We start from the raw sequence: 51,569 nt of genomic DNA, 5'->3' as shown, positions 1-51,569 counted from the left end.
CATCTGCCACTGATTTCTACATGACCTTGAAAGGTATTAGCTGAATTAATTTCAAATTCGGATTTTTAGCAGCTTTGGGGTATAATAAATCTTTAAAAATTCAAGTTTTTCTTTTCCTTTGTAAAAACTCAATCCAGAAAGTCTAGGTTTAAAACATAGGCCCCTAAGTGTTAAGGTGAACGGCTTCTTCCATACGTACTGTGCTTTGTTGTGTCCTGCACTGCCAGTCTCCACATCTCATCATTCCTGTGAAGAACATGCAGGAGCTCCACTTGCTGTGATACAAGTTCCTGAGCCTGGTGGGGATGTACATCACAAGACAGTGCCCCCTACAGTTTTGAAATTAAAAAAAATAATTTTTAAAGGTCTGTGAAGAGTTTAACCTTGATACATATTTTGACATGAAGTTATCATAGCCTCCTTCAGAAAGAGCTGGCAATGTGTAAATATCCATGCAATTTGCAATGTGCCAAACTACTAGGCCCATGTGATGCAATTCTTGCTCCTGTTTGTAAATCTCAGTCATCTTTTGGGAATGACACGGCTGTTGCATAGGCAGCCCAACCCTGTACAGTATCCAGCTGATTGGCCAGTTGAACAGATGGATACTGTATGAGGGGCCATACATAGCACGACTTCCCTTCTATTATCAGAACAGCTGGAGGTGAAGTTAAGCTATGGCTCCTCTTTACTACCTTGTCATTTCATTAATTTCTGTATGTCACTAGATTAAAGCTGGCCATAGACGCAATGGTCCGATCATATGAATTGTGGATTCGTACGATTTTCGGACCGTGTGTGGAGAGTCCCGACATTTTTCGTCCGGCGGAGATCGGTCATTTGGTCGATCGGACAGGTTAGAAAATTTCTGTCGGCTGCCGATAATATCTCTGCGTGTATTGCCGATCGTACGATTTTCAGTGTCACTAGCTTTATCAGACATAACTTTCGTACGATTGCTGTCAGGGGCAGAACATCGGCTGATCTGTTCTTTTCTACTTTATTTGATCGGAATGGTAAGACTTTGATCTGAATGGTTAGTGGCAGGTCGGGAGATGGGAAACTCAGATCATACGTTGATTTGTACGATCAGATCTTTGTGTCTATGGGCAGCTTTAGATACATTTAGATTAGATCTATGTGACAGGGACCTCCATCCTCTTGTCTCTTTGACACTAAGCTCTTAATCTTTATTGTAGCTGTACTTTGTATTTATTATTGTTCTTCCGATCCACCTAAATGTTTATATTTGATGCTACACTTTTTTTTTATTTGTGTCAGCCTGGGCCCCATGCTTTGACCAGGTCCTAACATAACTCCCACTGAGTCCTTAATTTATTTATTATTAGCTATTTTGAAAACTCTAAATAATGGAAAGCAACAGTATATTGATCACTGCAGGTCACATCTATGTACGCAGCAGTGGAAAGCACTGTGAGCATCCTTTGGCTCTAAATCATGATTTTTGAAAATTAGCATTGCCAGGATGCAACTTATGTTCGATTTCTAGCACACCCTTTCCATGAACTGCTTATTGTTTATTGTCCCTGCATAACTACTCTGCTATGCACCCTCACTTCTCCACTGCACCACTTCTGTAATTTTAAGTTTATTCTTTCCAGGGACAAATCTCATTATTAAGTAAAACATATGCAATCCAATTAATTATAGAAATTATTTCTTGAAAGACCAAACCAAACTGGCATTCTGCTAGTTTCACAATAATCCACCAAAGCCACCAAAGGGCTCTACTTATCTAGTTTAGAGGAATTATGGTCTTGTAGTATTATTATTATTGTCCTCTATTTTATACAGTACCAACATATTCTGTTACACTTTACAGAAAGTATACACCATTCACATTACAGAGAAGCACACTATGGTCAGTTTAATCAAGAGCAAGTTAATCTTCCTGTATATTTCCTATGACTAAACGTGTAGAATATCATGTGCCGAAATGTTTGTACTCTCTACAGTACAGAATACTAGAATGTACCAGTGGGGAGTGGCAGAAGGGCTATTGCCAGTGTGTATTCTGACAGTCATGGATTAAGGGCTCAACCCTGTTTGCTACTGAAGTCTGTGGATAGTGGCCCTTAGCAATCATGGTCATAATAATTATTTTTACTGTATAATTTATATGATAACAAAGGAATTTTCCTAATAAAGATAATACCATATTTCCATGCAAAGCTGACTGTTTTCTTACCTTATTCACATGGCTCTTCTGAGCAGTTGAAGTCTTTCCTCTGGCTGATTTGCATACTGAAAATAAATATAAAATCTGTAAACATTTCAAGAATGAAATAAGGCTATGACTGTGCACGTGGAATGCTTGCATAACTTACCTCCTTGCACAGAACAACTCCAAATTGTGTTTCACATCTCCTTACATGTGAACCCTATTCATAACATTTTGCAGACACTGGCCCTTGATACATACTCCCCACACGCTCTATTACACATGCAGGGCCGGCCTTAGGCCTATTGGACCAATTGGGCCCGGCACCTCTGGGGGCCCCACACCAGAGGGCAGCACAGATAATATTTCCCCCAGCACATGATGCTGCCTGGCCTGCCCCCAACTTTGAGAGTCCAGCCCATCCCCAAATCCATAGGTCCAGCCCACCCCCAACTCTGATAAGCCAGTCTATCCCCCAACTCCATAGGTCTAGCCCGCCCCCAACTATCATAGGCCCAGCTTTCCTCCAACCTTGATAGGCCCTGCCTGCCCCCAATCCAACCAAGCCTGCTCCCAAGCTGAATCGGCCCAGCCTGCCCCAAACTAATTGGCCCAGTCCACTCTCCTATTTCCTCCCTCTCTCTCTTACCATGTGTGCCCCTATTATGTGCCGCTATTTCATCCCTCTCACTCTCTTACCTTGTCTGCCCCTTTCCTTTCTATTTTGTGCCTGTATGCCCTTATTTTCCTAAATACTTGGTGTGTCAGTAGCCAGCAACACTTTGTCTAGGGGCCCCGCCAACATTATCCCAATTGGGTCCCATATTTGATAGGACCAGCCCTGTACACATGGGCTTCTCTACTAACAGTTTACAAGCCTTTCGTCACCACCCTGCGATTGGCTCACAGTCTCTAGCATCCTTGTACACCCCCCCCAAGGCTATATACAAAGTGGTAATGAGTGGAAGTCATCTGAAATAAATGACAGTTCAGAGTTGGCACTTACAACACTACTTGATACATAACCTTGCATATGTACTGTGAAGGTTTCATTTATATCAGCTATGCCATCACATCAGCTATAGCACACTCTAATTGGAGTGTTTAATCTCTTGCATGCACAGCAAGACTACAATTCCCATGATGCACTATTAAGTTGTTGCTCATACTAGGGCAGACTTTGCAATATGACCATTTAACTTTTTCTGATGCCACTGTGTCATTAAAAATGCTGTGCGCCCTTCTTTATTTTAAGATAGGCCCTGTTTGTAAATACTACAATTCCCAAAATGTACTGTTAGCCACACTCACACAAAAGCAACAGCAGCAGTAGAACAATGACAGTTATTATTGCCACTGCATTCATATCCTTCAATTTGCTGCTCCCCTGCAGAGTGAAAGTGAATTGCGCATTTAATGGGCATGTATAAATTATAAACATCCTTCTCTGATGTCAGAAGTGGCCATTAATAAAGTGCCAAATTGCAATGAGTTATGGCAAAATATATAGGATGTGTTACTGTAAAGGCTATTCATTCAGGTTACTTTTTTGCCACTTACCCCTGGAAGGAGAAGCAGTGCTGATATTCTGTAGGTTCTTGTAACTCTGTCTGTGTAGCTTGATCATTTCTCCCTGAGGTAGACGTGTGTCCAGCAGCTTGAACGAAACCAGAATGAGCAGCTCCTAAATACACTGCTGGATTCAGCAGCTCTGATCATTGTCCAGGTTTACAAAGGATGGACAGGCTGATGCTGTGATCTCATCTCATTCCGTATTCCACATTGTAACATTATGTACTCCCATCTGTCTTCCAAAGAATTCCATTCATACAAAAGAGTCTTGCCTAAGCTGACACCCCAGGGCCAGTTGTGTTTCACTGCTTCCTGTTCCATCACATACAACTAACACACTTACCCGGATCACCATATTTCTTAGCTTGTTAAAGATTTTATAGCGTCTATCATCTATTTATCTATTTAGCATCTATCTATGTATATATCCATCATCTATTTAGCATCTATCTATCTAGCATCTACTGTCTGTCTATCTATCTATCTATCTATCTATCTATCTATCTATCTATCTATCTATCTATCTATCTATCCATAATCTATCTAGCATCTATCTATCTATCTATCTATCTATCTATCTATCTATCTATCTATCATCTATCTATCTATCCATCATCTATTTTATACAAAAAATGTGAAAATGACAATAGAAATAAAATAGAAAATCCTCAATGAAAACCCACACACATGTACATTTAGAGAGCATGTTCATTTCTAGCAAATATTTAGGGTCTTTACTAATGATCACTGTGGAACAATCCATAGCTGTAATTACAACAATCAATCCATCAATTTCAGTATTGATTAAATCCACTTGAAAAATCCATTTAAACCTTGCCCCTTGACTCATATGGGTATGATCGCTCCCCATAGACACAACGATTCTTCTTGCCGAACGACTGATTTTAGGGAAGCCCGACCAATACTTCGAAATTATCATGTGGTAAGAGGGATTCGAACGATCGAACATCTTTCGATTTTTGGGGCCGACATCTGTCAGGAAATTGATCGGCCAGGTCAAAAAATCTTTGTCGGTCCCAGTGCAATCTATCTATGTTTGCAGGGCCAAGCAGGCAGCTCCCCTTTGTTTTCCTGGCAAATTGGTCTTTTTAGTTGATGGTCAATTCGTACGATTGTTCCGAGAAGATCGTGCTCTCATGATGAGGATCTGATTTTTTTTTTTTTTTTTAATAAATGTTTTTATTTATTTTTTCACAAAAGAAAGAAAAACAAAACAAAATTAAACAAAGTATATAAATAATCTGTTCGGAATTCGGAAGACCAACAGGAAATGCCATAAATTACATAGCTTAACATATATAGATATTGAACAAGATATTCACACGATTTTACCATGACTAACCAACAGCAGATTTAAAAGAGTTAAGGACCATACCCAAAATATCATCCCTGTCGCTTATAGACTACTTCTGGATAGCAGACTATTGATTTGGTGACTCCTGGGGGGTGATTGACGATTCTGTGTCTGTGATCTATAAAGATTCTGTATATATTGAGTGGTGTCTTGTACTGCCGTGTTGCTGAGTAACAGTTCTGTATCAAACCACGTGGTATGTCGAAATGCGTAAATCGTTAAATGTTTAGTATGAGTGGGGAGTGAGGATATGTATGTCATCCAGGTCGAAAAAAAAAATTCTGTGTATTCCTCTTTATTTGTAGTGGTTTCTAGCCAGTCCATGTGAAAGATATAGTGAAGTTTTTGTTTAACTAGCGAAAGTGGGGGTACCGATGGGGAAAGCCAATGATGAAGAATAGTTTTTCTAGATGCTGCCGGATCTGATCTTTTAAAAAATCTCAACATCTATGGCCATAGACGCAAAGATCTGATTGTACGAATCATTGTACGATCCGACTTCCCATCTCCCGACCTGCCACTAACCATTCCGATCAAATAAAGTACAAAAGAACAGATCAGCCGATGTTCTGCCCCTGACAAGAAATCGTACGAAAGTTATGTCTGACAACACTAGTGACAGTCTCCCACTGAAAATCGTACGATCGGCAATACATGCAGAGATATTAGCCGCAGCCGACAGAAATCTTTTAACCTGTCCGATCGACCAAATGACAGATCTCCGCCGGACGAAAAATGTCGGGACTCGATTCGTACGATCAGATCTTTGCGTCTATGGCCAGCTTTAGACTATTAGTACATCTTTTGAGGGTCAAAGATATCAAAGTGCTTGTGTGATCATTAATAAATCTGCCCCATAATCATCAAGATATTTAATAAGCAAATTAAGGGTACAACTTGCAGAACAGAACATTGAAGGCTATGGCACACAGGGAGGATTTGCCTGTTCATAGACTTCAGTGGTAATCACCCTGACCCTGTCGGTGCACCCATTAGTCAGGCACGGAAATTCATGTCAATGTCAGTGTTTTCAAGAGGTATCTTGTGGTACAACAATTACCATGGAACATGAGGCAAGGTGAGACAGGTAACTATGTATGGCAAAAACAACACCTCTGGTGACTTTATGAGCCAAATTATTTTCCACTTTTTAAAACAGAAATTCAACTCTTCCAATTGTTTTACCACTTGTCTGCCAAGCTGTAAATTGTATAGGCAGAAAATGCTCAAATTCGTAATTGTTTGTAATTCGTCAACTTCAAGTGTACCAAAGGCTGACTGTCTAAATCAAACTAAACACAGATTTAGCAATCCCTGGATGGCCCTTTATATGGGCAACTTTTGGTTAGGTTTGCACTTTTTGTGAACGTGGGGTCTTTTTATAAATACTATCTATCTATTTCTCTATTTTTTCCGTTCTTCCATATTTAGGTTGCCAGTAAAGATAAGGAGCAGTATAGCAAAGGAAGTGAGTTTTCTTAATCTGTGTTGTCAAGTAGAACCATAATAATAACCATAATAGTAGAACCATAATAATAATAATCCATTAATGGCTGCTGCAATACTACAGTACAGCTATTGTACAATACGATATTCATAAAAGTGAATAACAAAGGGCCATATAATCGAACGTGTCAGGACATTTCCTTTGTTGGTGATAATAGTGCACATCCAACAATGAGTCTGAAATGTGACCTGGAGACTCAATTACAGTATGATTTATAGAGACACGTGTCCAGCTTGTGTAGTTGATGCCATTAGCATGAGGCTTGGCTTGCGTGTTCATCTGCTCTAGGTCTGCCTCCCACTAAACAGCCTCAGCAGATGGGGAATTGCCTGTCCCACAAAGGAATTGTTTATCTTCCCATTGTTGCTCATTCATGTGATCACAACAAATCCCTTACCTACTCATAACAAGATCAGTGCCCTGGCCATCGCTGCTTGAATGGGGGCTTGTGTTGTATTGGGGGATTTAATGTCTTAACATGAGCCACGTTAATACTGACATTAAAATAAAGACATCAAATAAAAAAAAATACATTTTTTTTTGGGTCTGCGATAACTTAAACATGTCAGCTCGGCATTAATCGCAAATTCTTTCAATGCAAAGTAACTTTTATTACTATTATTATCATCGTAATTGTTTCTAGAGTGCTGACACATTCATAATATTTAGTGCACCAGAGGAGCTTGCAGTCTAAAGTCCCTATCGCATTCACACCCGCTATGGCAGAGGTGTCCCAACTTTTTGCAACAAGGGCCAGATTTGTTGAGGTGAAAATGTGTGGGGGCCGACTATTCGGCCTGACATCCATTCCGAGGTAGCTAGCTTGCGATCAGGATCATTCACTCCTAGAGATGGACGTGTACACTGTGTTTAGGAAGTGGAGTCGTTTGGACTTATTCTCCATGCCTTATTTAAACAAGGAATCGCGTAGTCATAAAAGTAATATTTGGGCACATTAGTCATTAGTGAAATGATCTGCCACTTGGTCTTTACTGCTGCCTGTGTGCTGAAGGTGTTAGTAATAGACACGTACTGTCACGTAGTGATGTGCTGCTCTTGCATACTTCTTTAGTTTAATGTACTGGCACGTCAGTACGTCTATTGACACCTTCAGTCCTAAAGACGTATGCGAGAACGGTGCGTCACTACGTTACAGTCCGGTGTCACACAGGCAGCAGTATAGACCAAATATCAGATCATTTCACTAATGTGCCCAAATATTACTGCTACGGCTATGCTATTCCTGATTGCACTGTGCTGGCGGGCTGCATTATTATTAATTTCATGATGGAGGCTGAGGGCTGGTGTAAATTTGAAAATGGGCCGCGGGCCCGACTTTGGAAATGCCTGCGTGATGGTCAGTTTTATAAGGACATCAATACAAACAAAAATAGCGTAAATATGGACTGAAATTTATTTTTATTCGTTTTTATATATTTTTATAAAACGAACAAAGTAATATTTTGGCACTTTTTTTTTAAAAAAAAAATTTTTCTTAGGGATTTTTTACGTTTTTTTCTGGAATTTTTGTAGTTTGGAACAATTTTTCGTTCTGGCCTATATGTATGCACTTGCACTTTTCATCATTAATTGATTGTAACATGTTTCACTAATTAACTTAATTGTCATGCTTTTAAATTTGTATGTGCACTAATATCCGGTATGCTTGAGAAAGGGGTCACGCCCCGAAACGTTGCATCTGCAAATAAACGAGCAAGGTCAAATCCTGCTAGAATTATCCATGTTGTGCTGGTGTGTCTTGTATCTACAGTTTTATAAGGAGCCAGTTAATCTGCCTGTATGTTTGTGGGGCATGGAAGGAATCTCATGCACCCAGAGGAATCCTACTAATAGAATTTGGTGTAAGGAGGTATGTAACAGTAAAGCATCATGTATCAAGCATACAATTAGGAACAGTGTTGTTAGTTCACATAAAGAAGGATTTATTTAGAGCTATCCGTTATGCGGAAACCTGTTATCCAAAAAGCTCCATATTGTGATAAAGCCAACTCCATTTTATCAAAATTCTAAAAAACTATTTTCTTTTCCTCTGTAGTAATATAACAATACCTTTAACATGATCCCAACTAATATATAATGAATCCTTTTTGGAGGCCAAACAATCCTATTGTTTAAATGATTTTAACTAGATCCAGAATACCCCAGGTCCCATACCTATATCAGAGTTCACAAAGCCCCTGCTGTTCATAGAATAACCTTAATTAACCCTTCCATGTCTGCTAATACAGGCATGTTTGGCTAGAAGCAAATGGAAAGTAATACAATTGAAAAAAATCTGAATCTATCTCTAATATGTTTTAGAAGAGGAAATATGGCGGTTGTCTTGCATTGTAGTGCTAGTCTTCTTTGATAAATCCTTCTTTGAAATCCTACCTCTCATTAATGATCTTTTGACCTCAAGCAGGCTTTATTGACAGAGATTCTACAGTCCCGTATTCACTTACAGTCCCATATTTACAGTGATCATATTTTCTTTCAGCTCCTCTTTTCCGCTGTAAACAAACTTGCAGACCTTTCAACCCATTTATTAAAAAGCCATTATTCCATCATGTTTTTACACTCTCTTGACATTTATGTAATAGTAATATTAAAGGGCTTGTTCACCTTCAAACAACTAGTTGGTTTCAGATAGATCACCGGAAATAACGACTTTTTCCAATGACTTTCTATTTTCTATGTGTGACGGTTTTTCTAATATTAAAGTGTAAATTGTCATTTCTCTCATTCTGAAGCAGCTCTGGGAGGGGGGGTCGCTGATCCTATAAACTGTTCTAAATGGATACATTTAGTTGATACATTTCTTATCTTTGTCCCTGCTGAGCAGAATCTCTGGGTTTCATTACAGGCAGCTGTTAGACTTGATACAATTGTTGCTAATACTCCAGAGATGCTGCTGAGAAATGGATCAACTCAATGTTGCAAAATTGTAACAGTTCAGAGTCTGCACCTGAATTACTGAGCTGCCAGACTCAAACACCACAGACACAAACATTCAACTTTACACTTAGATTTTGGAAAAAACGTAAAAGATAAATAATGGAGAGTATTTGAAAAAAGTCTTTATTTCTGGGAAACAACCTAAAAACAACTGAATTGAAAAAACTGTTTGGAAGGTGAACAACCCCTTTAATATGTGTAAATAACATAAGTACCTAAATGTTCTATGAGTGCTGCTTTACCATATTTTAAATCCTTCTGGATTCCTAGTTCAATCTCTAGTAAATCTGTCTGATAATAAAGGGCACATTCCCATTAATGATGTATTATACATACAGTAATGTCATTCCCTGTACTGATACCCATAATAATGAATGAATCCCCTCTGATGATATAGTATAGAGCACATACAGTAATGGTGCAATTATCAGTATTGATATATTTCAAATGCTGTACAAATATCTGGCCCATTCTCTATACCTGTGTGCTACTTATGTATTATACCTCCATACTTTATACCAGTATACTATACATTCATATATTTACACTGTCTACATAAAAATAAAAGGGTCAAAAAATAAGCAAATGGAATTTTAACCATAATCTCTTTGAAATAATTGTAGAACTATGTGCAGTTTTTATGCTCATTTTGTATCCTCTGATCAGCAGCTAGTCATGTGACATATCATTGTGATGTCATAATGGACATTATCACAGCTGTTCATAACCAGCCCAGACTGTCTCATTCTTGATCAGGAGACTGAGGTGAGTGGAGCTCATGACACGCTGGGGAAAATTTTAAAATAACAATATTAATATAAATATAAAGGTAGCTGCTGGATAGGCCTTATTCTGCTAGTGGGGTAAATGCGCGGGGGGGGGGGGGGGGGGGTTGCTTGGCCCAACAAACAACAATGGTGGCATTGCCTGTACTAATAGCCTATATATAATATTAGCACATTCCTTATTTTCATTTAACATACATATAGCAATGCAATTGCATTCATGTTATTATAGTTATTATAATATCATAGCGCCGTCAACATATCTCAATACAGTCTTTCTTTTAATTTATAACTGTCCTTAAAAGAGCAGAATATCTGCTAAGCCTGAATTTGCTGACCGTAGTTTGCAGGTGTGATGTCATAATGGGACACATGATACATTGTGATGTCACAGTGCACACAGAGTTAATGTTTGAAAACAAGCTCTAACTGCCTCATTCTGTATCAGGCAACTGAGGTGAGTGGAGCTCATCATCATACACTGGGGAAAATGTTAGAAAAATGTATATTCATATTCATATAGCTGCTGAGTACGGCTTAGTAGCTGTTAGTGGGGTAATTGCAAACCATTTGAGTTTGAAGGGGATGAAGTGCTTGGCCCTACAGACAATTATGGTCACATTCCCTTTGCTAATGGTATACATATGTACATATATTATACATTCCCTATTTTCATCTACATATAGCAATATAGCTGGATATAGTCGTTGTGTAGGCCTATGTATCTGCTAGTGGAGTAATTATGGGGATCTGAAAAGATATTAGTGTGCTTCAAAGTGCTGGTTTTTTCTAGTCATTAATTGTCACTCTAATGTTACTTTAATGTTACTGGCCATTCATTTTCAGTTACCTGTTAAAAAATTAATCAACCTTATTTATATCCAATTCATAGGATTATTACATAGTGTGTAACCAATGATTTTTCTCTCTCCACAGAAAGAATATTCTACTTACAAATCACCAAAAAGAATTTTCGACATATAAATCAACAGAAAGAATTTTTGAAATACAAATCAACAGAAAGAGTATTTGATAAACAAATCAACAGAAAGAGTATTTGACATACAAATCAACAGAAAGACTTATCGACATACAAAAACCATCATGTTTCGACGCATATGCAGTATTTTCAAATGTTTTAAGAAAGTAAGGTTTTTTTATACTCATATCCTAGATTTTTAGTTTGTATGGAAAAACTGTGTAAACTGTTAATGACAGACTAAAATGCATGTGATGAAAATGAAAATTTCATCAAATATACCCTTGAAAACGAAAGTGCTATAAAATGTTATTTTCCTGTTAACTCAGGGGTCCCCAACCGCAGGGCCAGTCCTGAACTGGCCCGATGAATAATTAACCCACGCCAAAATTGGATGCCGGCGCGCCGAATAGGACACTGGCGCACCCAAATTGGACACCGACCCCTCACATCCCTTCTGACCACTCCCTGACCCCTCCATACTTGGAAAAAAAATTGGCTCTTTTTTAGTCCCCGGGCCAAAAAAGGTTGGGGACCCCTGTGTTAACGGATTCAAATTTGAGTTCACTGGCATAACTATAGAGGAAGCAGACCCCGCAGTCGTGGCCCAAGGAACAGGGGGGCCCGGACCATGGGGTTCTCTTTCTCTATAGCTGTTTAAGGCCAAAGAAACCCCCCAGCCGCTCTCCTAGTTCCAACCAGGGAGCAGGGGAAGCAGATGGATGGGGGACATCAGTGGTGGCAGGAAATGTCAGCCAGGGGTGGTGAGTGGGTGGGCGGGTATTTCTGGGTAGGTATAGCTCTGCGCTGGTCCCTCCAAAGATTTATTTGCAGAGGGGGGCCCAGAGCCAGAAAGTTACGTCATTCTTTGAGTGATTTAGTGAATTTGTTTCCCCATGTTGAAGCTATAACAGCTCCATGGTGGGATGTAGCTTTACTTTATGATAATTTTACATATCTAATAGAAAAATAATATTACAAATAGGGATGCTCTGAATCCAGGATTCGGTTGGGGATTCGGACAGGATTCGGCCTTTTTCAGCAGGATTCAGATTCAGCAGAGTCTTTCTGCCTGGCCAAACTGAATCCAAATTTGCATATGCAAATTAGGGGTGGAATTTGCCCGAATCTTTCACAAAGGATTCAGGGGGTTCAACCGAATCCAAAATAGTGGATTTGGTGCATCTCTAATTACAAATTTCATATATCGTTGGTTTTGGCTAGATCTAAACCAAATCCTTTCATTACTCACTGTAAGAAACAGCTTATAATAGCCTTATATTTTGTACACTTTCTGCATATCTAATATTAAATCATACCTTGTTTTCTGTATTGTTTTATAAGGAAAATGGTCTTAGAGGTTGGGAACTGCTAAGTTTCCTAATTCTAACTTCTAATGGACCTATTCATTTAGTTACACCTTGATCATTGCCTCTAATATTCAAACCTATTTTCTTTTGCCAGGTTAAAAAAGTTAAAGAAGTGAAAAATGAAGTCATTTTGGTAAGTAGAGAAACTTGTCATACATAAACGTTTTGTTAAAGATGGAGGATAATGTAACAATGTTGTAAAATATAATAAAACGTAAAACACTCCAAACCTTCTAGCAGATATAACACTCTTCTTGAACTATGATGCATAGCCTAGCATATGTTACTCCCAAGGGGCCACATTTGTTCAGTTTGTTAATTAGATTTTGTTAAATTACAAGTCGGATTTATCTGTGGATCAGTAGCCTTAGACACCAACTCTACACAAATGTATCTAACATTTCAGTTGATTTACAGATTGGCCATTGCCACTTACATACCAACATTGACCTGATTGCTAAGAACCCATTTCATTGCTAATGTCTAATTATCCTTTTCTTTTCCAGCAAGGGGCAGTCCAGTAACCCCTTGCATTTTTATGAGAAAATAGATGCCAACCCTGCATTCATTTATACTCAAAACTATATCTCATAGTATAATGTGTCTTTTATTTATCTTGATCAATAATCTCTTACCCTCCTTTTTTTTAATTTAAAAAACAGGTACTACCGAAGATGTACACAGAAATGCCCTGTTTGGTAAGCAAATAATAGTTTATTATTAGTTATATTTAAATAATATTAAATTAAATAAAGCAACATTACATATATGAACTGTTCTACTTTGCTGTCTTAAACAGGTGCAAGCGACTGGATATGGCAATCTTCTCTGCCAGGTAAATATTTTAGAGAGGCTAACACAATTAAAACAAACCCATAATATCATGGGAAGAATATTTTCGCATTTTCCAACAAATAATTGATTTCATATTTTTTTTTCTTTCAACTAGGAACCAGTAGAAACCAATGTTAATATCAGTGAGGTAAGTAGGAAAACATAAAACTTTGAAAATACTTTGTCACATTGCCATATGCAATACTTATTAGAATAGCAACAAATGGATTAATTGTATGTTTTTATTCTTAAACAGAAACAACATGAGGAAATCATTGCCCATGACATTTGCCAGGAGACAAATATTGGCCATAACAGCTGCCAAGAAGAACCTGATGAAAACAATGGTCATGAAATCTGCCAGGAAGAACCTGAGGACAATATTAGCCATCACAGCTATCAGGTAAGTAGTTTTAAATGAATTTTTTAAAAAAAACCACAACAACATGCCTCTTCCCCAACAATACATGGCTTTTTGCTTAATATATTTTAAAGCCTTCTTTATAAAGCCTTCATTCTTTGTAGAGCTCAATTAATTATCTTACATTTGCTTAACAGAATCAATCATGTGATCCATGTGATCAATAAACTTCTATCTCTTTTCCAGGAGCAACCTGAGGAGCCTGGCACAGAGATCAGCCAGGGTAATGCCTCAGAGGAGGAAGAAAATCTAGAAGAAGAAAGTCTAGAAGAAGAAAGTCTAGAAGAAGAAAGTCTAGAAGAACAAAATTTAGAAGAGGAAGAAGAAAGCAGTAATGATAATCTGTTTCCATTTCTTGAGGTATGGCTTTTTGCTAAATATATTTTAAAGCCTTCTTTGTAGAGCTCAATTAATTATCTCACATTTACTTAACAGAATCAATCATGTGATCAATAATCTTCTATCTCTTTTCCAGGAGCAACCTGAGGAGCCTGGCACAGAGATCTGCCAGGGTAATGCCTCAGAGGAAGTGGAAATTCTAGAAGAACAAGAGGAAGAAGAAAACAATAGTGATGACATGCTTATATCTAGTGGGGAAGAAGAAAGCATTTGTGATGATCTGTTTCCATCACTTGAGGTATGATTTACTATCAAGGACATTAAGACATTTTGTGCATTGAACTGATTGATTTATTGGGACATGTTTAGCGTAACGTTTATTTAGTATGGCTTTGTTTAGGCCCACTAATGTCTGGGAACCTAAAAACCAAACGGCAGTTTAAATTACCAGTCCAGCTCTCATGCTAAAACACTTTAAGAACTATATATTTTTGGAGTGTCCACATAAACTGCAGTGCCCAGAGGGAAGCCATCAATGCTTATCACTACAACACCATGCTGCACACATTACATGGGGAAACCCACAAACGGGTCATTTTTTTTTCTTTGCAGCTCTGGAATATATTGAAAACTTTGAAAATACATTTTACTTTTATTAAAGTTGTCTCTGAGTTAGAACTCCTGTTATATCTCTCTCTTACCCAGGGGAAACCAGAGCAGAATGTAGAAATTGCCACAGACAACTGCCGCGTAATTGTATAATGGGAATTATAAAAAACATTTACCTTGTCATAAATGCATGTTTTTGCACCTTCTCTATAAATCAGAATTGATCTGAAATGATCTTTGTCATTCACTCTCTCTCTTAAGCACCACCAACCAGATAATCACAGTATTGATGCTTGAGAGGAAAACATATGGTAGAGATGAGCGAATTTTTGATGCCCATAGACTTTAATATATTTTGGCCAATTTCCACTGCCGGCAATTTTTGGCAAAGTGAAATGGGTCAAATTCGCCCATCCCTACAATCAAGATATTCACATAACACATTTCCAACATTATTTTCCAATACTGTGTCACATTGCCATATGCAATAGATATTAGTATAGCAACAAATGGATTAATTGTATGTTTTTATTCTTAAACAGAAACAACTTGAGGAAATCATTGCCCATGACATCTGCCAGGAGGAACCTGAGACAAATATTGGCCATTTCCAGGAGCAACCTGAGGAGCCTGGCACAGAGATCAGCCAGGGTAATGCCTCAGAGGAGGAAGAAAGTCTAGAAGAACAAGCAGAAAAAGAAAACAATAGTGATGACATGGTTATATGTAGTGATGAAGAAGAAAGCATTATTGATTATCTGTTTCCATCACTTGAGGTATGATTTGCTATCAAGGACATTAAGACATTTTGTGCATTGAACTTATTGATTTATTGGGACTTGTTTAGAATAAGGTTTATTTAGTATGGCTTTGTTTAGGCCCACTAATGTCTGGGAACCTAAAAACCAAACTGCAGTTTAAATCACCAGTCCAGCTCATGGTAAAACACTTTAAGAACTATATATTTTTGGAGTATCCACATAAACTGCAGTGCCCAGAGGGAAGCCATCAATGCTTATCACTACAACACCATGCTGCACACATTACATGGGACATTGTAGGGATGAGCACATTTTTGAAGCCCTAGACTTTTATGCATTTTGGTAAATTTTCACTGACGGTGAATTTTTTACTAACGAAATGGGTCAAATTTGCCCACCCCTACAAACAAGATATTCACATAACAGATGACTAACTTTATTTTCCAATACTGTGTCACATTGCCATATGTAATATATATATTAGTATAGCAACAAATGGATTAATTGTATGTTTTTATTCTTAAACAGAAACAACCTGAGGAAATCATTACCCATGACAATTGCCAGGAAAATCCTGAGACAAATATTGGCCATTTCCAGGAGCAACCTGAGGAGCCTGGCACAGAGATCAGCCAGGGTAATGCCTCAGAGGAAGAAGAAATTCTAGAAGAACAAGAGGAAGAAGAAAACAATAGTGATGACATGGTTATATATAGTGGGGAAGAAGAAAGCATTTGTGATGATCTGTTTCCATCACTTGAGGTATGATTTACTATCAAGGACACTAAGACATTTTGTGCATTGAACGGATTGATTTATTGGGACATGTTTAGCGTAATGTTTATTTAGTATGGCTTCGTTTAGGCTCACTAATGTCTGGGAACCTAAAAACCAAAACTGCAGTTTAAATCACCAGTCCAGCTCTCATAGTAAAACACTTTAAGAACTATATATTTTTGGAGTGTCTTCATAAACTGCAGTGCCCAGAGGGAAGCCATCAATGCTTATCACTACAACACCATGCTGCACACATTACATGGGGAAACCCACAAATGGGTCATTTTTTTTGTCTTTGCAGCTCTGGAATATATTGCCCAAAGTTTAAAGGTGTTATTTACTAAACTCAATTTTTTTTAGACAAAAATGTTAATGTTTAGAGGAGAAAAAAACGCTCACCATTTCAAACCTGTCACTGTTGTGTATAGGTCAATGGGAGATGTCCTTTTTACAATTTGAAGGTATCGTGGTCTGCTCTGGATTTTGTCTGGTAAACCAAAAAAATTGGGGTTTTCAGGCAATAACCTGAAAAAATTAAGCAATTCAGGATTCAAATCCAAATAATTTGTACTATTTGGGTTTTTCCCCGATTTTCGCAATTTTCCCCCCCGACCTGACTGTTTCAAGTTATTTTATTGATAAATAAGATAAAATTGTGGATGGGAGTTTAGTCAAGCTTAGTTTAATACAAATATGAGAGTTTTAGTAAATAACCCCCTAAATGTCTCACACGCATTAGTTCTATTAGGACAAATCATAACCCATATACATAAGAATAAAAATATCTGTAATAGTTATGTCCACCATTAACAACACTGTTTGGGCACAAGGCCTCTTTGCTATACTAAATATAAATTAAAAAACTGCTTAACAAGGAACACAGTGAGGAATCTTATGGGGATGCCTCTCAACCTGAACAAACTAAATGATCAACAAACTAAAAAGAAAAGCTTGCAATATTTATTCTTTTTGTCTATTTACTGAGTTGATCTAAAATAATGTTTTCCTTTACCAGGTCTGCAATGAACATGGATTTGACAAACTATGCCCGGTATGCAAAAACATTTTTTCATTATTATCCGTTTTCAGCCTTCTCCCTCTATTCTCCCCCCACCACCTGGCATTATATTGTCTTATTTTCAAATTTTGCATTTTACTTTTTTTTAGGACCCAACTGGCTGGATAGACCTCGAACAATGTGTTGGATCAGGAGGATTTGGAGTAATCCATAAGGTCAGATATGAGACTTTAAGATTGTAAGGGGTGGGAATGACCTACCTTTTGTAGCCCTTAATATCTCAATGTAATTCTATATATTGTATATATTTATCTATCTAGTATATAAATATTCATACATATGTCATGTATCACTAAATTGCCACATTTTAAGCAGGATTCATATTTCCTTTTGGAGTTTGTTTTTTGTTTCTGAGACTGCAAAGACCCATGTCGTTATACTCAGGTACTTTATCAAATTCAAGTCAAAATTCACCACAAATCTGTTTTCTTTCAGGCATGGCATTTTAAGGAAAAGAAAGAAGTGGCCATAAAAGTGATAAAAGACCTTAGGGTAATGTATATTTTTTACTATTTAATTTATTATAATGAGAATATTGCAGTAAATGTTGTGTTACACATACAAATCAACTGCCAGTAAAAAGAGACTTTATAAACCATGATTAGCAAGTCGCCCCCTTATATAATGAATAGTCATAATGCAAAATGGAATTTATAATGATTAGAAATGGACTTCTTTAAATGCCCCAAGCTCTGCTCAGCCCGGTGAAATATTCACTGGAGGTTTAATTATTTAATAAATGCAAAACTAACTATATCAACTGCTTGTAATATTTGCAGCTTATAAAAGGCAATCGTGTGACTTATATTCATTAATCTCTATGTAACAATACTATAAAGTAACCACCCCTAACAGAAGGGGATTTAAATCACACCAAATCATAACAAAAAGATCATAACTCAGTTCAACACATTGCAAGTAAACACATGGAGCGGCATAGAAGAGAAAGAGGGGAAGTTAGATTCTATGATTGAGAGTGGACGCCATTACAGCACATCACAGAGAGACTTGAGAGAACTGATAACCTTTACTAGCTTTACGCATTCAGAAGCTTCTGATGAAGTGACTCCAGTCACGAAATGCGTAAAGCTAGTTCCCCTGCCAGCTTACACTTTTGTATTCTTAACATGGATTAATAAAGTTAACTGGCTCTAGTTTGGTTTCCTCGAGTTCTGATCCGGTGAGGTCATCCCTACTATCAAGTTTGTTTGGGAAGTTAGTATCTGTGGTGTTGGCACTGTGGTACACTGATGGCAAACTAATGAATTCTATGTTTTACAACAAGGATTAAATAGTTATCAAGACTAATTTAATGATCATTATTTCTGTATCTAGGATAATGAAGAGATCCTTGCTGAACTGTACGTACTTGAACGCGTTTCTGGCCACGACAACTTCCCTGCCTTTTATGGAGCCTTTTATCTACGGCCCAGCATTTCAAATGAAGAGGCGCTATGGGTAAGGATATACTTCTTAAATAAAAGCACACAATGGTCTTGCATTGCACATGCCAAGAAGGAGAAAATCTCAATCAAAGTTAATAAATATAACACTGATTATTTCAGACCCGTTACTGCTACTGATTACTAGGAATTTTACACAGACACACAGACAGATAGATAGATTTTAGGCAACATATATATATATATACACTATAATATTTATATACACTATAAATAAAACATTTTATTTCTATTCTAGATTGCTATGACAATGTGTGCTGGTGGCTCCGTAGACGCCTTAATTAGGAGCACGCCCAATAGATCCTTGGATGAGACCTGGATTTCATACATATGCAAGAAAGTTTTACAGGTAAGTCAGATATTAACCCCTTCATTGCTTTTCATAATCTCGGCTCACTGAGTTTGTATCCTATTAATTCTAGAATATAAAAATATATACATGTTCATGTTTGCTTTATTCATCTTTCTAGGGCCTGGATTACTTACAGGAACTGAACGTGATACATCATGATCTCAAGGGCGCCAATATAATGTTAACTTCTACGGCCCGTGTGAAGATAAGTAAGTGACGTTTATTATCTATAGGAAGAATGGGTGCCACAAAAGCAAAGGGTACATTTATTGCTCATCTCAATGCCTAGCTTTTCTTAGGCATCAGAAAACTTTAAAGGGGATCTCTACCCAAAAATGGCACCTTTGCTTAATTCAAAAATATCATTCTAAGCAACGTTCCAATATATAGTCATTGTTTTGTCATAGATGTTATTACTGCGTTGTACAAAGTAAATTCATGCTTGTTTCTTTCAATTTCAGTTGATTTTGGCCTTGCCACAATAGGGCCCATCAGTACAAGTAATGCAGGAACCCGCTGTTGGATGGCACCTGAAGTCCATGCATGTTTTACAAGAAGTGTACATTATAACTACAAGGTATAATTAATAAAATCGTTGTCATTTAGTTCAGTTTTCATTAAAGTGATTAAACAAATTGCACTCTTAAAACAGGAATAACCAATCCATGCCAAATGTAATTTGTAGAGCTTTTTTCTCCCAGTAGAGACTCTTGAAAATGTAAAATCATAAATGTTTATAGTTGAAGTCGGCTACTGGAAATGTTTCATAGTAATACAACGTAGCTTGGCTCTAAAGTATTAGTCATTTAGCATCCCATATTGACCCTGAGACAGGATGAGGAGGGAGAGTCAGTAGAAGTATCTTTATCTTCTGTAACAATGATTATAATTTGTTTGCTAAATGGGTGTTGCTTTTTGTTTTTATTTTCTAGGTGGATGTGTGGTCTTTAGGAATCACAGCCATAGAAATGGCAGAATACAATCCTCGTAAGTAATCTTAAATAACATTTTGCGTGCAGTTATGTTCATTTATGGAGGAGTGTTTTTAGGAAGGTCAGGGGGTATCACCTATACTATAACAATGAAACATGTAAATCGGCCATGAATCAGAGACTCTTTTCTGTGCTTTTATTATAATGGTGTTTTCTGTAATTTGCATTAGTTACTTTTCTTTTTAGTGATACACTGGAAAGCAAGATATAACTTCTTGTTTCAGAGACAGGAGCAATCAGATAAAAGATATAGACTGTGTCTTTCCTGGCTAATGGCAAATAATGTGTTTTCTTTGCTGCTGAGAAAATGCAGATACAGCCATATACTGCCCTATATGTCCAATATCTGTCTGTCACTGTGCACACGCTACAATAATTCCAACCAGACTGCATTTATTTACTTGTTATGTATGAAAGAAGGAAATTCTGTCTCTTAATCTCAAAAAGTTAAAATAAATCATTGGTTGGTTCGGATAATAGAAACTCATCAGAATGTTTGATGTAGTCACCCTCTACTGTACAATGCTGCAAAATATTTTGGCCCCTTGTAAATTTGTAAGAATAACAATAATAATATTGTGTTCTCTTACACTTACAGCACACATTAAACTCCGTGGTGCTGAGCTTTCCGAAAGGATTATGAATGGTCCAGCTCCAGCTCTAAAAGAGGATATATGGTGAGTCATTTTTTTATACAGAAATAGGACTTAAGGTGGCCATAGACGTTACAATTACAATCTTTCCTGGAAAAAATCTTTCCAAGAAAGATCGTTCATTTCAATAAACACATGTAGAGCTGAATTGTCAGATATACAGGTAGAAACAATAAAATTCTACCTTTATCTGTAGATTCAGCACTAACAATGGGCAATATTGGGGTACCTTCAAAGGCTTCCGATGAAAATTTTCCGGCCAGCTTGATCGACAAGCCAACCTATATCCAAGTCTTCTGCCAATATCGGTTGGCTCGTTTCCCACCATACACGCACCGAATATGGTACCAGAATTTTTTTTGTACAATATTATTGATGCGTCTATGGCCACCTTAAGCAGTGAGGGTGGGGGAATGGGGAAAGAGACACTGAAGCATAAGGCCGGGGAAGGTTTTAAAGTGGGAAAGAGATAAGTTCAATGAGCTCAAATGTAAGTGTCACTACTGTATCCACTCTATCCATTGCTGTGATGATGGGCTGTGTTCAAGTTATTAGTATTCTTTTAGAGACACCACCCTTTTCATAAATTCAAGAGCTTACACTTTGATGGCCAAACTGATTCAATGAATTCCCTATTACCCAACAGACTTCAGTGTCCTTTTTGAATAATTCTGGCTCTGTGTTTTATTACATTATCAGTAACACTTCTGCCTTGTTTCTTTCCCCCCAGGAGTAATAAATTCCACAGATTTATTAATAAATGCCTTCAGAAGGATCCAGCCAAAAGACCATTCGCAAAGGAACTCCTATTAAACCGATTCATCACATATAATCAAGATGAAGACGAGGTGCAATATAGCATAGCAGAGCATATACATAAAGGTAATGCAAATGACTCATATTCTCTACAATCAAAAAGCAATTACTGGGAAATCTTTAATGCCTATGTGGCAGGCCTGGACTGGGAATCAAAATAGGCCTGGCATTACAGGTACACAGAAGCCCAAACAGCAAACACAGAGGCCCAAACAGCCCACCACCGGCCCAATAAATAGGCAACTTACAGCAGGCCCTCTGGCATTTGTCAGAACCCACAGCTTGCCAGTCCGGGCCTGCTATGTGGTTATTCCAGGCTCTATTGATTTCAGGATTCCTATTTTGATCACTATCCAAAAAATTAAGAAATTGCATCACACGCATGCAAAATCTGTCCATAAGTATTAATGCTTTTAGGGAATTTTTATTTTCAGGAGTAATTAGTTTTGTTAATTACTAATTACTAACTTTGTGAAAGTTTCTATCAATTACTAACTTAGCTAGCCAGTTAAGGAATCACATTATGGTCATTTATACAGTGCCGAGTGTCCTATCATGTGCATAGATATAAAACACATATCTTCTTGTCTAACATTAAAAACATTTTCTCCTAGGAGCAAAGAATTAAGACTTTAACACCTCATTAAGAAGACTTTGTCAAGACTTAGGAAGGAAATGGAAGAACAATATATAAATCCCAAAATTGATTCTACCCTTCAAGATCTGAAATGTGGCTCCTTCATTATGTTCCCAAAAGGGAAAGGAGGGAAAGGGTTGGGAACACAATGTAGGAGCCACAGTCCATCTACTTTGGATACTTTACCAAATGTTTATTTTTATATAATCTATTTAAATGTAGATATATTTTTATATATTAATAAAAATAATAAAAAATAAGATGATGTTTGATATTTGAATAATTAATATATAGTGTAAGAAAATAGACTGTTGAAGAGTTGCATTAACTGTACAGGAGAGGGAAAGGTTTTAGAAAATATCAACTGGGAAAAAATCAATTAGGAGAATATTATTGTGGATATAAACAACTGCTAGTACTTGTTTCATAATCTTCTATAATGTTGTACTTTCAACAGCTTATGATGATTGTTATGGATTTTGTACACCTTCTGTAAATTATATAGTAAATTAACTTTTTGTCAATTGGCGCAAGAACTTCAACAATTTTTGTGCAAGCACATATCATGGTTGTGCTTGGAAATAAGCCCTAATGTTTTATAATTGATGGGGTAAGAATGATAGCTCTTTGGGTGTAACTCACTGAGCCAAAAAATTCTAACATCAGTGCATACACATGTAACACTATAGTAAATTAACTCTAACTATGAGCTTAACCCCAATACTTTGCTCTGGATGAGACCTCAATTCTCAGGAGTTAAGATCTCACAATGGTGTGGAGTCAGGGTGTAGTACGACTGTAAATAGGTGTAGTGCACAATAATTGGGCATCACTGGTTTTTGCAACTTAACCAGATAACATATTTATTGAACAGAATAGTCCACAAAGAAGTGTACATAACCAAGCAGGAACATAGAGCAACAGTTGATAAGCATATACTCACAACACCAATGGTCAGTATTCCTGCAGGGAAGAGAACATACACAGTAGCAATGAAGGTACACCTAGCTTTCAGCCTTTTCTGGAAACCCAGGGGAATCACTACATCCATGTCTGTATACTTAGTCATTGATGGATTAGGGGGCAAAGGTTCCCACAACCATCCCTCTGGGCCCCCAACTCAGGCACAAAGCAACCTCCTTTTCCTCTCCCTGAGCTGCAACCGCCTACTCGCACCTACCATCTTTTTAGTACAGCCATGTTGGGGGTAAAGAAAGACAGAGCTGCTTCTGGCTTCCTCCAAGGATCAGGATTGGGCTGGCAGGGCCCACTGGAGTCTTTTCCTGGTGTCCTGCCGGCCCAGTCCAACACTGCACTTAGTCCCTAAACTGGGCAATTGGTACCCGATATCTTAATCCCACTCACACTCCTTGTCGGAGCCTCAGGCTTCCCAGCTAAATAGCCTAACTTTCTGGCACTCCTAGACTGACATCTTAAGGTGAGTAGCCTTTCCTTACTAGATCTGACCTTTCTAGGTTCCTCTTCTCCCTTCCTGCCTGCTCAGGCAAGGGATTAACAAAATGGACCTTGATGAGGGGGCTGCCATGTTTGTGCTGCAGTGGTCCTTTAGCATTAGAAACTCTAACTGACAGATTGAGAAGGGACAGTAAAGTTGTCAGAACTATCAGCAAAAAAACAAGCAACATGACTTTTATTTTAATTAATATTGTGAAGTGTTGTTTTTTGTTGTCAGTATAATTTTAAAGAATCCGTCAGACAAATAAATGTTATGAAAGTACAAAATGAATGAATGAGACACATGTTGATGGCACTGGTATACAGGCAAAATAGGTAGATGACAAATAGGTAGATGAACAAAGTGTTCATACAATGACCACTGTATCTTTTATGTGCAAAGTGGCAGCTCCTCTTAATACAATGACTGAAACATACAGGATGGCATCATTTATCATGGAAAAATACAAATAAGATTTTATGGGGCATAATTACTTGTATATACCGGATCTCACTTCCCACACTGGGAGGCAGCCAGCAGCATTTCAGGGGCTGAGATACCGCCCCCCCTGACCTAGCAGAGCCGAATGTCTGTGTTAAAAAAACGAAATTTGGCTCTTATGTCTATATGTTCTCCCAGTCATCATGTCTCCGTGGATTCTTCCCCATACAGGTTAATTGACTCCTGATAAACTTGTCCCTATTGTGTGTGAATGTGATAGGGGCCTTAGATTGTTGGGGCAGGGACTGACGTGAAGGGTGTACATTTGTCACCCATGTTTACACCTGACACATTTCCTTGAATGCTACTGACAATAAAGTAAGTTGCTGATGGGAAAACATTTGCTGCATTTCAATTTCCAAAGTAGCCCAAACTTTCCTTGCAAGTTTATTTGACTGAAACAGACACGGTACAGTCATTGGACACACTTATGTTCCTACAGTTGTGAAAAACACCAAGGGCTCTAACTTACTAATATGTCTTATAAGATCCTACCATTAGCTAGTCCTCATTCAGCGGGTTCTGATTTCCATGGCTTTCACTTAGGTCTGGTTTTACCCCAGGGTTCTATGTTCACTGTAGCCTGCCCTATACCAGGCTTGAACATATCTACCCCCTACAGTAATGAGAGCAACGAGACCCTGCCCTGTATTTAATGAGGCAGATGGACAAGGCAGGTATTAGGTGTAAGATTTCAATGAGCCGGAGCACATTGTGCCTCGCTCTTTACAATACAATGTACACAGCCTAAGTACATTTTGATGAGAGCACTATTGTAATGCTGTGGACAGTGAGAGTAACTAAAAACCCATGTTTTTACCATCCCTCGATTGAGGTGAATTATCTGTGACAGTGAAACATTTGCTTTTAGGTTATCCAAAAATCAGAAAAAGATTGCTGAAGTGGATTCTTGATCCAATTTACATTATCCACATTTCCAAAGCCCTGGTTGAAGCTTTTTTGTCCTATACAATATTTAAGCCAATGAGAACAGATGTGTCTGGAAAGGACATTTGCTCTCCACCCAAGCAATTGCATTTAGACATTTACACGTTTAGCTGTAAAGTCAACTCCGGCAAGAGACAGGTCACCGTGTACAGTTTTTCCTGTAGAATAAATTTTAGGTGGCAGTAAATATTAAAAGGACCAACAAAATGGTTCTTAGGTGAAAAAAGTGCACTAAAAAAGAGTAATTTACAACAGTTGATCCAGGATCCTATGAACTGTAATCAGTAACAGTCAGAGAGGCATAGCACAGTAACCCCTGAGATACAGAAAACATAAATGAAGATGTTTAAATGGAAATCAGGATTCTTAATTTGTCATAAACTTTAAGGCAAAACATCAAGTAAATTTCTGTGCCATATTGGTGGCTGACAATGTAGACTCCCAATGTAGACAATGTAGGCTGGGCTGAAGGGACACTGGGGAAAAACCTGGTGGGCCCCAGCCCAAGTGGGCCATGCCGACCTAGGCCCGATCCCTACTGGGAACTGAGAGTGCTCCCCTCGCAGTGGTGCAAAAGGTATACAAGGGGCGGTTGGAGGTGCTTGCGACTGGGGCAGGAGGTGCAATTGGGGAGAGGAGGGCCATGACTTGGGTGAGGAAGGCCGTTTCCAGAGGGGCCTGCAACTGGCAGCCCCATGGGCCTCGTGCACCCCAGTCCGACACTGAGGCCATCTCCCATAGACTCCATTTTCATCAAGCAATTTGACATTTTGAAACATATTTCATTTTCTCTGTAATATTATAACAGTACCTTGCACTTGATCCCAACTAAGATAATATTAATCCACACTGGAGGCAAAATAATCCTATTTGGTTTATTTAAATGATATTTTATCAAGCAAAGTATGGAGATCGAAGTTATGGAAAGACCCCTTATCAGGAAAATTCCAGATCCCTTTTTGTACTTGATGGTAACTAAGCTGCACAAATCCATATTTGTGTCAAAACAATCCTATTAGGTTTATTTCATGTGTAATGATTTAACAGACTTAAGGTATTGTGATCCAAATTATGCAATGATCCCTTAACAGAAAACCTCAGGTCGTAAGAAATCTGAATAACAGACCCCATATCTGCACAATAGCACAGTTTAAAGATTGGGTGAAGCCCTATTGCCTTTATTTGTTTTACGAGCTTGTCTAGGATAGGGCTGCCACCTTACAGTTAACTATTGATTGCCAGGAAACAGCTAGAAATCTTAGTAGGTTAAATAAATAAAGTTAATAAAGTAAATATCATCTTCATCTTACCTGTGGCAAAGTTCCTTTCACCAAGGCCAGTATATCCTCAACAGTATATCCTACAGCTGCCAAACCATCATCAACAGTCAGATTGTACAGAAATTTCCGTAACGTGTCTGCCAAGATAAGCCCAGCGTCTTTGATTCTGGCAGTCCGGATGTCAGCTCCTACATGAAGACATAAAGGTTTGACTGTGGGCTCCAGAGGAAGCATGTTCTGGGTTTAATTTGGCCTCAAAACTGCTTGAATTTATAAATATTCATCACCCCATACTCACTCTACATTAGTGTTTTATTCTATGTTAAGGTGCATAAATGGCCATGGTAACTGCAGAAGACTTTTTATTTTATTAAAGTTGGATTATATTACTTTCCAAAAGATATATTTAGCAAATTGAAAGAAAATAATTTGCAGACAAGGAAATGTTATTGGCATTTTGGCAATTGTGAGTATTTGGGGACACCTAGTGTTCAAAAATAGTTTTTGCTGCAATTGCTCAGGCTACACAAGGACCAAATAATGAACAATTATGTTCAAATAATGACATTTTTTTTAAGATCATATCATCAACCTTATGGAACTTTCTAAGAATAAAATTTGAATGAGGAAGATTCAAAACAAATCTAATCTGCACAGGTATTATATACTTCTCATTTTCAGATTCAATGTAACATTATCAACACCTTTTGCACTGCCACTAACTGCTATAAGAAAGGCAAATTACTCAACAATTAAACCTGGTCATGCAACTGAAAATTCTGCCACCCACTATGGAGTTAGGCCTAGCTTGGAGCCCTCCAGTCATCAGGTTCACTGAGAAAAGTTTTATGCAGGCAGACCACAGGTGGTAGGTCAGAAAGAAAATGAAATTAAAAGAAAATTATGCTTCATAATTATACATATATATAAGTTGTATATTCATAAAGTCATTGGATTGCTCTGGTCAGGATCCTGACACTTATCCAACCAGTGCAGATATAGAGTGCATAATGTGAATACAATTTAGGCTTGATCCTTGATAAAGGCCATAACGTGGGCCAAAATGTATGCACAGTGATTTTAAATAAACTATTATAATTCACAAAGAATGGAGTGTTGATCTTTTATGATCTATTAACTGTGTGGAAAAAATATTATGACAAAAAGCTATAGACAAAAAGCTATATAAATCCATGGGTTCACGGTTGGACTGACCCATGGGGCATTGGGAAGCACCTGACATATTAGTGGTGTGTGGTAGAGCCCTAGACTGGGTTGGGTACCCAAGGAATACCTGCAAAACGTTTGGGTTTGGGGCAGAATATCCCCAATTGCTTGACTGTGCAGGCAGTCTGCAGGTAACCTGCCTGGGTAAACAGCTAAGACGTGGGACTGGTGCCTTTCCACCCTCCCTTGCTAGGGTATTGCAGTTCTCGGTTCGGAAGGTAAGTTAACTTTCTAGGGTCCAGGTCGGGTAAAGGTTCTGGGTAGGGATGGGTTGGGTTAGGGCTCAGTGGGTCCCGGTCGGGCATGGGTCCTTCCGATTGGACCCATGCATATGTATTATCCGCTCCCATGAGCTGAGGGCCTGTGGCAGGAGCACATGGGCCACTAGTTTACTTTGGTGAGTTATTCTACAAAGATTGGTTATGTTTTGTGCTTAAATGTTTCTGGTAAGGGAAAATTGTCAGCCAGTGGTTATGTGGGTTAGTAGGCCTTTGGGGTCATGCTCTGAGGTAACCCAGTCCAACAATGAATGGGTTTTATTTTAAATAGCAATATTGTCAAAGTGTGTCTCAATCCAGTAATAGCAAACAAGCATTTATGTATTCTTCAAGTACTGCAGACCTGGGGGCAGATTTACTAAGGTTCGAGTGAATTTTCGAAGTACAAAAAGTTCGAACCTTAGAGTAATTTTGTGAATACTTCGACCATCGAATAGTATACTGTGGGGTAAATTTATCAAGGAGTGAAGTTCCGCCAATAGAGTGAAATTCCACAGCTCATAATTCATTTCTATGGGATTTTGAAAGGCATATTTATCAATGGGTGAAAGTTCACCCTTTGATAAATACGCCTTTAAAAATCCCATAGAAATGAATGGAAAGTGGCGGAATTTCACTCTAGAGGCGGAACTTCACTATTAACTTCACTCTTTGATAAATATACCCCTATGACTTCGAATTTACTTCGACTTCAATTCAAAGTAAAAATTGTTCGACTATTCGACCATTCGATAATCGAAGTACTGTCTCTTTAAAAAAACTTTGACTTCAATACTTTGCCAACTTAAAACTGCCGAAGTTCTATGTTAGCCTATGGGGACCTTCCAGAGCAATTTTCTAAGTTTTTTATATTTAAAGGAAAATCGTACGATCGTACAATAAAATCGTTCGAATCGTACGTTTCGAAGTACGATCGGAATACGATCGTACAATGAATAAAATCCTCTGACTTCGAATTCGAGTGTCGAAGGATTCAATTTGATGGTCGGATTTCGAAGTATTTTCCACTTCGAAATTCGACCCTTGATAAATCTGCCCCCCAAAATACTTCAGTGGCTCATTAAGAGGACAGATGCAGCAGTATTAAAAAAAGATTCATCATATTCAACACTGCTAGGAGGTCCAGTATATAGGGTCTGGCTGGGATCCCTGTTGATGACCTTTATGAGGGGAAAAACTGCATTTTGCAATAATAGAATAATAGTGTGAAATTAGCGCTCACCACAGAAAAAAATTACAACTTTCTATTCATTTCTACGGAATATTTAGAAAGAGTTTTTCTGTGGTGAGCTCTAATTTGACACTTTGAGTAATCTGCCCCTATATGTAACACAACCTATCAATTCAATTATTGATTTGTGACCTACGTATTGACAACATTTCTTTGTTTACTGGCTTCACATGAACAAAAATAATCTAGTACCTGTACAACAGGTTCCAAAACTTCAGGGAAAAAAGCTATACAAATTACTATAAAGTAATCAAAAGGAAAAAAAGTATTTCTGTTGCCTCCAGATGTCGCTCAGGACACATTAATGCTGTGAATGAAAACACTGCTGGAGATGTGAACAGAAAGGCCATGGGGCTATATAAAAACATAAAAAAGACGAAGGCAAATACATAGTTATGACTGGTAAGATTAAAAATCGGTATCATTAGTTATAACCAATATCTATTTTATCTTCTCTGCACTACAGAGCCTCAGTGCTATAACCTGACTTTTTTGTGCTCACTGGGGCCAAGTGAGGGGCTATATAAAATGTAACTTTGCCTATATACATCCAAGGTGTGACTACACACGCATCCTAACTGTGCCTACAAGTATCCTAACTGTACCCCCACACACACCCGAACTGCGCCTGCATACACACCTTATAGCTGGCCATAGACGCAAAGATACAGTCGTATGAAACAAATATTCATGCATTTTTTCGTAACACGGCTGCAAATAATATCTCTGAATGTATTGCCTACAGTATCTGGTGATATCAATCGGTGTCACTACTATTTGTCGGACATAACTTCTGTATGATTGCCAGAACATTGTCCGATTTCCTACTTTATTTAATCTGAATACTTAATGGTAGGTCAATAGACTGAAACAAAAGAATGTTTGTCGCACAAAATCTGCATGTCTATGGCCAGTTTAACTGTGTCCTGCACAATCCCCACCTAACTGTACCCACACACACCCCCTAACTGTACCCACACACCCCCCTAACTGTGTCTACACACCCACTAACTGTGCTACAAACTAATTAACTGTGCCCACATTTATCCTTACTGTACCTACACACACACCCTAACTGTGCCTACATGTATCCTAACTGTACCCTCAGTTCTTACCATACAGAATGGGATATCTGCATGTACCCTGTCTTCCCATTAAAGGGCCCTGATAGATGAGCGCTTTGCCCATGGGAAATTTCCTATCCTGCAGGCCATAAAGCACCCCCAAGATACCAGCCCATTCACAACCGTTGGAATCACCACAGCAGTCATGGATAATTGCGTAAAAAATGGTTATTTTTGCATGATTACATAGGATAAAAGATTTTGAATTCTTGCCATTATTCAAAATCTGTGAATTTCAGAAAACAGCAAAGGCAGTAATGTATGCCTCTGAGGCAGACGAAACGCGTAAGGCTGAGGGACGTCACAGGAGAGCGCCCTGCTATTGAACACAAGGAAAAGATGCTACAAGCCGATCTGCATTTGAATCCAAGCGTGTGTTCTGGTTATATGCCAAAGGGGAGCTTGAATGGAATGATCTGATCATCATTGTGAGACTACGATTATCTCGGAACGATCGTGCGATCTGTCCATCAACTAAAAAGACCAATTTGCCAGGAAAACAAAGGGGAGCTGCCTGCTTGGCCCTGCAAACATAGAGAGATTGCACTGGGACCGACAAAGATTTTTTAACCTGCCCGATCAATTTCCTGACAGATGTCGGACGAAAAATCGTAAAATGTTCGATCGTTCGAATCCCACTAACCGCACGATAATTTCGAAGGATTGGTCGGACTTCGCTAAAATCGGTCGTTCGGCAAGAGAAATCTTTGCGTCTATGGGGACCTTTATCCCATGTTTCAGTTTGATATTCTGTTTCGGATTTAAATTAGAATGAGTCGTTCACTTAAAACATAACATTTCATAATAGCCAATATAAAGCATTTACTGCTAAATGCATATGTACTTTAAATCACCTACTATATAATCCAGGCCTTCTGACCGAGACAACAAGATTAAATAACCATGTACTTGTTAAAGGTAGAATTAAGAGGTGAAACACTACAATTACAGCCTTAAAAGTATACAACACAGAAGAAAATAAATCATCTTGTGACTATAAATCGATAAGTGTATTAACATACATGTAATCAATAAATCAGATTAATCAGCCTGTCCAAATGTGTGCGTCATACTCTGTCCCATTGCACTGACGCACAAGCCTGCCTGGAATAGCTGTGCCCAATTGTACATTTACAAATAGTTGTTTCTTGCCCAGTGAGACAGAGAGGTGAGCTGCCTGCCATAACAAGCAACCTGCTCAGAATTCCAATGCACAAGGATTAATAGCACGCTGAATACTGAGCCCAAACTCTATTGCATGCAGAATACTGATTGGACAATAGACTGAGAACAGTGAGTCTACACTGAGTATATAAAGTACTTTGCTGCCTTCAGAATCACTTTTACTTTGCTAATGGTGCTGCTGCACTAAAAGAACATTCCATAAAGCAGACATTAGTATGTTGTTCTTGCCATGCTACATTCCAGGCCCCCCTCCTCCCTATTAAGCATTGCTACTGTTGAACTCAGTACTAACATGTCCACTTAGTCTCACAGAGAAATTAAGATGCATAATTGGATGTGCAGGAAATAGTATCTTTGTTACAGTGTTCCCTTGTCTCCTTCTGGAGGGCTGGCTCTTGAGTGCAATACTTTCTGTATTTATCTGGTTGTTTGGCTGGCAGTAATGTGATCCATTCTGGCTGGGAGAGTCTCACTCTCCACTGCTCAAAAATGTGTCACAGTTTGAAATTTGACAAGTATTACCAACATTTCTGATCAGCGTATATGCACACCCATGATGTGTTTACCTTTTTTATTTTATCTTCCTTTTTTCCTTTAATTTAGTTATTTACTTAAGCATGATGCTGTATTGCTTATTGTTATTTTTGTGTAATGACAACTACTGTACCAAAAATAGCTTATACCCAGGGAACTCCTGGTAGGTACATTTAAATATTGTCATATGTTTAAACAACAAATAAAAACTTACATATACTGTATGAAAAAAGACCGCACTCACAGGGCTTATCATGAAAAAAAAGGCTTTTTTTTTTCACGATAAGCCCTGTGAGTGCGGTCTTTTTTCATACAGTATATATATATATATATTAGAGAGTTAGTGGTTGGGGAGCACCGCCCATCAAACACAGAGGATGGTGTGCAGGGTCAAATATTGCACCTACCCATCCAAAAATCCAAAACTCCTGTGAAGCAAATGAATAAAACTTAACCTTTAATAAATCGTTAAAATAAAGTCTAGAGAGCAACATTAAAAATGAGGTTAGGTATAGGAGGCTGATTGAGATGGCAACACCGGGTTAAGGGGGAAATGTGCTAATTGCACTTGAGTTGGTTCAAGGTTGCGGTTGTAACACAAATGGTAATAACTTGGCGCATAGGCCAAATTATGCTTCTATCTGATACAGCCAAGGTTTGCCCCGCACCAAACCAACCCCTTCACCCACTTGAGGATCCCTCCCTTGTGGTATTTTGTTAGAGGAGTGAGAGTCAAGGTGGCAGCGGCACTAAGGCACTTAAATTCATAAAAAGCTCCAATGTATCAGATAATATCCGACCCAAGGATCACTGGTTTCCCCACACCAAGCCAACCCCTTCACCCACTTGAGGATCCCTCTCTTGTGGTATTAGGTTAGAGGAGTGAGAACCAAGGTAGCAACAGCACTAAGGCACTTGAATACTTCAGGAGCTAGATTGTATCAGATAGTATCAGACCCACGGATCATTCCATTGTCCAACCCCTTCACCCACGGAGGTCCCCTCCCAATCCGTCCACCCAGTTTAGCCAATTCTATGTCCCTATCAGACGCCTGCCTAAGCAGAGACTAAAAATGCGCCGTGGTTCTCACTCCTCTAACCTAATACCACAAGGGAGGGATCCTCAAGTGGGTGAAGGGGTTGGCTTGGTGTGGGAAAACCAGTGATCCTTGGGTCGGATATTATCTGATACATTGGAGCTTTTTATGAATTTAAGTGCCTTAGTGCCGCTGCCACCTTGGCTCTCACTCCTCTAACAAAATACCACAAGGGAGGGATCCTCAAGTGGGTGAAGGGGTTGGTTTGGTGCGGGGCAAACCTTGGCTGTATCAGATAGAAGCATAATTTGGCCTATGCGCCAAGTTATTACCATTTGTTTTCCAACCGCAACCTTGAACCAACTCAAGTGCAATTAGCACATTTCCCCCTTAACCCGGTGTTGCCGTCTCAATCAGCCTCTTATACCTAACCTCATTTTTAATGTTGCTCTCTAGACTTTATTTTAACGATTTATTAAAGGTTAAGTTTTATTAATTTGCTTCACAGGAGTTTTGGATTTTTGGATGGGTAGGTGCAATTATGTGGGTCAGTTCTTTTTGTTATCCCCTGATGCTGCAAAAAGCACGAAAATCCGCCATTGAGGTTATATATAAGTCAATGGGAGATATCTCTATTGTCTGTTGGGTTTAGCCCGATAAATTCGTGTTTCTTGGGCAAAAACTCAAAAAAATTAAGCAAATCCTGAAAAAGTCTGAAAAAAATCATACAATTCTGGTTTTCAATCAGTTTTATCTGTATCTGTTTTATCTGTTTTTTTTCCTGATCAGATTTGAGTTATTTTATTGATAAATTAGGCAAAACCAGGGATGGGAGTTTAGTTGAGCTTTTTTAATTAAAATTATGAGATAAATTTGGGATAAATCCCCAGGTCCAGAGCATTCTGGATTATGTCTCATACCTGTATATATATTTAAAAAAGTCCAGGTTTGGTGCACTCAAAACCAGCCAACAAACGCCTGGGTCCAGGTTAAACAAAACATTACAAATCATTGATAACAAACTGCACTCCGAGGACTTTTATCCGTGAAAAAATCAAAAGAAACTTTATTTCAATGTTTGGGCTCCTCTACTCGGGCCGTCTTTCCTGAAGACGGCCCGAGTAGAGGAGCTGAAAAGTTGAAATAAAGTTTCTTTGGATTTTTTCACGGATAAAAGTCCTCCGAGTGCGGTTTGTTATCAATGATTTGTATATATATGTATGTATATATATATATATATATATATATATATATATATATATATATATATATATATATATATATATATATATATATATATAAAACCATGTATGTATGTTTTGATCAGCAACTAGGGGTCATAATGTTTCCAGATTCGGGGAGGTGAAAATGTGTGGGGGCCGACACTGAGCCGGGCCGTGAATGCGCTAATCAATGCTCTCGCACTCATGCGTGAGTTGTCTCTTGCGTGCATGCGTGAATTGGCGTGCATGCATGGGCGGAAGTGCAGAATGACGGAAAAGTACCACACATAGTCGGGGAGAGAGGGGACCGGACATGGGCATAGGCGACAGACCAGGTATGTGCCTGGTGCCCCCCAGCTTTGCGCCAACTCTGTCTACCCCTAGTTCCGGGCAAACCATTCAGCCTGACATTCTTTGAACCATTAACATCATTAACTCATTTAAACAAGGAATCGCATAGCCGTAGCAGTAATATTTGGGCACATTAGTGAAATGATCTGCCACTTGGTCTATACTGCTGCCTGTGTGCTGAAGGTGTTAGTAATAGACATGTACTGTCACGTAGTGATGTGCCGCTCTTGCATACTTCTTTAGTTTACTGTACTGGAACATCAGTACGTCTATTGCACCTTCAGCCCTAAAGTACGTGAGAGCGGCTCGTCACTACGTGTCATTAACACCTTCAGCGGTGCGTCACTACATGCAGGTACATGTCTATTGCTAACACCTTCAGCACACAGGCAGCAGTATAGACCAAATATCAGATCATTTCACTAATGTGCCCAAATATTACCGCTACAGCTAGGCGATTCCTGATTGCACTGTGCTGGCGGGCCACATTATTATTAATTTCATGATGGAGGCTGAGGGCCACTGCAAATTTGAAAACAGCCCACAATTGGCCCCCGGGCCTGACTTTGGACATGCCTGCCTTACTAGTCTTATGAGAAGCAGTGAGGGGTCACATTTGGACTTTGTAGGCATTTTGGCCACATTATCTAGAAAGCTGGTGAACAGAGGGTTTGGTGATTAACAGTATTTAAGTTCTAAAATTATGGGATCTGTTACCTGTACACCCGTTACCCAGAAAACTCAGAATTACAGACTCCATTTTAAACAAATAATTCAAAATTATTTCCCTTTTCACTGTAAATATAACAGCAACTTGTACTTGATCCTTAGTTATAAATAACACTCCTTATTTGGGAGCAAAACAATATTATCAGGTTTATTGTTTAGCTGATATTTTTTTGTAGACAACGCATAGGGATCCAAATGACATTTTTCTTTGTTAATGACTGATAATAGCTTTCACAATTGTGTCTTTATAGAGAATAGTTAATAATTGCAACTTTTGTTGTCCATACCAACAGGAAGGGGCTATTTAGTCTCAAAGTGTATGCCGAGGGGCTTACTACAGTCAATAGTAAACAGCAGCCAACACAACTGTGTTGGAACCTGCTCCTTGTGATGTAAGAAGTAAAGATCACACATTGTAGCAATCCTGATTATAATATCTGTTATGATAAAGGGCTAACATTTCTATTTCAATAAAGGGAAAGTAAATGAGAAATATGAACCCATAAGGCTCTGGCTACACAGAGTTGGCTCCACTGTCTACATTTTGCTGTAGGCTGAGAGAAGAGGATCCGCTCCCTTCTGCATCTCCCTATAGCTGTACTGACAATCATAGTTTCTGCTGCAGTACAGGGAGCAATTGGCTTGAAAATGACCCAAAAATTCTTATCAAATTTGAATCAAATTTTCCCCCCAAAAAAACCTCAAATATCATGAAGGCAATCAGCATATTCAAATAGTTCAATAGACCTCTGCCATTGACTTGCAAATTAACTTGGCAGGTTTTAGGTGGCGAATGTTTGAATTGGAACTGTTTCCAGGGTCGAGCTGTGATAAATCGTTCATTCTAATTCAAATTGGAGAATTAAAATTCGAATTTGTGAGTTTGGAATCCGAATTTACCATTCGAACCTTAATAAATCTGCTCCCTAATGTGAGCTTTGAATATTTGTTTAATTTCTAGAAAGGTCCATATACCATCTAATTATTTTGACTTTTTTGACTCAAGTTTTTAAAGTATAGACTGGATAGGGCTTTATTCAAGGAAACGATAAAAGAGCACAATTTACACAAAAAAAAACTTTTATCAATATATATATATACGGAAAAGGGAATCCCTTATTATGTATGTTGAATTATATTATTTTAATTTCTGGATAATTTTGATCCTTTAAAGTACAAGTAACCCTCTCATGCAAATTTTAATGTTCTCAGTTTATTCAGCATACCTGAAATGTATTTGAATATTTTTTTCCTGTGATATAGGGTTAATAAACTTTAGGCATGCAACCTCATTCCCATGATAATGTTCACCAGTGCTATCCACATATGTGATTATTCAGTGCAAAAACTGCTCACACATCCAGCATTAAAGGATATTTACTATTTCAGAATAAATGTATGTTATTCAGACACATCACATGTGGAGACACCAGTAATTTAAAGAGGTGGTTTACAATTTAGTTAATGTTTTGTATGTTATAGAATGGCTAATTCTATGCAACTTTTCAATTGGTATTTTTTTCTTTTCTTTACTATAGTTGTGGAATTATTCGCTTTCTTCTAGCTATATCCAACTTTCAAACAGAGCTTACTGACCCCATCTAAAATACAAATGCTCTGTAAGGCTACAAATTTATTGTTTTTGCTATTTTTTTTATTACACATCTTTCTATTCAGGCCACTCCTATTAATCTTTCAGTATATTACTCAAAGTGCAGTGCAGGGTTGCTAAGGTAATTTGGACCATGGCAACCTGATTGCAAAACTGCAAACCAGAGAGAGTTGAGGAATAAAGTCAAGTTTCTCATAAATCACAAATAATAAAACATGAAAACCAATTAAAAATTCTCTCTCTACATCATACTAAAAGTTAATTTAAAGGTGAACACCCAATAAAACAGAGTACACTTCCTAACAATTTTCAAATTTATATTTTTCTTTGTAGATATTAGCCGTTTTTTAAAGACTAATATAAATTTGTAACCAGAATGCCCACTGTCTCTGAGCAAAACAGTAGAGGGTGCTCGAATTAGACATTCATGATATTAGCACTGTAAAAACTGCTAATATAATGAAGTCTAAAAAGAAAAAAAAAAAATTAAATTGCAAAAAGAGTACTGAGCAATTTTATAAAAATTTAGCATAGAGTAAATGTCTCCTTTTAAATGACTGTATTGAAAATACCGATGTTTGAAAAAGTAATATAGGAAATGAAAGATAATGGAATTTTTTATTTTTAAGTTCCTATTTTGCTTTACCATCCTTGTAATTAAAGACATACATGTAAATACAGTCAAAGATTATTTGTGCTTATGGTTTTATTCAGACTTCAAAGATAAGACTAAAGGCATTTGACAAGAAAACACAATATAATATGTAATCAATTTGTACTGCAACATTTTTAGAAGCATCATCAATGTAAAATAACTCTTGATTCTGTCTTGATTTGCCTATTTGGCCCATGGCATACATGTTCCTTGACACTGGGTAATAGCTTTAAGCTTTGTTACCTAGACACTTAGGGCACATTTACTAATGGTCAATATCGAGGGTTAATTAAACCTCAAAGTAAAACCCTTCAACTTCGAAGTCGAAGGATTTGCCGCAAATACTTTGATCGATTGATCGAAGTAAAAATTGTTCGATCGAACGATTAAATCGTTCAAATCGAACGATTTTAATCGATCAAACGATTTTTCTACGAACAGAAAAAGCTTAGAAATCTTATGGGGAAGGTCCCCATAGGCTAACATTGTAGCTCGGTAGGTTTAAAGTGGCGAAATATGTAGTCAAAGTTTTTATTATAGAGACAGTACTTCGACTATCGAATGGTCGAACGATTTTTAGTTCGAATCATTCGAATTGAAATCGAAGTAGCCTATTCGATGGTCAAAGTAACCAAAAAAAAACCTTAGAAATTCGAATTTTTTTTTACTTCGAATCCTTCACTCGAGCTTAGTAAATGTGCCCCATAGTGTCACTGTTACTTTGTGATAGAAATGACTATTTGATAATATCTAAAAATAGAATTTAAAGATTTTTTTCCCCAAGAATTTCTGAATTAGCCAAAACGTTACCCATTGTTCTCAGATATTAATAATACTGTTGATGACATTTAGGGGTGACATTATTTCTTGAAAAATAAAAAATATTATTTGCTTTCTTCTCTATTAAAGGTTTAGTGCACCTAAGTTATTTTATTATGACAGAGGTAGAATGCTGCTCCAGTTCAGACATTTCAGACAACTTTAAAAAAAACTGTGACAGCTAGGTAAGTTTTGACAAATCATAAAATAGCTGGTAGGAACATCTCTGGATTACCCATTGTGACCTATTAACTAGAACTATTAGTAGAAAAGCAAGTTACCATTCTCCTCAATTTTCACCCTAACTCGTCTTCAGACTGAGCTCCCCTGCCACTGCTTCAACCATTGGACGAAGGTTATCAGTCTACTGGGTCACTGGGTTATTGCCAGATACAGACCCAGCCTCATTTGTGTGAGATACGGAACTTTTAATAGAGTTCTATTGACACTAGAGAACAACTAGCCAGCTATAATAGAAAAAGTGTCAGGACCATCCATAAGGAGGGTAGGCCTAAAGAAGCAATTCCTCCTACCTTGCTTTCCCCTAGGTCAAAAGTTGGCAGATTTACCTCCTGGTCACTCCTATTTATGGTAGCATTAACCCCAAATCTAATATCTACAGTTATATGTCAAAAGCTTTTTGCAGCATTTTTAATTTTCCAAACGGACATCAGTATGGGGATCCTTAGATTGCTATTTGTTGTGACAACAACCTAAACTTGTCACCCCCTAACTCCCCCCCCCGTGAAAAAAAATAATGATATGCATTCCTTATTACAGTCTTAGTAGTGAGCCTAATAATGAAACCGTAATGTGTAACACAAATATAACTTTTAATAGAGACAGTTGATAACCCCCAATATTCATGTTTTTAATGAGAGGGAGTTACAAAGTCACATTAACAGAAGAGAGATGCAAAACCCATGAAAGTTTATATCCTTAAAGTGAGAAACGTATACACAATCATTTAACTTGAAGGTTTCTAGCGTCTACCTGCAAATAGATGAATTGACAAGGTTTCCTTGAATGAAGAGGATTATGTGGCACAGATAGATGCAGGGTTGATAGTAATAGAAGCACATTCTGAAGATCCATACAGTCCATTATGCAATGTTATAAACCATACAACTTATTATGTGAAAGTCAGTAAGGATGTGTTTGTCCCAGTATTATTTGTGCTTCCTCTTCCCACCGATTCCTTTACCCTTAGCATGTTTTCCTCGGCCGGGTCCTTTACCTTTTCCCTTTTTGCCACCTTGCTGCTTCCCCCCTCTGCCTTTTTTACCCCCCTTTCTCCTTTTGGCAGCCTCCTCTGCATCCTCCTCCCTCATCTGCCTATTCACTGCCTTAGTCATATTCAGGACTGGCTTCTTGCTGTCCATGACTTTCAGTATGTCTAGCTGCTTGCTTTTCTCAGCAGAGAAGTCTCCTATCAGGGGCTGAAACTTCCTCTTCTTGCCCATGTTCCTGGGCTCCTTCTCCTTTGGGAGTTTATCCTGGAACCTGCCCACAGAGGCAGTGGATACCTTGGCCACATGCATGGCTTTGCCCAGCTCTGCTTTGGTCGGCTGGTCGGTCGGCGTCAGCCCCACACCAGGAACCTTCATCTTCTCAGACCGAGCTATATTTCGAAGGCGGTTGAGCTCATTTTTGGCCACCCTCTCCTTCTTAGCTTTCATTCTCTTTGCAAACTGGTCTTCATTGGGATCTGCAGTGTGTGGCACCTCTATCATCCAGTCTTTGGTATCGTCCTTTGCCCGCTTGTAGCCCCAACGCCTTCGCCACTCCTTGTTCACATCGTCCCACGCCAGGTTGGTTTTCTTTTTCTTCTGGATCCCTTTGAGCTTAGCAAACTCTTCCCAGCGAGTGGGTGCTCTGGGCTTAGGCACGGGCTTCTCCCTGGGTAGACGTGTAGCAGGCTCGGGAAGCTTTGCAACAATAGCCTCCTGCAGCTTCTCTGTTGGAAGCGTCCACATCCGATTGATAAGGAGCTGCGTGTTGTCTCTCGCCAGAGCTCGCAAGAACTCATCTTTATTCTGCTGCCGAAAGGCGCTCACGCTGGTGGCGTTTGGGTCACAGGCCAACAGATTGCCCAGGTCGAACTCGACATCAAGCTCCTTATTCACAGTGATGAGCTTTAGCTTTTCCGCCTCTTCTTTCTCGACTCGGGCAAACACTTCTGCTGCCGGCGTTGCCATGTTCTCTAGGAGCGTAAGCGGAAGCACGTGTACTCATCCGGGAACCTGCGAGACGACAGGAAAGTAACTTCCGGTGTTAGGTCGTCATTTATCCACGTGACTGGTTTATTCTAATTATAGAAACTTTATTGACTCGTACAAAGTAAACACCCGCTTGTTATATCTATATACACCCAATGAATGAGCTGGGGTGGGTCGGAGATCATGTTTAAGTTTGCTTCTCTCAGTGGTATATAGCTCTAGCGTCAGCTCAGCCTAATATAACTCATGTGTAGTTGTAAATAATGCTGCTGCCGGTCTGGTTGCTGTAGTCTGACACTCATAAATTACTACGTAACTGGATATTTGTTGTTTAGGACATTAGGCGTCATAGCTACAAGTGTAACTCAGCATTTAGTCTGTAGAAAGAAGTGTGGCCTAACTGCTGCAGATGCAACACTATGTTTGGGTGGAAACACTTCATTGTGGGTCAAAAGAGGGGGAATTGCATTAGAAATGGCACTTTCTGAACGGTTTCACTTGTAAACAGCCATTTGATTGTATCTGGCCCATTGACCATGGTCATCATAACCCTTTAATGTCAAACTGAAAGGCACACCATGGCCAGATAGGATTCCCATACTATCCTAGGAATGAAAGCGATTTCAGTGAGCCATGCTTTGGGTCTTAAGTGCAAAATATGGCTGCCTTCTTGCTAGTACTAAATATGGCTGTGTTCTTGCTAGTACTAAATATGGCTGCCTTCTTGCTAGTACTAAATATGGCTGCCTTCTTGCTAGTACTAAATATGGCTGTGTTCTTTCTAGTACTAAATATGACTGCCTTCTTGCTAGTACTAAATATGGCTGCGTTCTTGCTAGTACTAAATATGTCTGCCTTCTTGCTAGTACTAAATATGGCTGCCTGCTTGCTAGTACTAAATATGGCTGCCTTCTTGCTAGTACTAAATATGGCTGTGTTCTTTCTAGTACTAAATATGACTGCCTTCTTGCTAGTACTAAATATGGCTGCCTTCTTGCTAGTACTAAATATGGCTGTGTTCTTTCTAGTACTAAATATGGCTGCGTTCTTGCTAGTACTAAATATGGCTGCGTTCTTGCTAGTACTAAATATGGCTGCCTTCTTGCTAGTACTAAATATGGCTGTGTTCTTTCTAGTACTAAATATGACTGCCTTCTTGCTAGTACTAAATATGGCTGCGTTCTTGCTAGTACTAAATATGTCTGCCTTCTTGCTAGTACTAAATATGGCTGCCTGCTTGCTAGTACTAAATATGGCTGCCTTCTTGCTAGTACTAAATATGGCTGTGTTCTTTCTAGTACTAAATATGACTGCCTTCTTGCTAGTACTAAATATGGCTGCCTTCTTGCTAGTACTAAATATGGCTGTGTTCTTTCTAGTACTAAATATGGCTGCGTTCTTGCTAGTACTAAATATGGCTGCCTGCTTGCTAGTACTAAATATGGCTGCCTTCTTGCTAGTACTAAATATGGCTGTGTTCTTTCTAGTACTAAATATGACTGCCTTCTTGCTAGTACTATATATGGCTGTGTTCTTTCTAGTACTAAATATGACTGCCTTCTTGCTAGTACTAAATATGGCTGCGTTCTTGCTAGTACTAAATATGTCTGCCTTCTTGCTAGTACTAAATATGGCTGCCTGCTTGCTAGTACTAAATATGGCTGCCTTCTTGCTAGTACTAAATATGGCTGTGTTCTTTCTAGTACTAAATATGACTGCCTTCTTGCTAGTACTAAATATGGCTGCCTTCTTGCTAGTACTAAATATGGCTGTGTTCTTTCTAGTACTAAATATGGCTGCGTTCTTGCTAGTACTAAATATGGCTGCCTGCTTGCTAGTACTAAATATGGCTGCCTTCTTGCTAGTACTAAATATGGCTGTGTTCTTTCTAGTACTAAATATGACTGCCTTCTTGCTAGTACTATATATGGCTGTGTTCTTTCTAGTACTAAATATGCATACCTCCCAACATTTTGGAAATCAAAAGAGGGACAAAAAGTTGTGCCGAGCTGTGCGCGATAATTTTTTGACCACGCCCATTTTTGTGGCCACACCCCCTAATTACCATGTTCATTTTACAAATTGTAAATAAGTAACACACACATACATACAAACACACATACAGACAGATACACACACACACAGTGAAACACATACATACAGTGAGACACACAGTGAGACACATTCAGACAGATACACACACACACACACACACACATCATACACACACATCATACGTACACACATCCACACATCATACACTCTGCATTGTAGGGTTGATATTATATCTGACACTGACTCCAATAAATACATATATTTTAGCTCTATAATGCTCCCTAAGCAAAATAACCCACATAACCTTGCATTTTACAGAACAGTTACCGAAACGTCCCAGCCAGCGTATTCTCCCTTACTATTCATCATTGCAAGCTTAGCAGTACGCATCACCAGCATGTGGGCGGTGCCGCCTGTACCGGAAATGAGGTCATTCCCCAGAACCGGAACACCTTCCTTGTTTGCTTCAGTGCGCAGCTGAGATCCTAGCGTGTGCGCCGCCATGTTGCCGCATAACAAAGGCCATCGTGGCATCGCCGCCTCCCCTCCGCCGCTGCCGGCGGGACAAATGAGTCCATTATCCGGGACAGCGGGACAGACACCCAAAAACGGGACTGTCCCGCGGAAAACGGGACGGTTGGGGGGTATGAATATGACTGCCTTCTTGCTAGTACTAAATATGGCTGCCTTCTTGCTAGTACTAAATATGGCTGCCTTCTTGCTAGTACTACTTGCAAAGCAAAGAAGGAAGGTTGCTAATTTATTACAGAAATGATGGCAGGTCCATGCTGAATATCCCAAGTGGGTGCAACATGTTGTTTTCAGTGTTACCCACCACATGGACTTCCAGTAATGCCAACTTAAGGTATTAGATCTGTTATCGGGAAACCCATTATCCAGAAAGCTTAGAATTACGGAAAGCCCATTTCCCACAGACTCCCTTTTAACCAAATAATTCACATTTATAAAAAAAGGATTTCCTTTTTCTTTGTAATAATAAAACAGCACCTTGTAGATGATTAATTAATCCTTACTACAGGCAAAACAATCCTATAGGGTTTATTTAATGTTTAAATGATTCTTAAAAGATTTAAAGGAGAAGTAAACCGTTTCCCTACTCCCCTACCCTACATAGACCCTCCTCCCCCTCCAGCCTAGAGAAGAAGATGGCTGCTGTGAAATTCGATGCCATGAATCTGCACTGAGGGGTAAGTAAAAAGTTAGGGGCATTTGCCCGGGGTAGCAGCTAAGCTGGGGGGGGGTCTATGTAGGGTAGAGTTTTTTTTAATAAGGGGTTTACTTCTTCTTTAAGGTATGTCAATCGAAATTAAGGAAATATCCCTTATCCTTATCCCTTATGCGTTCTGCATAACAGGTTCCATACCTGTACTCACAAAGGCAACAAAATAACCTGTTTTGGCTTACTACAAGTTAGCATCTGTACTAGTTGCCTAGTGCTGCTCTGATAACTGTAAAACAGCGAGCTCTAACTGGTTGAACTATAGATGTAAATACAAAACACAATCTATATTATCAGTGGCATAATCAAGTCTATATAACCCACACTACATGGTCCCTAAATATATACTTTTGAGACAGAAAAGTGTATACATACAGTGCATACTAATTGAGACTAAAGTCAGTGTTTTAGAGCTTACAGGTGAGCATTTTTCCACTGTGGTGGAAAAATGATTTCGAAGGACAGTGCTGCTCCAAGCTGATCTACCTTATGTAAAAATTACGTAAGCATTGTATTAAAATCCAGTTGTGTAACAAGTGATTGCCACCCCCCCCCGCAATAAAAACCTTTCTAGGGATTCAGCACATAGAAATCTCCGATGTTGTCTGGAGCTGCTCCCACCCCCATCCCAACCCTCCCAGCATACACCAATTTAAAGGAGAAGAGCAACAGTGAGGGAGAATTTAATACTACAGAGGCTGGGGCCAGGGCCCACACAACCACGGGATCTGCTTACTCGATAGTTATGTCACTGCTAAAATCCCACTATTTTGTTATATCAAGTTCTGTCAATTAAGCCATAAAACTAAAATATTGATGGTTTTATGGTATTTTTCTAGGTTTCAGCATGGGAAACAGTCATCAATATTTTAGTTCAAAGGAGGTTTAAATTCTTTATAATGTAGAAATACATTAAATGCACAGTATACACCTTTGTGTATTCTGTCTGTTTTAATAAAAACAATGCTTTTTTTGTGCATTTTCAGGTTTCAATGGGATCCAATTTATTGGTTCATCAGTGGAAAAGTGTCAGTTACTCAAATTACCCCTCCAATTAAACCTGTATGCAACCCTAATACACAAGCAGTAATTAGGGGCATGACAGGGCATGATTATACAGAGTTTAACATTTCTCCAAGGAGAGGTGATAAGGGTAAAACACACAATAACAATAATCCATTACAATTGTGTAATGAAGGAAAAGAAAATACAGATTTTTGTGACAAAAATAGACAGTACATAGGTTCTGAAACCAGCCTGAGACATATGACCAAGGCCTACCTTGAATTTGAAGTAGAATTGGACACAGCGAGTGTGTAAGTAGTCAATAATACCAACACTGAGCCATTCAAATGTGTACTTTTTGTGCATAAATCATCATGACATTTACCATGCAATAAAGGTAACAGTATACTTAATCTGCAGAGATACACTCTCAACCTTTGACTCTTTGATATACAATAATCACAACTTTTGATGGCTATTTATTGTCCTATTTACTCATTTTTCAGTTGGCCACTGGAGGGCAGCATAGGGAAGACCAGGATTCCAGTCTTTTGTTTATTTTCTTTTAAACAACACAACCATACAGTACATCTAAAGATTTTATTTGCTAGATGACTTTCTCTGACGTGCCATGCAATAAAATATAACATAACTGTATCTTAAAAAATAATTTAAAAATAAATTACAAAACAACCGCAGATGTATTTCAATTGCTTTTTTTTTCTTTAAAAAAGTAGACATTACAGAAGAGTTTTTCATAAAATCACAAAATAGAATGGCAACTGTGAAAATTCCATTTGGATACATTTGTGATTTTTAATGTTGTGCTGTTTTGAAATAATGAATGCTTTATGGACAGTAGCATAACCCTTGCCTTTTTATCTCTTCCCATAGCACACTGGGGACCCTGTTTATACATCTACGATGTTAATTTTATGATAGAAAAAACACACAACACTCTATGTAGAACTGACTGCGTATTTATAAAGCATCGGTTTCTACCTGGACTTGTTTTAAGATGCCAAAGATACCAGTGTAAAAAGTATATAGAATAAAAAGACTTCCAACAATGCCAATTTCTACACCAGTTTTAAGAACTGCACCTCATGCCCACTAGTCTTCACTATACTATACTATTGCAGAAACCTATTTCACAGCTTTTGTCTAGTGTAAAACAGTGCACCCCCCTAATGACACTAATGCACAGACACTTGCAGATCCATTGTGGGGAGGAATTGGGCACAGAGATTGGGCAAGCCATGGGCAGGAGGAACATAGTACACAAAGATACAGAAAGTAGGATAAGAGGGTACACATATGTGGGAAGCCATGAGGATAAGGCACAGCAGGAAGGAGCTGTTATGTTGGGTACAGGCGTGTAAGGGGGTATATGTCTATAGTTAGTATAGATATGGGTATATATATAATTTATGTGAAAGTAGGGAGGGGTGTGTGTATGGATGCTGGGTTTTCATTTGGAGGGGTTGAACTTGATGGACTTTGTGTTTTTTCAACCCGATTTAACTATGTAACTATAGGGTATGTGTATAAAGAAGCAGTAGCGATCCTAGAAGGGGGCAGGCCCTGGTGCGTGATGTACAGCCGGGCCCCGCCCCCTCCGTACGGCCCACATTTTCAATGGCGCGCGGGCTGCCGGGGGGCCCTGAGGGGGTGCGGGCCCTGGCCCACTCGCACCCCCTGCTCCCCCTGTAGTTCCGCCACTGTAAACAAGTGTGAAAATGAATGTTATGTATGCATGTGGGGTTCTAAAGGTTGGAAATAATAATGCGGGGAATGGTCACTGTGGGAGTTTGGACACAAGAGGACAGTAGGGTCCTGTTAATTGTTTTATATAGTGTAATTTTTACCCGACCACCAAAGGGAGCTAGTGGGAGCAAATTATATAAAGGGCAATAAACAGAAAGGAGGGGTCATTTTGTTGGCAGGCGTAGTCCAGTGAAGAAAGAATATTTGTAATAGTGTGCACTTAGTGTTGCCACCCGGCTGGTATTTTACCGGCCTAGCCGGTAAAACACCAGCCAAGGCCGGGGCCGGTATTACAAATTTACCTGCAATGTAGCTGCCGGTAAATTTGTAATACACCTAAAAAAAAGCCCGTGGCCTACCCCCAGCCTGCTCAAACTTACCTTTTTTTTTGCTGGGCTTCTTGCTGAATGCGCGTGCTTGGCCCTGCCCCCTTTGACGGCATGACCCGGCCAGCCAATAGCGCGTCACGGCCCGCCCCCTTTATCGTCACGGCCCCACCCTTTTAACCCCGCCCCCTCCATCTGCCGGTAAAGATCATTTTAAAAGGTGGCAACCCTATGTGCACTAGGTGTACAAGTTAGGGAGGACAAAGATAGTAAGGGCCCAAACCCGGAGTTAAGAGGAAGCAGCCTTCCAGTAAATACTTCACCAGTTAGGAAGTAAGTGTTAGTTCAGGGACTTAGTTCTGTGGGTTACGGGCCGTGGCCACCGTGAAAATTCCTGTCTGCAATAACAAGGGGCTCCAACGAGGAGCATCGGTTTGTTGAGGGCAAGTGGGGATAGAGAGATTGCATTGTGGGCAGTGGAATGGAGAGTGTCCCAGAGACAGGAAACCTAACAGGATATGAAGGTAATGCTGCATAATTATCCTGTGAGTGCGGGGAAGTCTGCTTGTTGGGAGCTTAACAGTTATTGCTGAATGTCTGAACAACTGGAAGTGTGTGATTGGATCTGATGCCCCTTTTTTGCCATCTGAAGAATAAAGTACACTATCTACAGTAACTCCACCTACAGCCGGTGATGTTCACGTTCATGTAGTATGTCACATGCTGTAATGTTTCTGTTTCTATCAATGTATGTGCACTGTTCAAGTGTGTTCTAGAAAAACTACTCATGGGACTGGAGATGGAACAGGGACAGATAGTTCTCTTGTTAGGGAGAGCCATGTGCCAATGGCAGTTTACCTATTGGTGACATATCTAGCTGAGACCTCTTGCCTGCCGCATTAAATTTTTTTGGGGGGCAGTGCATGGTTATGAAAAGAATGACTTAACATCATAAGCAGCTGCTCCTGTTAGGTGAGGGACACAGGCATATAGAGAGACCCTGATTATGCACAATGTAAATGTGTGTGCAAAACAGGTTAGAAAGGGCATATGACATGTCACTTTGCATTTATCTTTACTGAATATCATAATTAAGTTAAATACTTCTGAGACTCCTTTGTTTCATGTTCAGAGACAAAGCATAGAATATTTCCCATCATGCCTGGCGCATAATATAGTCTCATAGAAAAATAAGAAATGATTGAAAGGTTGTTACCCTTGGTTCTGAGGTTCTGAGTCAAGCTGCTATTTATATCCTTCTTTTTACAAACAGTAGCCTGGTATCTCTCTCTCTCTCTCTCTCTCTCTCTCTCTCGCTATCTATCATCTATCTATCTCTCACTCTCTCATCTAGCTATCATCTATTTTATACAAAAAATTTGAAAATGACAACAGAAATAAAATAGAAAATCAAATATGTACATTTAGAGAGCATGTTAATATCTATCTATCTATCTATCTATCTATCTATCTATCTATCTATCTATCTATCTATCTATCTATCTATCTATCTATCTATCTGTCTGTCTATCATCTTTCTATCCATCTCAAAGAATGGCTTATTTCAAACAAATAAATAGCACATACAGTAGCAACACAGAGTACTTCTGCCTGCGGTATAAAGGCAGGGCAATCAATTACTTTCACTTTCTATACAGCACTCCACACATTCCCCCTCCCTCCCAACACTCTATAATTTGGTAGGGTACTGTGCATGGGCATTAGGTCCCCCATTCTGGTGTATACATAAGATTTTGGGGTGATACACAATTTGTCTTAATAACAGTGTCCAGAAAATGGTTCCTGCCTGCTTGCTGTGATTGTGTTAATGTCAAGACTGAAGGAAACAAAATGTAAATAATAAACGTAGTGTAAGTACATTTTATTTTGCTCAACTAACATGATAGAAAATAATTTGGAATTATTTGTTAGGGCAACAAGTTCCCTTTAAGTTAAATTTATGTGTTTTAGAGAATGGCCAGTTATAAGCAACTTTCCAGTTGGTCTTCATTACTTGTTTTTTTTTATAGTTTTTAAATTGCCTTGTTCTGACTCTTTCCTGCTTTCAAATAGGGGCCACTGAATGATTATACAAAATACACAAGAGAAAAGAAGGGTAATCAGGCGCTCACACAATTTTTGCAAAGCCTCTATTGAGCATCATTTATTATGTGACCACATATTTGGCTCCAAAACCCCCACCATTATACTATATTTCTTAAAGGTGCATTGATACAATGGCATAGATCCCAAATAGAAGAAAAACCGGCACTCAGAGCTCAATGCATGCGGGCAAAGCCCTGCGTGTTTATTACAACGTTGTAATAAACACGCAGGGCTTTGCCCGCATGCATTGAGCTCTGAGTGCCGGTTTTTCTTCTATTACGCTTACTTCAATTGAGGGTTGCTGATCCCTTGCAACTGTGCACCGGGCCAGCTTGTGCTTGAGAGGCCATGGTGTGCTGGTGGGTTCTGGAATTTGGATAGATCCCAAATACCAATGGGGTGTTCCCTATCTCTAAATATTATAAAATTCCTTAAAACTGGCAGGCCAGACACACACTATGCAGTGCTGGTTCTCCATACATCAGTATATCCACAATAAAAATTTTAGTGTTTGATAGTGATTGGGCTTAGGTGTTCTCAATTCAAAATTGCACTGTGCCCAGTGTGGATTACAGTATTCAGAAAAGGCAGTCATTATTCAAATCTTTAAGTACACCGAACCAGATAATTTGGAGAATTTTCACAGGCTATCAAGTAATCATCCAATCTTGCCTGCTCCAAATTATGTTCATTAACACATTGAGGTGTTCAATAGCAAATGTGTCGGTATTGATACAATCACCAGGGGACCTTTATAACTTTTCAGCCTCTCCTTCCACTAAGCAGCACGCTAGTTGCATCTATGCTCAGTGCCGAACTGGGGGGCCAGCCCCCGCCGCAGCTGCAAAGACCCCCTCATGCGCACTTCCCGAGACACAACCCCACTTTGCACGTACCTTTTTCTTCTTGTGGCCATGGTGGGGTCCAGGTAGGGAGGTAAGAAGCAGTGGCAGGGTCATGGTGCAGACCAGGGCCCACCAAGTTTTTTCCTGGTGTCCCGCTAACTCAGTCCGACCCTGTCTATGCCCGATACATTGTGGTGGCAACCCTAGCATATATACACAGCTGACCCAAATTCAGGCAAGCACAGCGTGTGTCTTCTTCCTTTTGCTTTCCACTAGACAACATACTGTACAGCCAGAAACTGTCCAAGGTAATTGGGATAACAGGGTAAAAAGTCACGCATTTATATTCAATATTTGCGCCTTTTGTGATCCACTCAGCACTGTCCATGTCTCTTTCCCAGTAGAACGCTATGGACCAACGCAAATTTGCAATCAAACTTCACCCGGGCCTTATACATATATATTCCATCTTCCCTATTGAAGTTACCTGCTTTATCTTGGTTTGATAGTCCAGTAACTGGGCGAATGGGTGGGGTGTAGTATAGTGTTCTTTTGGGCATTAACAAAAATAAAACAGCTCATAATGGCAACGAGAAAGCAGAGATACATTCCAGTTGCCCTGTTAAATGCGCTGGTATTGAATAATACTCAACAAATGCATTCTCATTTATTTAAATTTTAACTGTATTTTTTGTTGTGTTCTAGTTGTGCTCTAGTCAAGACAACAGCGTGCATCAGTGATTTCTTTATTTCTTCATATTGCAGCTTAATATTGCTTGTAGTTACAATTCAGTTACTTCTAGTATAAATATTCACAACTGTACCCTAGTTTAGGTGAAAATACATGGGCGAGGTCACCAAACAAGCAGATCTTCTGTGTCCATCTAGGGCTCACAATCTGTTTACAATGGCAGGAATGCAGGAGGTCTTCGATCTGATGGGATTTTTAACCCTGCTAATCGACACAGATCAGGGAAGCCAGTCAGAGGACCCCATACACTGCCCAATAAGCTGGCGACTTGCTCTATCAGCTCTAGCAGCTTTTATTGGCCCGTGCCATGGCCACCATTAGCCAGGGCTTAAAAGCTTCCTTGCTTGTCTCACTACAGTTTATGAGTAAAGGGTAAGTGGTAAGCACTCAGATGCACATTATATTGTTGTTGGGGGATTAAAGGGTGTTACATTTAAGTAGTGCTGCACAGCTATTCCTTTACATGCATTTTTGTCTATTCCCAGCGGCCCTTTTCCTAAAGTGTATGACGCTGTCAAACTGTTTGGTAAATGTAATGATCTCAATTGAATTAATAGTGGATAACCCCCATCCTTAAGAGCTGAAACACAAGGCAACAACAGTTA

General features: G+C 38.9%; 3 protein-coding genes across 4 annotated transcripts in view; 1 reads left to right on the top strand and 2 right to left on the bottom strand.

The window, feature by feature from the left end:
* vxn.L (vexin L homeolog) overlaps window positions 1–4,207 on the bottom strand; it is a 9,525-nt gene extending 5,318 nt beyond the window's left edge. Inside the window, exons 1-3 of one of the 2 annotated variants that reach the window (XM_018268050.2) lie at window positions 3,743–4,207; window positions 2,210–2,265; window positions 200–329 (exon numbers count right to left, since the gene is read on the bottom strand). In XM_018268050.2, the coding sequence (XP_018123539.1) occupies window positions 200–329; window positions 2,210–2,265; window positions 3,743–3,809 (253 nt within the window). In that variant the 5' untranslated portion in view covers window positions 3,810–4,207. Of the gene's footprint in view, window positions 1–199; window positions 330–2,209; window positions 2,536–3,742 lie in introns of those variants that run through there. The other variant, XM_041566452.1, reaches the window with a different exon arrangement.
* Window positions 4,208–14,589: 10,382 nt separating this feature from the next.
* On the top strand, window positions 14,590–22,451 carry LOC108718816 (traf2 and NCK-interacting protein kinase-like). The gene is made up of 12 exons (XM_041565656.1): window positions 14,590–14,620; window positions 17,485–17,520; window positions 17,637–17,702; window positions 17,983–18,039; window positions 18,883–19,005; window positions 19,249–19,359; window positions 19,481–19,571; window positions 19,824–19,939; window positions 20,295–20,349; window positions 20,953–21,031; window positions 21,738–21,889; window positions 22,438–22,451. Exons 6-12 carry the CDS (start codon window positions 19,255–19,257, stop codon window positions 22,449–22,451), a joined length of 612 nt encoding a protein of 203 aa, XP_041421590.1. The 5' UTR covers window positions 14,590–14,620; window positions 17,485–17,520; window positions 17,637–17,702; window positions 17,983–18,039; window positions 18,883–19,005; window positions 19,249–19,254.
* A 17,026-nt stretch (window positions 22,452–39,477) lies between these two features.
* Window positions 39,478–40,898, bottom strand: rrs1.L (ribosome biogenesis regulator 1 homolog L homeolog). The gene is given in 1 exon segment (NM_001091602.1): window positions 39,478–40,898. A coding segment is annotated over 1 exon segment (1,029 nt). The 5' UTR covers window positions 40,849–40,898; the 3' UTR covers window positions 39,478–39,819.
* Window positions 40,899–51,569: the final 10,671 nt, after the last annotated feature.

This window comes from Xenopus laevis, chromosome 6L (assembly GCF_017654675.1).
Source record: "Xenopus laevis strain J_2021 chromosome 6L, Xenopus_laevis_v10.1, whole genome shotgun sequence".
Classification (NCBI taxonomy): Eukaryota; Metazoa; Chordata; class Amphibia; order Anura; family Pipidae; genus Xenopus; species Xenopus laevis.
The sequence above is the reverse complement of the archived record's forward strand: the minus strand, read 5'-3'. Positions and strand labels throughout refer to the sequence as shown.

Excerpts from the sequence above, each read along its gene's own strand:
- LOC108718816 (XM_041565656.1), top strand. The coding sequence starts at position 19,255 with ATGACAATGTGTGCTGGTGGCTCCGTAGACGCCTTAATTAGGAGCACG. Across the intron at positions 19,572-19,823 it reads TACGGCCCGTGTGAAGATAA|TTGATTTTGGCCTTGCCACA; the intron begins GTAAGTGACGTT and ends TTTCAATTTCAG. Across the intron at positions 19,940-20,294 it reads GTGTACATTATAACTACAAG|GTGGATGTGTGGTCTTTAGG; the intron begins GTATAATTAATA and ends TTTATTTTCTAG.